Source organism: Xenopus laevis, chromosome 9_10L (genome assembly GCF_017654675.1).
Source record: "Xenopus laevis strain J_2021 chromosome 9_10L, Xenopus_laevis_v10.1, whole genome shotgun sequence".
Classification (NCBI taxonomy): Eukaryota; Metazoa; Chordata; class Amphibia; order Anura; family Pipidae; genus Xenopus; species Xenopus laevis.
The window spans coordinates 16,780,007-16,840,954 of NC_054387.1; the positions used below are offsets into that span (position 1 = coordinate 16,780,007).

General features: G+C 42.8%; 2 protein-coding genes across 3 annotated transcripts; one reads left to right on the plus strand and one right to left on the minus strand.

Moving 5' to 3' along the window:
• Window positions 1-9,371: 9,371 nt before the first annotated feature.
• On the minus strand, window positions 9,372-23,553 carry rab22a.L (RAB22A, member RAS oncogene family L homeolog). Its single transcript, NM_001097002.1, is given in 7 exon segments — window positions 9,372-11,084; window positions 12,954-13,063; window positions 13,624-13,730; window positions 14,773-14,844; window positions 17,766-17,847; window positions 20,289-20,368; window positions 23,446-23,553. Coding segments are annotated over 7 exon segments (582 nt in total). The 5' UTR covers window positions 23,482-23,553; the 3' UTR covers window positions 9,372-10,989.
• A 10,309-nt stretch (window positions 23,554-33,862) lies between these two features.
• Window positions 33,863-60,030, plus strand: ppp4r1l.L. 2 transcript variants are annotated; one of them, XM_018234996.2, is made up of 20 exons: window positions 33,863-34,057; window positions 39,560-39,604; window positions 43,171-43,303; window positions 46,764-46,870; window positions 47,610-47,752; window positions 49,769-49,915; window positions 50,069-50,176; window positions 50,921-50,986; window positions 51,067-51,225; window positions 51,325-51,479; window positions 52,363-52,745; window positions 54,049-54,254; window positions 54,409-54,501; window positions 55,285-55,470; window positions 55,685-55,846; window positions 55,964-56,064; window positions 57,012-57,132; window positions 57,234-57,368; window positions 58,302-58,443; window positions 59,130-60,030. In XM_018234996.2, exons 1-20 carry the CDS (start codon window positions 34,051-34,053, stop codon window positions 59,282-59,284), a joined length of 2,754 nt encoding a protein of 917 aa, XP_018090485.1. In that variant the 5' UTR covers window positions 33,863-34,050; the 3' UTR covers window positions 59,285-60,030. The 2 variants fall into 2 exon arrangements, with proteins under 2 accessions (XP_018090485.1, XP_018090486.1); XM_018234997.2 differs by lacking the exon at window positions 33,863-34,057 and adding an exon at window positions 34,100-34,255.
• Window positions 60,031-60,948: the final 918 nt, after the last annotated feature.

Genomic DNA, 60,948 nt, shown 5'->3' on the forward strand with positions numbered 1-60,948 from the left:
ATAATCATGTTGCATCAGCAAAACGACCTAGTTTTCTGCTTCTCATCAGCAGCTCAAGGCACACTGAGCATGTGCGAGTCGCAGACACTCTTAACAAAATCCAAGATGGGAAACTTCTGTGAGAACTTTAAAGGCCTGGATCATTACTTCTATAAAGATGCTGAACCGTTGGTTCAATATATAAAAAATGGCATTTCTAGATATATTCGTTTTAGTTTAGTTTTCCTGTAAATGGTGAACAGAGTGTCAGGTTCTTTGGTGGTCTGTAGGAGGCCCAGACCCACACTGTACTCCATATAGTATTTGGCCACAAACCTTTGTAACAAGGGAAACTCACAACTATCCATTAATAAGAAACAAACCCATGCACTAGGGAACAAGCATATCTGTAGATAAGATAATTTCCGCAGCACATGCCGGCTGAGGCATTGGGGGGACCCAGTATTAGAAGGACTTTATGAGAGCGACAGACAATGATCATGCTGATTGGGGGGCTGACAGTGTCTTGAAAGCTAAGTTTTTATAATACAAATATATACGTGTGTAGCAGCAGGTACCAGAGACACTACATGTATAGGGGAAATGCTGTATGCGGGTTGGTTATGCATATTCTGCTACGAGACCACGGCACACGTCTGGCTATGAATTTTGTAAAGAATTAAATATATTGTATATAACAGGATCCTTGGACTTATTATATTGATATTTTTGCAGTGTTCACTCCGGGGGTTTATAAGGGACACTATCACTATTGTATGGGCTAGGACAGGGATCCCCAACCTTTGGAACCCGTGAGCAACATTCAGAAGTAAAAGGAGTTGGGGAGCAACACTAGCATGAAAAATATTCTTGGGGTGCCAAATAAGAGCTGTGATTGGCCATTTAGTAGCCCCTATGTGGATTGTCAACCTACATTGAGGCTCTGTTTAGCAGTGCACCTGGTTTTTATACAACCAAAACTTATTCAAAAATAAGCACCTGCTTTGAGGCCACTGGGAGCAACATCCAAGGGGTTGGGGAGCAAATTGTTGGCTACTGGTTGAGGATCACTGGGCTAGGACATGCCCATGAATGAATCTGCTAGTGAATGAATAGTGCTGATTGGATACGTGAGGGCAAATTCACTAAAGGGTGAATTTTCGCTAGAGAACAATCCGCCACAATTCGCTACCACTATGCTAATTCACTAAAATGCGACTCTGTGTCTCTGTAGCCGAACACTGGCAAAGTCTTACTAGCATTAATTCGTCAGCGCAAGCATTTCTTATCGATCTTTCACTAACGTTCATTTCTGCTTAGCGAAACTTCATTAGTACTCTTACAGTTTGACTAGGGCGGGTACATATAGGTGATATATATACGTCTTTATTAGTGGTGTTGGTGCAAATGCTTGAAGTCGCCACTTATTATTACAAATGTCCAAAAAAAGCAAAATAAAGACAAACGAGACTGTCTAATGCCCCAGACATGAGCCCACCCAAAAACAAATGCCCCTCAAGTGGCAGGGAAAAAAATGTTATCACAAAAATCTTTAATACATAGGACTTTTGAAGGCAATCCCCCTTTAAAATATGAAAAAACACCAGCGTTTCTTAAAACTTACAGGATATGATGTCACTGAGGAGGATGTAGCTTCGTTCTATCAGTTCGCTTGGCCTAAGGTGAAGCAGGAAACTCTGGCGAAAGAGATAACGTTCTGTAAAATTCGCACTTCAGTGAATTTGCGGAGAAACGATCATTTGCCTGAGCGAAAGCTGACCTGGGGATAGGGCGTGAAACTATGCTAGCGACGGTCTCTTTCGATAGCGTATTGTCCTCTACAGTAAATTGGCGATGTCCCTGCGGATGGTATTTCTGCCGAATTTTTGCTAGCGATGGTCAATTCGCCCTTTAGTAAATCTGCCCCATGGAGCAGCAACAGCCTGTTGCAGTACAACCGTTCCTGCTGCAGTACAATCATGTCATGCCATGTCCAACTGGCAACAGCAGGAGTGAGTTGTTTGCAGCAGGAGGAAACAAATCAACGCACATGCAAAGAAGCACAGCAGGTTCCATGATCTAGCAGGTAAGTTGTCAGAAACAATAACAATGTGACTCACTATTCCACTGGGGATTCTAGAGCGCGGGAGATCCTTGCACACACACACACAGAGATCCCTGCTGGAAAGGATGGGAAAAGGGGTATTACGAAATAAACAGAAACAGATGCATGTAATGATGCAGAGATTAATGAGAGCACAGCCAGGCGCCTGCCAGCGACTCCCGTTCTATCGACTCCCTGTTACAGAGAGAAATGGAGTCAATATGAAATATTTGCCGATTATGATAAGTTGCCGGCAGCCAAATGCTCCCTTTGTTTCGTGGGAGGCAAATACTCATACAAAAAAAGTCTGATTACAAGCACGAGCCCTATTAAAAGGCTGCCGTCTAACAGCTTCCATACATAGTGCTGATTATCAGCTATTCTGCATATGCTCGGGTCACACTAGAACAACATGATGTCATACAAACAGATTAGACTATAGGGGGAGGCCTAAATTACGGAAAGGCTGTCTCCCATATGGGGCAAATTCACTAAAATGCGAAGTTGCGCCAGGCGCAACTACGCCGCACTTCGCCAGCGCTTCGCAAATTCACTAAAATCCGAAGTTGCGCACAGGGGTAGCGTAAGGTTGCGGAGTTGCGCTAGCGTTGTTTCGCTATATAAAGCGAAGTTGTGCTAGCGAAGGCTAATTTGCATACGGTGCGAAATTCAAATTTCAATGGAGGAATACGTATCTGCACTACAAATGCCTAGAAAACCTTCAAATCTGCAAATAAAATTTTTATTTTGCCCTACACATGTGCCCACTGTCTAGGTAAATTGCCATGAGTCAGGAAATGTAGGGGGGAGGAAGGGGAGCCCCAAAAAATTTTCGATCTTTTTCAGCCTATCAGCCATCATGTAGAAAACACGCCAGCGTTTTTTGGGACTTAGAAAAAATTTTGACTTTTTTTTAAACAATCCCTATCTACTCTATTGCGCTTCGCCAGGTTTGAGGTGGCGAAGGAAGTCTAGCGTAAAAGGTAGCGTTCACTACACTGCGCAAGTTAGTGAATTTGCGTAGTTTCGTCGCTAGCGAAGATTCGCCTGGCGTAAGGTTGCGAAGTAACACTAGCGAAACTACGCCAGCGTTCGTTAGTGAATTTGCGCAGTAGCGAAAATGCCAAACGCTAGCGAATTAACGCTAGCGTTCGGCGCTTCGCGCCTTAGTGAATTTGCCCCATAGACTCCATTTTATACTAGGGATGCACCGAATCCAGGATTCGGTTCGGGATTCGGTTCGGGATTCGGCCTTTTTCTGCAGGATTCGGATTCGGCCGAATCCTTCTGCCCGGCCGAATCCGAATTTGCATATGCAAATTAGGGGCAGGGAGGGAAATTGCGTGACTTTTTGTCAGAAAACAAGGAAGTAAAAAATGTTTTCCCCTTCCCACCCCTAATTTGCATATGCAAATTAGGGTTCGGATTCGGTTCGGTATTCGGCCGAATCCTTCGTTAATTCGGCCGAATCCAAAAAAGTGGATTCGGTGCATCCCTATTTTATACAAATAGTTTTAATTTTTAAAAATGACTTTTTGACCTTTATGACCTTTTTCTCGGTAATAATAAAACAGTCGCTTGTACTTGAACCCAACTAAGATATAATTAATCCTTATTGGAGGCAAAACCAGCCTATTGGGTTTATTGAATGTTGATAAGTCTAGTCTAATAGACTTAAGGTATGGTCGCTCATTCCCATGGAGCTTTTCACATACCACAAGTCTATTTCAGGCAGCAAAGAGACATGTTTATACCTATAGATTCTTAGGTGCTAGGAAAGACTCAACTTGGACACCCATAGGTGCCACCACCCAACTGAACAGAAAGTGCAGTTATATTGTGGGAGTATAAGGGCCTGGAGAGACAGTGGTACTCATTTATTAAAAGGGTTGTTCACCTACTAGTTAACCTTTTGTATGACGTAGAGTGTGATATTCCAAGCCAATTTTCAATTGGTTTTAGATTTTTATTATTTATGGTTTTTGAGTTATTATTATTATTACAACATGTATTTATATAGCGCCAACATATTGTGTAGCACTGTAAAGTAACGGTGATTATACAACTACATCACATGAATTATATACATAGAATATATGGAGTAACAAACATCACAATCAATACAGGTACAAGAAGGTGAGGAAGGCCCTATGCATAGGCATACAGTCTAAAGGGAAGGGAGTAATACACAAGGTGTGGGAATGGGCAAGATCGAATTAAGTGGGTGAGAAATGTGGTGTTGTATGTGGTGTTGCGTTTGGTAGTTAAGCAGAGTGAGGGTAGGCTTCTCGAAAGAAGTGTGTTTTCAGAGATTTTTTGAAAGCAGAAAGGTTGGGAGAAAGTCGGACAGATCGTGGGAGAGAGTTCCAGAGGAGGGGTGCAGCCCTTCCAAAGTCTTGAATGCGAGCATGTGAGGAGGTAATGAGAGAAGAGTTGAGTAGCAGGTCAGTAGAGGAGTAGAGTTATTCAGAAGCTCTCCAGTTTGCAATTTAAGCACTCTGGTAGCTAGGGTCCTAATTTGCTTAGCAACCATGCACTGATTTGAAAAAGAGACTGGGATATAAATAGGAGAGGCAGGAGGAGTAATAAAAAGTAGCAGTAATAATACATTTGTAGCCTTACAGAGCATTTGTTTTATAGATGGGATCAGTGGCCACCATTTGAAAGCTAGAAAGTCAGAAGAAAAAGGCAAATAATTAAAAAAAAAACTATTAAAAGTAAAAGATGAAGACCAGTTGAAAAGTTGCTTAGCATTGACCATTCTATAACTAAAAGTTACTTAAAGGGGACCCCCGTCACCCAAATAAAAAATATTCCAAATCCTATTTTATCACATTAGTCAAGCAAAATGAACTTTAATTACACTGTATAAATTATTTGAATCTTGTTTCCATCAGTCTGCGAACTCATAATTATAACAAACAGGCAGGAGCCATTTTGTGGACACTGTTATTAAGACAAGCTTTGCTTCATCTCAGAATCTTGTTTGTGCACCAGAATGGGGGACCTGATGTCCATCCCCATGTCCTGGCTACACAATTAAATGGTTAAGAGAATGGGGGAATGTGTGGAGAGCAGTGACATCTAGGAAGTGCTGAATGGAAAGTGAAAGTAATTGTCTGCCCCGCCTCTATGCCTAAGGCAACAGCTATGAAGGCTTTAATAATAAAAAAAAATAGCTTAAGCTCCCCATAGACGCGACGATTCTTCTTGCCGAACAACCGATTTTAGGGAAGTCCGACCAATCCTTCGAAATTATCAGCTGAGAAATTGACAAAATGTCTAGCCCCGTGTCAGATTTCAAAATTGAATATAAAAAAATAATCTGTTTTCTCTTTTGAGAAATGGATTTCAGTGCAGAATTCTGCTGGAGCAGCACTATTAACTGATTCATTTTGAAAAAAATTATTTTCCCATGACAGTATCCCTTTAAATACTAGCTCTCATAGTCCCTCCCCTCAATAAAACCAATTACAATCTAGCACATGTGTTACAACTGCCATATATCATCCACAGAGATAATGGCTTTGTTAAACTTCAAATGATCTATGTGTTAAATACGGGGCATTTAAAGAAGTATAATTTACACAATATAAAATAGTATACATATAATTAAATATAACAATTGACATCAAACATATAATTAAGTCCGAGTGGCAACCTGGTTTGTAGATGGAAAATCCAGTAAACCTCCCTTTTCTTTAATTTCATTAAAAGATCTCCCCCTCTGATACCTGTCTTGATTTGTTCTATTCCCTGTATAGAAAAGTACTGTAAATTGCTATCATTGCATTCATGAAAATGTCTAGTGACATTGGTTTTGTTGCTTAATTTAGTGTTACTAGATATAGAACAAATCAAGTCATCCCATATGTAGCTGGAGTGTCGGAGAAACTCAGGAGGATTTTTAACAAACACCACGTCCCTGTGTTTTTCAAACCTAGCAACACACTGAGACAAAAACTGGTACACCCAAAGGATCCAAACCCTAAAGAAAAAACAAAGCAACTCTCACAAGTAACACCTGTATCTAGGAGTTACATGACACATTGGATAATCCTATCACAGTAACTACACAGAATCTACACCTCTGTGAATTTCTTCACCTCTCTGAAGAGTTAGGGTAGGGGCACACGGCGCGATTTCGCCGCGATTCTGCGCTAAGCGAGTTGTCGCTGCGTTTTTTAAGCCGAAATAGCTTTGCTAACTTTGGCGCTGGCGTCAATGCAAATCGCGGCGAAATCGCTGCGCTAATTCACACGCGGCGATTCGTTTTCTATTGTCGTCCGAAGTTGCCTCGCTGGGCGTTTCCGGGCCACAGTAGAAAAAGAATCGCCGCGTGTGAATTAGCGCAGCGATTTTGCCGCGATTTGCATTGACGCCAGCGCCAAAGTTAGCAAAGCTATATCGGCTTAAAAAACGCAGCGACAACTCGCCCAGCGCAGAATCGCGGCGAAATCGCGCCGTGTGCCCCTAGCCTTACAATGTGCCATTGTGATTGGATTAGTGGAAGAGTTTATATGTGGAGAATTTCCCACACCAGTCAGTTGAACTGAAGAAGCTGCTCGGATGAGTAGTGATTACTCAGCAAGTCCAGTTGTTTTTAGATTTACCTATACTATGCTGCCATAGTTTTATGGTTTTATCTGTACAGGCTATGAGCAAAACATATTGTGGAGGCTGTTCCTTCTGAATTGTGCTTAGTACAGGGTGAATATCTGGCATAGTTTTACTGCATTGTTCAGGCAAGTAGTTGTATCTGGTGCTACTATGACTGTACTATGCCCCTATGACTTAGGACCGCACCCTCACTATTTCCATTAGACAAATACAAGAAGTAATATAGGCATTGTGGGCCTTTAAGCTCAGAAGAGCAGAGACAAGAAATGGGTATGTACAATGCATAGCAGTCAGTGATTTATTATACATGTAAAAAAATTTCACTTTTATTTCTCAGCATGTAAAGCAATACCAGTAACAGAGAGTCCATAAGTACTGCCATTACTCCCAGTGTAACAGTACTAACAGCTTGTCCCTATCCATGGAATGCTGACCAGGAAGCAGCACTATTTACAAGCGTTGCATTTGCGATTAAACATCAGTTACACTGAATAAACATTTCCCTTATTTAAAAAATAATATTTAACAGAGAGATTACAGTTGCCCAGGGCCAGCCCGGGATGGTGTGCAACAAGTATAGCTGTGATGCTGTGCAAAAGAATATCCCAGGTCTGCGTTATTAGACAAGCTAAGCATGCAGCGTATTGGCCAAAGCGGGTTATGTTATACAAGCAGAAAGCTGGTGCAGCAATTACCTTTAATTCCATAGTTTTGTAACACATATACCCAGTTGGTGGTGAACTTCATCTCCCAGTATTCCCTCTTGTCACCAACTATAAGTAGGGATGGGTGAATTTTTTCGCCTTGTTTCGCCGCGGAAATGACGCCCATAAACTTGTATTGCATAGTGCAAAAAAAAAAAAAAGACAGGGTTAAAAAAAATTTCGCCGTGCGTCAAAGTTTTTTTGAAGCCCAAAGACTTTAATGGGCGTCAGCATCGGGAGGGGGCGAAACGAAACGGGTCAAATTCGCCCATCCCTAACTATAAGATCAATTTTGGGCCAATTTGGCCCAACACAGTGAATCCAGAATGTGCAGCATCTGGATTTGACTCATTGCGCAGATACCCAACTACCAGCTGCTGCTGAACTACAGTGTCAAGGGGGATGCTGGGAAATGTCAAAGTTAATATAAACAGGGATACAGGCTGGACACTCCCACAGTATTACATTGATGGCAATAACAAGGACAGTCCTGCTGCTCTCTGTTAGATTGGTGCAACAAGCTGAGGGGGCTTGGGACAGGAATTGGATTTAAATAACCAGCCCAACTTAACTTTGTCTTAAAATGACCAAAATAAACATCCTCTGAAGGATGGAAGAAAAATAAGGTAAAGTGCTGCGCAATATGTTGGCCCTCTAAAAATACATGTTATTATTAATAATAATATTATAGATGCAAAAGGAAGGCCTGAAATAGAGTCCTGCATCGGGTCAGGTACCCGCGGGTTACCGCAAAAACCTGCGGGTTGCGGATAGAAGTTCCGGGTATAGACGCAGGTCGGTGGTTCTGCGGGTTAGCGGGTCGTGGGTTGGGCTGTGGGTCTTCTCAATAGCGATATTTACTCTTTTTTTGGGGTCACGTCTACTTCCGATGATGTCACTTCCGGTTTACAATGACAGCACTTCCTGTTTTACTCCTTTTTTTCTGATCACGATTACTTCTGATGATGTCACTTCCAGTTTCCAATGACAGCACTTCCTGATTCTTGATGGTCAGCAGGTCGCAAGTCCGGGTTGCGGATAAGGTAGTTGCGGGTCGGGTAGCGGGTCCAAGCGGGTAATAATGCAGGTTGCGGATTGCAGGTTGCGGGTACGGTACGAGTCCCAAAAAACGGACCCGCACAGGACTCTAGCCTGAAATACAGTAGAACCCCCCCCCCCATTTTATGTTTTAAAATCCAGGAAAATGTAAAATAAAGGAAATGTATTATGCATAATATATAGGTGGGACCGCAACAAAAAAAAAATTAAAAATGAGCGAAAACTTAAAATCAGGGGATGTAAAATTGAGGTTTCACTCTATGCAGATAATTGTATTTATTTGTCCTGTATCTGCTTCTGGTCTGTCTGTGTGTGCTGGGATTGTGGCTCATGAGCTGTGTGCATGTTTTCTATGTGATAAGTCTCTGCTGCACCTCACCATGGGCAGAAGATTCACAGTCGCTGCAGAATTAATGGAGCATTAATGGGCCAATATGATGGGCCACCCCAGACCGAGTTAGCAGTTTACTGGCCTGTGTGTGAAGCCAATACTAGACTTAGGGGTATATTCATCAAAGAGTGAAGTTAGAGATCGCCACAGTCCGCTAGAGTGAAATTCCGCCACTCTCCATTTATTTCTATGGGATTTTGAAAGGTGTATTTATCAAAGGGTGAACATTCACCCATTGATAAATACTCTTTTAAAAATCCCATAGAAATAAATGGAGAGTGGCGGAATTTCACTCTAGAGTGTCGATCTCTATCTTCACTCTTTGATAAATATACTCCTTAGTTGGGGATTGGGTATTATGATCAGAATGTTTGGATCAACCTAGAAAAAAACGGCAGACCAGTTGTCTACTTATATCCTGTGCCTGCCCGTGTGAGATGCACCAACAGGGTCTTATGAGAGCTGGAATGTCATAAGAAGAGTCCAATGACTGATATACTTACAGGACAGCAGCCCTTGGCGAGTTTTCATTTTTATTTATTGTACAAAATCCATTTACCTGTACAAAGCTAAATTAGTGACTGTATCTGCCCTACTGAATTTTACACTTTGTGCAACAACATAACAACACTGGGCATCTGGACTTATCTAATAACCCCACACACCCAGGGATTATAAATAAACTGCCAATGGGATCAGTGTAACGATCCTGGCCTCCATGGAATTCTAATGCTTATACAAGCTGTGCAAAACCATAGGGCAGTTTATAAGTTATAAATAGCAGAAAAAAAAGGATGACCTGCTCACCAGAAGGCACAGGGTTAATACATAAAGAGAAGTTAAAAGTGAATGCTAAGAAAATAATTTAGACCCCCAAATAACAGGGTTTAATACATTTAAGACTAATTGATGAATAATCAGTATTGTTCTGTGTTTCACTTCTGGACTAGGAATTGTTGCCCTAAAATATGCCGCGAAAATTAAAATTTCATATAAGCTTCATCATACTGAAACAAGAAACTTTCTAAATACAATCAATTAAATATTCTGAAATAATCAAGTTTAGCTTCACTATTCCTCTCTCAGCATCTGTTTCTCTTCATTCTGTCTTCTTGCAACATTTGGGTGTCAGATTTGGGTGTCATTAACCGTTAGATCCAATATATCTTATAGGGGGCTTACTTTCCTAGCAGATATTTTAGAGCTCACTGAAATATCTGATTCCAGTACAAACAAAAATCTAACAAAATAACGGCCTTTTGCACAAATCCTGCATGTAGAGAGACATGAAGTCTGGTGATTTTAATAGAGTGAGCGCCGATACATTTTCTAGGCAAAAGGAGCCCTCCTATAAGATATATTATATCTAACTGTCACTGATTATTGACACCCGACTCCTGCATGAAGAGAGAATGAAGAAAAACAGATACAGAGAGAGGGATAGTGAAGATAAACTTGATTATTTCAGAAATGGTCTCGAATTTTTAATTGATTATATTTAAAAAACTTCTTATTTCAGTGTGCTGAAGCTTATTTTAAATTTAAATTTTCGCGATAGTTACCCTTTAAACTATTTCAGTCCATTTGGTCCTCCATCTGATGTGGAACTGCAATTCCCAGTTATCCAGTGGCATCAATAAGCAGAAGTATTTCCCCCAATCCAACTGAAGAGAAGCATGCTTATGAGTAGGCAGGTTTTGTACTGAGAACGGGCAACTGGATATTGGTACCAAACCTTACGAAAGAGCCGACAGGGGGTCCTGCATTTTCCCGGTGAAGGTAAAATGACTGAGAAATGGATACAAAATGTAGAATGATAAAGTCAATCACAAAATCCATAAAAAATGTTGGATTCCCCAACACTCCGCTGTTAGTCAATGGGGACGTTTAGATGTATTATCATACAGAAGAGCTATTAAAAAGATGAATCCTTAAATGGACGGCACACTCCGTGGCACAAACAGAAAGGTGTTTTCCCTTTAGATAATAAAGGTAGAGGCATATACACACCGTGGTTTCCCTTATTGTGCTGCAAGCTGGGTATACATATTGGGAGATAGGGACGGCTGGCACTGCTTGGCATAAAAACCAACAGTCCTGTCTCTCATGTGAATAAGCACCAGTCCTTAATGTCAGCAGCATCGGCGCTCGACTTCTGACGACTGTCTCCTTAGCTTGAAACCTTTTCCAGAAGTGGCACCAGCGTTGGCTGAGGGGATCCTTTTACCTGCAGAGGCACAGATTGTAGCATAACAAACAGAGAAAATGGTCACGTACTAGATACATGCACAGAACATTTAATTTAATAATAAATTTACATTCTAAGGATTACTTGCCATTGCTTGTTGTGACTCTTGAAACTATAAAGCAGAAGTCAGCTGATAAACAGACATGTAAAGATGCAAGCAAGGCACATCGGAGGAGAACTTGACATTTGGCACACTGTGTAAGAAACTGCCATCTTGATTTTGTTATTTAATATGAAAGTTGTTGTTCAGGGAACTTACATGAAGCCCTGATTATCATAGCAAAGGTTTTCCTGTGACTACTAAGGCCTATGTCTGCTGTGGGGACCATAAAACTGATTTTGTATGCGAGAAAACTTGCTTAACAGGATGTAGGCAAGTTGGGGGTATATAACAGAATCTTGGCAGTTGGGAGGGTTTCTGTGGGGGCAGGTGAGAACCCCAGAATAAAAGAACGCTGGACAGAAGACAAGGGGGGGCAGCTGAGAGGAGGCAGCTAGAGAGCTGGAGAAGCCCGAGGAGCCTGGGACAAGACAACATGTGAGGCATGAAGACCAGAGGGGAAGGCAGAGATGAAGCTGAACTCTATTCCCCTGCCTTTTTGGTAACAACAATGTAGACTTGTGTAATGTGCAACTGTAAATATTGTAATTATTGTTTAGTCTAAGTGTAATAATTTATGTAGAACAATCAATTGATTTATTTTACAATATATCACTTTACTATACGTCGCTCATTGGTGTGGATTTATTGTCTGCTTGCTCAAAAGAACCAGAAACCCTAGTAAGTGGGTTGAGGTATGTTGATATTATTATTATTATTAATAATGATATAATAAACTATATAAACTTACAACTGTTTCAAGAGTTATTCCCTTTCATTAGGGGTTGACAGATGAGAAAGTGCAGGCGACTAATCTCCTCCGAATGCTTTCCCACCAGAAGCAAAGTGAATCACAGGTGGGAAAACATACAAGTTACTTTGACTTTCCAACGTTGCCTTGCGAAGAAACTTAGGGCGACTACGGAAAGCTGCAGCGACTCATATGTTTCCCCAGTGGCGATTCACGTTATTGCCGGTGGGAAAGCATTTGGAGCCCTGCCAGATGAGATTAATTGCCGGCAGCCGCATCCCTTTTTGCGTCACGTCCGCCGCTTTAGTTCCCACCCCCGCCACTGGCCGGTAATTTTTTTTTTTTAAAAGGTGGCAACCCTAAGGACAACTAATCTTCTCATCTGTCTGCAGCCTTAAAGAGATTCTGTCACGATTTTTATGGTGTAGTTTTTATTTCTAAATTACGCTGTTTACAATGCAAATAATTCACTCTACAATAAAAAAATATCATTCCTGGACCAGCAAGTTGTAATATTGATGTGTAGGCACCATCTCTGGTCATTTTGCCTGGTCATGTGCTTTCAGAAAGAGCCAGCAGTTTAGGGTGCAACAGGCTATTATTTCTCCTACTCAATGTAACTGAAGGTGTCGCAGTTGGACCTGGATTTTTACTATTGAGTGCTGTTCTTAGATCTACCAGGCAGCTATGGGTGGAGCCAAGCCGTCGAGGGGCTGGATTCTGACAGGAAGTGTAAAATCGGCTGGGGTTTAGTAATTATAGGGGATATGAGTGCCAGAAAGGGGCAGATCGGAGGTAGGCTGAGGCGGATTGATTGGTTATTACATTGCCAGTAAATTAGTTATAACAGCCACGACCTTGGCTTGTATTTTACTGGCAAGACCGGCGAGATACCAGCCGGGGGGAAACCCTACCATCACTAGAAAGAGACGTCCCACTAGCAAACAGGTGACCTAAAAACAACCCAGGGGCTAAAGTCATAGGGATTAGCACTTACTTATTTCTATAAACAGCTCATTAATGTTAATGGCGTTCTTCGCACTGGTTTCCACGAATACTGCGTTGATGGAGTCAGCATAGTCTTTTGCCTCTTTTTCCAAAACCTCCCTAAAAGTGGGGCAATAAGTAAATTTAAGTCATATGGTTGTATCAGTTACTTACGGACCTGCTGGCCTGAGAGGCCTTTGTGTAGCTTTGAGCCATAGTATTCATGTTTTCTCATTACAGGTATGGGATCAGTTATCAGGAAACCCATTATCCAGAAAGCTCCGAATTACATAAAAATCATCTCCCATAGACTCAATTTAAGCAAAATAATCCAAAATGTTAAAAATGATTTCCTTTTTCTCTGTAATAATAAAACAGTAGCTTGTACGTGATCCAAAGCTATAAGTAATCCTTATTGGAAGCAAAACCAACCTATTGGGTTTTATGTAATGTTTACATTATTTTCTTGTAGACTTAAGTAAATTACAGGAAAATTTCCGCAGGTTCCGAGCATTCTAGATAAAAAGTTCAATACCTGTATTGTCATTTTTCGGATAAAGGTGTAAGATTAAATTTAATAAACTGCACCAAGCCAAAAGTTCTGTTTCTAGGTCAGTTGCTAACCAACTGAGCAAACACATCCTCCAATCTCCTGTGGGTCAGTAACTCCGGGCCAGTACCTGACATCGTTGAGGTCACACTTGTTTCCTGCTATTGCAACCACAATGTTGGGCGGTCCGTGCTGCCGCAGCTCCTTCACCCAGTTCTTTAATGTTGAGAAGGTTTCCTGTGAAAAATTGATGACAGAAGTTACATTCTCATCCCCAAAATATCTATTTCAAGGGTCAGGGCACAGAGGCAGATTCGGGAGGTTAGTTGCCCTGTGACAAATCTCCTCTTCTTCAGGGGCGACTAATCTCCCCGAACTGCCTTCCTCTGCCGGCTAAAATCTAAATTGTCAGCAGGATGCCACTCAGATCGATTTGTTTTCCGAAGTCGCCTGCATTTTCCTTATCAGGAAACTTTGGGCGAATTCGGAAAACTAATCGTGCCAAGTGCCATCCTGCCGGCGATTTGCATTTTAGCCGTCGGGAAGGCAGGGGAGACAGTTTGGGGAGATTAGTCGCCCCGAATAAGAGGAAATTTGCTGCCGAGCGACTAATCTCCCTGTGTGCCCTGACCCTTAAAGGGGTTCAAACAACTAGTTGTTTACCGATAGATCACCAGAAATAACGACTTTTTCAAATTACTTTCTATTTTATATGTGTCACAGTTTTTCTACTATTAAAGTATGTAAAGTGTCTTTTTTCACCTTTAAAGCAGCTCTGGGAGGGGGGGTCGCCGACCCTGTAAACTGTTCTAAATTGATACATTTAGTTGATACATTTCTTATCTTTGCCCCTGCTGAGCAGAGTCTCTGGGTTTCATTACAGGCAGCTGCTAGAATTGATACAATAGTTGCTAATATTCCAGAGATGCTGCTGAGAAATGTATCAACTAAATGTTTAGAAATTGTAACAGTTCCGAATCTGAATTACTGACCTGCCAGACTCAAACACCACAGACAGGAACATTCACCTTTAAACTTAAGATTTTGGAAAAACAGTAAAAAATAAATAATGGAAACTAATTGAAAATTTCCAAATGTATACATTCTTTATCTGTCGTTTAACCTTCAGTATAGAAAATGTTATCAGATAGGCTAGTATTAATAATATTAGGGTTATGTCTTTTTAGTAAAATAAAGTTCTGTTTATATACACTTAAACCATTTCATGTATGTATAAAGGAAAACAAACCCAGTTATCTGCTATGCTGGGAGCTCTTACCTCTTTCGTTATATCATACACAATGATGGCTGCTGTAGAACCTCTGTAGTACATTGGGGCCAATGCACGGAACTAGGATCAAACAAAACCAAACATGATTGACTAACTCACCCTTCAACCCTTTAAGATACAGACTGTTAGCTTTACTGGCCACAAATGCCTTGAAGGATTTTATACACTTGCTCTAATTCTCCTGCTTCTCTTCTTTATTTCAGTGAGTCATGTGACACCTTTCGGGACCAACTGGGCCCTTTATCAAGCTTAATAAAGGGCCCGGAGGGGCCCAAAACGTTGCCTTTTTAGCTTACAGGCTAAATAAATCGCCATTTCACTGAGCAATATTTTATGCGTGCTTCTGGATTTTGTCTATACAAAAATAAAAAGGTGACCGCTACAAAGGGGAGAGCGAGTTAACTTGGGAGAGGGCACCATGGGAGAAAAGAGATAGATTTTAAAAACACAATCCAGGGATCAGGTAAACACAAGGGGCCTCTTTAATATAATGTGACTTAAGGTGGCCATACACGGGCCGATAAAAGTTGCCGACAGACCGTGTCGGCAGCTTATTGGCCCATGCATGGGCCCCCCTGACGGGCTTTACTGATCGAGATCTGGCCAAAAGTCGGATCCAACCGCTCATTACTATTCGTTAGGATCCGATCGTTGGGCCCTAGGGCCCATGATCGGATCAGCCCGATATTGCCCACCTCAAGGTGGGCATATCGGGGAGAGATACTCTCGTTTGGCGACATCGCCAAACGAGCGGATCTCTCCGTGTATGGCCACCTTTAGAAAAGAAGCCTTTCTTTGTCCTTTAAAGGGATGGCTCATCTTAACTTTTAGTATGTTATAGAATATCTAATTCTAATTTCCATTGGTCTTCATTATTTATTTATTTTTATAGTTTTTGGATTATTTGCCTTCTTTCTTCTTCTGACTCTTCCCAGCTTTCAAATGAGGGTCACTGACCCCAGCTAAAAATAAATGCTGTATAAGGCTACACGTGTACTGTTATTGCTACTTTTTATTACTCATCGTCCTTTTTAGCCCACCTCCTATTCATATCCCTTATTCAAATGAATGTATGGTTGCTAGAGTAATTTGGATCCTAGCAACCAGATTGCTGATACTGCAAACTGGAGAGCTGCTGAATAAAAAGCTAAATAACGCAAAAAATAATAAATAAAATGATAACCAACTGTAAATTGTCTCAGAATATAACTCCCTACATCATACTTAAAGTTAACGCAAAGGTGAACAACCCCTTTTAATACAAACATGTTATTGCAGGCAGCTTTGTGAGTGTATCTGTCTGCAGGCATATGAGAAGCGTATTACCCCTGGCAGTACAAGCAACACTGAACAATCAATATCAACGTTCCACCATGGCAAATTTAAAGATGCAATGCTGTGTAATAGTAAAACCAATAGTCCTAGAGTGGAAAGGGGCCCATAGGAGACAAGAGAGTGACTCTAAATAACTCTAAATGACATTACAAATCCTGTACAGCACACAGAGGAACCGGTTCCATGGTATCTGAAAGGCAGTCATGGAAACTTCTACGTAGAGACAGCACAACTTTATTGGCTCCTCCCTTCTACGCCTTTCTTGTGCCATTTAGAACAGGATGAAATAACAATACTCAGGGCAACAATGAGCATCTGGTTGAGGATATACCGAGCATTTAGGGCTAGTCCACACGGGGAGATAGGCACGCGTTTGCGGCGACAAAGCGCCGCGCCAGTCGCCGCGACCGGCGCAGGCGACAGGTTTGTATGGGCGCCTATGTAAAAACGCCTGTGCTAACCACACGAGGCGATGCGCTTTTCAACAGTCGCCTGAAAAAGCTTGGCGAGGCATTTTCAGGCGACTGTTGAAAAGCGCATCGCCTCGTGTGGTTAGCACAGGCGTTTTTACATAGGCGCCCATACAAAACTGTCGCCTGCGCCGGTCGCGGCGACTGGTGCGGCGCTTTGTCGCCGCGACCGCAAACGCGTGGCTATCTCCCCGTGTGGAATAGCCCTTACACTCGAAGACTGGAATGTCTATCAATAGAAATCAGTAAGTAGAGAGGTTGCTTTGTGCACTACAGCTTAAAAAGCTATTGTAATGAGATGCTTCATGTAACATCTTCCTCTACAAAGCAAAGTGGTGATTACAGAACATTTCTTCTTCGTACATTTGTTTTTACACATATCAGTGGGAGTTGTTGTATGGTTTCCCTTGTATCAGCAATATGAGCAATGGGGGCCTAGTCTTATTCTATATATCTGTAACCTTGCCATGAGCTAAGGGGGCCCAGCCTAAAGGCCAGTTAGGGGGAGATTTAGGGTGAGTGATTATGGGTACCCCTGGAACTATAGCAGAGCGACTGTTACCCCAATGTTTCTATATATCTGTAACCTTGTTATGAGCTAAGGGGGCAAAGACTGAAGGCCAGTTAGGGGGTTAGATTTGGGGTTAGTGCTATTTGTGCCCTGGGTACCCCTGGAACTATAGCAGGGTGACTGATACCCCACTGTTTCTATATATCTGTAACCTTGTTATGAGCTAAGGGGGCCAAGACTGAAGGCCAGTTAGGGGGTTAGATTTGGGGTGAGTGTTATTTGTGCCCTGGTTACCCCTGGAACTATAGCAGGGTGACGGTTACCCCAATGTTTCTATATATCTGTAACCTTGTTATGAGCTAAGGGGGCCCAGTCTGAAGGCCAGCTATGGTGAGATTTGGGGTGAGTGCTTATTTATGCCCTGAATATCCCTGGAACTATAGCAGGATGACTGTTACCCCAATGTTTCTATATACTGCATCTGTAACCTTGTTATGAGTTAATTAGGCCCAACATGAAGTTTGGGTGACATTTGGTGTAAGCTGCCCAACCAATGACCTATATCAGGAAGGTGTGCAATTCCAAATTGTGAGCTTTCTGCTTTCCCAGCCCTGTAGTAGATCTTTGCCAATAACCCTGAAATTCACCAAGACAGACAAACTTACACGCTCCTGACCAGCAGTGTCCCAAATGAGGAATTTATGGAGTTCGTTCTGATGTGGCACGGTCTTGGTCATGAACGATGCGCTGTAAATAAAAGAGATCATCACTAGAAACCAATAATCTGCCTTTTAGATATTCATGACAGATGCAAGACAATATTGCCGGAACAAAAGACATTTAAATAAAGACTTAAAGAGATTGATTATGGCTACAACAATGGCTGCTATTGGGGCCTAAAGCCTAAAAATGATCTTGATATAAATCAATAACTCACAGCACATGTAAAGCTAAGGAAATAATAATAATACAGATTGTTAGACAGATTTATTAAATATTTACGAGAAGCAGCTTAGCTTCTCAACAGCTGCTCAGAGCCCACTGAGCATGTGAGTGTCACAGACACTTTCCAAGATGATGACCCCCTGTGACAAGTTTGAAGTCCTGGATCATTGCTGCTATTGACAAGCTGAAGCTTTATGCTGGTGCAATAAGGTCATTATATAAAACTAGACATTAAGCCCGTTAAATTAACGGGCGCTAGAACAAATTCGCAGTAGCGCAGTAGCGCAATCCCATGGACACAGGGACTGGACGCAGAGACAATTCAACTTTATTATATAGGATATGGCATTTTTAACCACATTCATTTTTAGGGTTTAGTTCTCCTTTAACACTAGATGCTAATGATCCTGCAGGCTGTGTATTGATCCTCTGCATCTATAGCTACCAGGACGGGATCCATGTGCATAACAATATTTAGGTGTTCTAATACAACAGTTATGACCCATGTGCCCCTCCCTCGGTAACTGATTGGTTACTGCCTGGTAACCAATCAGTGGAAACCAAAAGAGCTGCAAAGTAGTATTCTGGCTATTATGTTAGACATCCAGTCACTCCAGCCTTTATACATTATATTTTTGCCTAACTAACTGTATTAGAAACATTTTTTATTTTGCACAGCCTATCTATTTACCCAGTTTTTATTTTTGAACTGAACAATTCCTTTAGGGTAAGGCCACACGAGGAGATTCGGAGAGATTTTGTCGCCTGGTCGATTAATCGCCTCGTCTTTTGAACTGAACTGCCTCAGCGTTTTCCCCCATAGGCTACAATGAAAAGTCGCCTGCGCTAATGCACACGCAGCGATGCATTTTCAATAGTTGCCCAAAGTTGCTTCAGTGAGACAATTTCAGGCGACTATAGAAAACGCATCGCCGTGTGTGCATTAGCGCAGGCGACTTTTCATTGTAGCCTATGGGGAAAAACGCTGAGGCAGTTTGGGGAGATAGTCGCTCAAAAGACGAGGCGATTAGTCGCCAGGCGACAAAATCTCCCTGAATCTCCTCGTGTGGACTAGCCCTAAAAATAAAGATATACCCTATATAAGAAAACAGTCAGGGAAGGAAACATTTTTTGAAGACATATTTTATTTAATTCCAGGTTTTTCACCATGGACAGCAGCAGTGGCATCAAGGGCTGCTGATTTAGACAGATAAAACTATAATTAATGGATATGTGCAAGGCAAGCCTGTTTGCTAAACTGCCTCCTACCTAATGACTAACACACCACAGACAATTCTATTATTAGCTGGCTTGCACACTTGCTCACTTCTATCCCATGAAATGATGAATCACATAAAAGTGTAATAACCCAGTGCTAGTGTAGGGCAGAGAAAAGAATTTTCCATACCTGCTAGAATAACCAGGAGGGAAGTGATTCTAACATGAAATGAATGCACAGTGGATTCCACTACTCTCATCAGAGAAATATTAGGGGGCGGGGTGGCTGCAGAGGAAACTTTTTAATTTTGACCTTCCATGCAGGGGCGTAACTACAGAGGAAGCAGAACCTGCAGCTGCAGAGGGGAACCAGGAGGTATAGCCCTACATAATAAGCAATTTCAACATATTCTGGTATAAAAGGGACAACCTCTGGTTATGTTGTGGGCCCTAAAATTAATTTACTGTGGGTCCCAGTATTAGAGTTCTGTGCGGAACCAATATGTTAAACCCGAACCCGTCCCGCAAGTACCTTATCCGTAACCCGATCCGCTGACCATCAAGAAACAGGAAGTGCTGTCATTGTAAACCGGAAGTGACATCATTAGAATTAGGCGGGATCAGAAAAAAGAGAGTAAAACTCGATATTGAGAAGACCCGCGACCCTGTCAGCCTGTGTCTATACCCGCTCCCAAAACTTCTAGTTTTTGTGGGTAACCTGCAGGTACCCGACCCGCTGCAGGACCCTACCCAGTATATCTAGTTATGCCACTGTTCCCATGCCAGGATGCAGGCCCAGATTTGTGGTGAGGCACAAAGGCCCGGGCCTAGGGTGGCAAAATTTAATGGGCAGCATGCGGCCCAGCCGCATCCTGAAATGTATGGGGAACGCAGCATTCCCCAGTGCTATGACAGATACCCACAATCGCGCGGGGAAATTGAGTGCGCCGATAGCAGGTGCTAGGACCCCGAGGCCGCAGGGCGCCCGGGATAGAAATCCGGAGCTGCCAGGATGCTTTCCTTACCCAATGGTCGGATTAATATTCGGGTCAAAACTGTCTTCTACAAATCTCCATACAATGCTGGACTTGCCTACGCCGGTATCCTGCAGAGGAGACAAAGTAAACATTAAAGGGGTGGTTCATCTTTAAGTATGTTACGGAATGGTCAATTCTAAGCAACTTTTCAATTGGTTCAGCTTTTAAATGGGGGGTCACTGACCCCATCTAAAAATAAATGCTGTGTAAGGCTACAAATGTATTGCTATTGCTACTTTTTGTTGTTTGTCTTTCTATTCAGGCCCTCTCCTATTCATAATCCAGTCTCTTCTTCAAATCAATGCATGTTTGCTACGGTAGTTTGGACCCTAGCAACCACATGGGGAGCTGCTGAATAGAAAGCTAAATAACTCAACATCCACAAATAATAACAAATGAAACCCAAATGCAAACTGCCTCAAAATATCACTCATTACTTCATACTAAGGGGCAGATTTATTTTGAATTTGTGAATTTTTTTTCACTCCAATAAATTCGAATATACTCACAACTCGAATGGGAGGTGATCTAAAACTTGAACGTCTAAAACTCGAACGAATATTACCGACCTGAAAATTTGAATCAAATTAGACTAAAGTCAAATTGAGTTTTTTCTATGAAAAAAACTCGAATGTCAGGAAGGCTATTAACATCTTCAAATGGGTCACTGGACTTCTGCCATAGACTAATACTTTAACTCGGCAGGTTTTAGATTACGAATAGTTGAATTTGAGTTGTTTCCAGGGTCAAGGTATGATAAATCTTGAATTTGGATTATTCTGAACTCGAATTTGGGCGTTTTGACCAAAAATCCAACTCGAATTGAAAATTCAAACCTTAATAAATCTGCCCCTAAAAGTGAATTTAAAAGTGAACAACCCCTTTAAGGTGCAGAAGAAGTAATGGCCAAGGGCTGCTAAACATGCACAAATTTTATTAAACTATTAAGCTTTATAGATCCAGGGAAAACTTGAGAAGCATTGTGTTAACCCCTATCTGTCTGGACTAACTGTCCAGAACCATTAGTTCACTTCCACTGTGCTGGAGGTGCTGGCCCTCTGTTGACCCGGCCGGGTCCCTTAGCAACAGCAAACTTATAGAAACAGCCGACTGCAAATACTGGTTGGTGGATCCGTTTCTATACGTTTGCTCTAGCTGTCCAGAACCTTCCCTGCAGTGAATCAGGGACCAATACTGGTTCTGTGCAAATAGGCCAAACAAACATAGAGGTTTTAACCTGACTCTAACCACAGACAAAGAACTCAGCAGCCCAATGTATGATCTGTATAGGAAAGTGAGAAATCAAATAAACAGCAAGGGGTGTATACGCCGATAATGAAAACAACATAGCAAAGAGAAAACACTCTCGATGAGGAATCAGTAATTATATTTATGCAAACCAGCCAACTGACACTCGTTATAAACCTGAATCAACAAAATGATGAACTCCTGACAAGGAAATGATGGAAGCAAAACCACAGAATGAGCAGAAAGGCACAAAGACACGTTACAATTGCCAATGGGTAATAGACAGCCTCCCAAAGTTAATATTTTGTCCCATTCCTTATGAGTGCCATGTCACTGACCTTACCCAGGCTGTTAGATAAATACGAGTGGGGTCAAAGCTGATTGATATCACAGTGACTGCTGTGACTGTACCCAGAGATATGAGACTCATTACTGAGCAGGAAAGCTTACACTCAACTCAAACTTTCTGAATAAATCAATAATATGATCAGTGGCCTAATACAACACATCAGTATATATGCCATAGCCTATTAACAAACAGCACAGAAAGGGGAGTACAGAGAAAGGGGAGTCCCAAACATGTTTGTATAGTCCTGCAGCGTTGGTACAAATGCCCCCCAGCCGTTGGGAATAAGGATATGAGCTATTGTGTAACCATCAACCTCAGTGCTGGTGAGAAGTGGGAGGCTGGGGAAGAATTGTAGCTGTTCCTGGTTAGGCATTACCTAGGTATCACTGCTACTTCCCATGAGTGCTACCTTCCCTCCCAATACAATTAAGGGCAAACTCAGTTCCCACCTGGCCCACACACAAGTAAAGTCCAATGTGCAAGTGCTTAGGGAGTGACACCCTTTAAACTAACAATCGCCTGTGTCCTGATAGCCATAACCCCGGCAAATAAACCTTTGGCCAGAGTAAGCCAACCAGATGTCCCTATAAGTGTGCACTCTAGAACTGTCTATGGTCAAAGCTCTGGGCACCCTCAGATAAACCACTGCTCACCCTAATCAGGAGTAAACATTAGTTGGCACACATGCCTAAAGGACAATTCATTTTTGGAGGGTATATGTGTCTGATAAAAGAAACACTATAAAGTCTTCTGTCACACTCAGAGGGCATCTTCATCCTCACACATGGAAGCACTGTCATAAAGTGCACTCACACACTGAGGGCAGCAAGCTGGCAGTCACATACATGAATAATGCCTGGGGGTAGCAGCTAGGCACAGCCAGGGAGAACGTTTGGCACACTCAGGGGGGCAGTTAGGCAAACACAGGAGGCAGCTACACTACTCACCAATACACTCAGGAGACACACACACTTTAGAAACAATGCAATTAACCAAAACTTACAGCCAAGTACCCACCCACCAGCACTCTACCCATGTGCCAACTCAGCCCCAGCCATCACTCCAAAACTCCAAGCTAGAAGCCCACTCAGCCTCAGCAATCACTCCAAAACTCCAAGCTAGAAGCCCACTCATCCTTAGCAATCACTCCAAAACTCAAAGCTAGAAGCCCACTCAGCAATCACTCCAAAACTCCAAGCTAGAAGCCCACTCAGCCTCAGCAATCACTTCAAAACTCCAAGCTAGAAGCCCACTCAGCCTTAGCAATCACTCCAAAACTGCAAGCTAGAAGCCCACTCAGCAAACACTCCAAAACTCCAAGCTAGAAGCCCACTCAGCACCAGCAATCACTCCAAAACTCCAAGCTAGAAGCCCACTCAGCACCAGGCTCCCAGCAGTCATCTCATTATGATCACTCATTCAGGGGCCCAACCCAATAATCCCTACCCGTTACTGCTACACCATCAAGCACATACCCAAGGCCCCTACTCAGTGACCACCACTATCTGTCACGCACACTGATGTGCCCCTACCCACAATGCCACTCACCCCCAGCAGACAGACTTTCAGCTCCCTCAGAGCCATGGCGGCCCCGGGTACAAGAGAACGGATCCCCGGCCTGCGGGAGCTCGGGCTCTGTCGGGAGAAACGAACAGCTCCGCCCGCTGCTGTGCCTCCGCCTTCCCTCTCCTCCTCCCCTCCCAGCACCGCCGGCCCCGCACCTCTCTCCTCCCCGGCTCCCCGACCCCTGAGTTCCCCAGCGCCGCGTCCGACTCCTGTCACTGCCGACGATACAGCCCGTAGGGCACCCAGTGTGTTCTTGCACCGACCCCTCTCTGCTGCTCATTTCTAACTGATTTCTCTTTACTCGGAGTTTCCACAAAATACACATTATTCCCATAAACGTCAATGTGCAGTACAATCTAACAGTATCATTATTCCTGACATTTATTTGTTACTCACCCCACTTATTACTATTATTATAGCGTCAGGGCATCTGCCCCTGAATTGGGCTGGACAATAGGGATGTGTCTTTTACCTTTAACATGTTTGGTTGACATTTAAAGGGGGTGTTCACCTTTAAATTAACTTTTAGTATGATGTACAGAGTGATATTCTGAGACCATTTGAAGTTGGTTTTCATTTTTTTTTTATTATTTGTGGTTTTTGAGTTATTTAGCTTTTTATTCAGCAGCTTTCCAGTTTGCAATTTCAGCAATGTGGCTGCTAGGATCTAAATTGCCCTAGCAACCATGCACTGATTTGAATAAGAGACTGGAAAATAAATAGCAAATTATTTTTCAGGCCCCCAAAACGTTTAGAGATTATGTTTTAACTAGGGATGCACCGAATCCACTATTTTGGACTCGACCAAACCCCCGAATCCATCGCGAAAGATTAGGCTGAATACCGAATCTGAATTTGCATATGCAAATTAGTGGTGGGAAGGGGAAAACATTTTTTACTTCCTTGCTTGTGACAAAAAGTTTCCCTCCCCACCCCTAATTTGCATATGCAATTCGGATTCAGTTCGGTCAGGCAGAAGGATTCGGCCGAATCCGAATCCTGCTGAAAAAGACAGAATCCTGGATTCGGTGCATACCTAGTTTTAACAATATTTATTGAAACTGTATATGAACTAGGGCCTCATGGGGCCCCTATATCTCCTGGGCCTCCCTGCAGCCGCAGGGTCTGCTTCCTCTATAGTTACACCCCTGAATAGGAGAGGATCTGAATAGAAAGATGAGTAATAAAAAGTAGCAGTAACAATAAATGTGTAGCTTTACAGAGCATTTGTTTTTTTAGATGGGGTCAGTGACCCCTATTTGAAAGCTGGAACAAGTAAGAAGAAAAAGACAAATAATTAAAAAACTATAAAAAATAAATAAATAATGAAGACCAATGAAATTTTTTTTTAGAAACTGGCCATTTAACATACTTAAAGGCAACGCAAAGGTGAACCACAGCTTTAAGACACTAACGCTGTTCGAAAATATTTTGCCAGTGCGAGCAGGCCCATCGTCAAAAACTTTGGGCCATTTTAAAGAACTGTAAAACTTTGGGGAGATTTAAAAAACTGTAAAATTTCCTGCTTGCCCATTCCCCAGTGCTCCCTGAAAAAAACCCCAAAATGCTGCTGGCGGAGTGGCATTCTGTCCTTAAAATTGTGGCACCCTAGGGCAAAGCCTTTATGGCTTTTCCAAAGATCTGGGAATGACGTTACTTTATTTATTGATAGAGGAACCAGACCCTGCAACTGGGACCAGTGTCGGACTGGGATGTCAAGGGCCCACCAGAAAACCTTAGGCTGAGGGCCGACTTTCCAAACTATTATACCTCCTCTCCTCACTCAACCTCTTTATTCTCCTAGTCTCTTTTCTCTACATACTATACTCTATTCTTCCATTTTTAAGCCTCTTTGTTCCCATTAAGAAGTAGGGAATGACCATGAAATAGTCCAACACTGACTGGGACCGATAAGCTGCTGCAATATATGTTTGTGGAAAATGTCTTGTTTCCAGAGTTTAGGTGCCAAATGATGTTGCTACGGGGCCCAATAACTAGTAGTCCCATTGCTGGAAATTCATGTAGGACAGTGCTGTCCAACTTCTGTGGTACAGAGGGCCAGAATTTTTCTGGCCTACCTGGTGGAGAGCCGATAATGGAAGCCAGTGTTGACCACTCCCTGTTTTTAAACCACACCCACTTTAAATCAAACCCATGTTACCACAAGGCCATGTCCACATTAATGGTGGTAGCACACCAAAAAACCAAATGGTTAGTGCTCACGGAAGGGATATCACTTATCACTCATATGTGAAAAATGTAAGTCATATTAAAACACACACTTAAATCTATATGCCTCCTCCTCCCCTGTGGAAAACAAAGCAACCTCCAGCACATGATTAAACATCTTAGGGGCCCCTAACAACAATTTCCAAATGCTAATAACAGCCAGAACAAACCCTACCAGGCTCACATCCCACAGGGAGCATAGGACAGGCAGAGTATGGCACACACAGGGAGCATAGGGCAGGCAGAGTATGGCACACACAGGGAGCATATGGCAGGCAGAGTAGGGCACACACAGGGAGCATATGGCAGGCAGAGTAGGGCACACACAGGGAGCCTAGAGCAGAGTATGATACACACAATGAGCATGGGACAGGCATAGTTTGGAACACACAGGGTACATAGGGCAGGAGAGTATGGAGCACACACACACAGGGAACATAGGGCAGGAGAGTATGGCACACACACACAGGGAGCATAGGGCAGGCAGAGTATGGCACACACAGGGAGCATGGGGATGGTAAAGTATGACACACACAGGAAGCATAGGGCAGGTAGAGTATGGCACACACAGGGCAGGCAGAGTATGACACACATAGGGAGCATAGGGAATACAGCAGGAGACAGGGAAACCTAAAATGAACAGTTCATACTGTGCTATATACAGTGACACAATACTGGTGCCCCTCCAGCAGTTACGTTATAATAAGTACAAGTTCCATGAATCAGTCAGTTCATTGGGGATCAGTGAGATCAGTGAAACCCTGTCAAGTGTCTCTGCATTGCCATTGATTGATCCAGAAATTACAAAGTTTCCCTGCAAGTCTTGCCGTTTTTGCACAACTTTCGCTATGCAGCCAGGCCCACCTTTGGATCAAGAATTCATTGGGTGCTCATCTGTCCCTCCCTCCCTTGTTTTCCATCACAGTAAAGGTTCTTATTTCAAATATATTTTTAAGGCTAATGCCACATAGGGCTGATTCTCAGGTTTGTGATAAACTGGAGCAAATTTCAGCACTAAAAGTCACAGGCTAATTCTCAGGCACGTGGAGCAGATATTGGTGCCAATCTGCATACTCACTCATTTCGGCTCCGGGTGCAAACACAGAAAAAGGCTGATACCAGCTGATTTTAAGCCCCATATGGCATTAGCCTAAAGTCTGTTAGCGTTTATCTCTTGCACACACTTAGCTAAAGTAGGCACAGACTCGCCAGCCAGCAGTGTAGTCAATCTTATCATTCTCTGTGCAGGGTCTTATTTAATTATAGTCATCAGAAGGCCTAGGGCGGCAGCTTTCAGAGGGCAGCCCCCGGGTGCCTATATAATTGAATACAGTTTTGAAATAAAATATAAATCCCCCCAGACACTGCAGAAGTGATGTCACACATAGAAGTGCCACCACGCGCATACGTTGGGGGTAGGGTTGCCACCTGGCCGGTATTTTATGGTGATGGTTGATCCTAATGTTATTAATAGGGGAAAAAAAGGGATTTATACTTACGATAAATATTTTTCTAGTAGGCCCGAACTGTCAGTGCAGACGTATGGGTTATGTCCAGGTTCACCTCTGGAGGCAGGACAGAAGAATTGGTCTCTTGGCCCCTCCCTCAGGATATATAGGCTGGCTCCACCTCTGTTCCTCAGTTCTGTTATAAAGCTCAGTGAGGTGGTTGAAGAGACAGCAGATATGAAGGAAGGTCAAGAGACAAAAGTAGGATCATAGAGAGATAGAGAGACAAGAGAATAGAGTCCACAGACCCATACTAAAATCAGCCTGGGTGGGACTTACTGCACTGACAGTTCGGGCCTACTAGAAAAATATTTATCGTAAGTATAAATCCCTTTTTCTCTAGTCGGCCCTCCTGTCAGTGCAGACGTATGGGACGTTCCAAAGCTGTCCCTCAATAATTTGGGTGGGTATAGCTGATTTAAGCCAAATGAATTTCAGACCTGTCTACCAGTAACTGCAGTGTGCAAAACTTTACGGCCAAACACGGCCGACGTAGAAGCAAAAACGTGTAACTGGTAAAACTTGATAAAAGTGTTGGGCGAAGCCCATGTAGCAGCCTTGCAGATTTGTTCTGGAGTAGCTGAATTCTGGAGAGCCCATGAGGTGCTCTGTGCTCTAGTAGAGTGAGCCACCACTCTGAACGGTTTCTGTTTGTGGCTGAGCAGGTAGGCTTGGTTGACAGTCTCCACGAGCCACCTAGCAATAGTGCGTTTGGACACCGCTAGGCCTTTGTGTGTAGGCGAGTAGGAAACCAAAAGAGAATCCGATCGGCGAAAACCAGCCGTTCGCTGTTTGTAAATCCGAATTGCCCTCACAACGTCCAACTTGTGAAGTTGACTCTCCTTGTCATTATGCGGATTCGGGCAGAATGAAGGAAGAACAATGTCCTGATTAATATGAAAAGCCGAGACGACTTTAGGGAGGAAACCAGGAACAGTGCGAAGTACAACCTTGTCGTTGTGAATAACCAGCCAAGGCTCTTTATGCGACAATGCCGCTATCTCAGACACCCTCTTGGCGGAAGTGATCGCAATGAGAAAGGCAACCTTAAGAGTCAACCATCTGAGGTCACAGCTGTGAAGAGGTTCAAACGGCTCCTTTTGTAAAACAGATAAAACTAATGTCAGATCCCAAGGAGGCGCGGGGTTCCTAAATGGAGGCCGGGCCCTCAATGCCCCTTGGAAAAACTGCTGAATATCCGGATGATCCGCCCACTTCACTTGGAATAGAACAGAAAGGGCAGAGATGTGAGCCTTAAGAGTGCTAGGTGCCAAACCCTTTGCAAAACCTGCAGCCAGGAAGTCAGTAATAATCTGTGACGTGCTACTTTCCCATGATTGTTGATGGCTGGAGCACCAGGCAATGAACGTCCTCCACACTTTGTAGTAAGCTTTGGCTGTATTCTTTTTACGAGCTTGCAGCAGAATATCTATAGCCGCCGGGGAAAACCCCCGTTTGGACCACAACTTGGTTTCAAGTGCCAGGCCGTCAAACGCAACAGAGGTAGATTGGGGTGACGTGTTGGTCCCTGCAGGAGAAGGTCGGACCGCATGGGCAGTCTCCAGGGTCTGGAAATGGACATGCTGATCAGATCTGAGTACCACAGTCTGTTGGCCCAGTCCGGAGCAATGAGGATAGTGGTCGACCCTTCCTGCTTGATTTTGGCAATGATTCTGGGTAGAATCGGAAGCGGTGGGAAAGCATATACCTTGTGAAAGTTCCAGGGAATCACTAACGCGTCTGTGAACGCTGCTCCGGGATCTTTGGTTCTGGAGCAATAACATGGAACTTTGAAATTGTGTCGGGATGCCAGAATGTCGATGTCTGGTACCCCCCACTTGTTGGTGATTTGGGAGAACACCTCGGGATGTAAACTCCATTCCCCCTGGTCTAGTGTTTGTCTGCTGAGGAAGTCGGCTTCCCAATTGAGGACTCCTGGGATAAACACCGCTGAGATGGCCGGAACATGGAGTTCGGCCCAGGTCAGGATCTTGGCAGCCTCCAGCATCGCCTGTTTGCTGCGAGTTCCCCCTTGCTTGTTGATGTAGGCTACTGCCGTGGCATTGTCTGACTGAATCCTGACCGGGTGCGCCCGGAGGAGGCTGGTCCAGCCCTGAAGAGCCAACACAATTGCTCGAAGTTCCAGTACATTGATTTGTAGATGGGATTCTTGGGGGTCCCAGCGACCTTGCAGAGTGTGTTCGCGGTAAACAGCTCCCCAGCCGAACAGGCTGGCATCGGTTGTCACCACTTCCCACTTGACTGGAGCCCAACTTTTTCCCGATTGTAGGTGCAAGCGGTTGGTCCACCAAGAAAGGCTGCTCCTGGTGTGAGGAGAGATGGGAATGGGTTGCTGAAGATCCTGATGATCTTTGTTCCAGCATTGTAAAAAATTGCGTTGTAGAGGACGCAGATGAAATCTTGCAAACGGAACTGCTTCGAGAGCGGATACCATGAACCCTAAGAGCTGAAGGCAATCGCCGGCCGTCACAGTGGTTTGCTGTAGAAGTTTGGTGGTATTGTTGACAAGATTGTTGATCTTGTCCTCGGGAAGCTGTACTATCTGGTGTTGGGAGTTGAATTGTAGGCCCAAAAAAATTATGCTCTGGGAAGGAAGGAGGGAGCTTTTGCGGTGATTTATTAGCCAACCGTGTTGTGACAGGGTTTGCAGAGTGATCTCTGTGTCCCTGACAGATTGCTCCTGAGACGTAGCTTTGAGCAGGAGATCGTCCAGATATGGTAACACATGAATCCCCATTGTTCTCAAGTGAGCGATCAACGGTGCAAGCACCTTGGTAAACACTCTTGGAGCTGTACAAAGTCCGAATGGGAGAGCCACAAACTGGAAGTGTTGGTCGTTGACTGCAAAACGGAGAAAGGGTTGAGAACTGGGGTGGATGGGAACATGGAGGTACGCATCCTGGAGGTCGATCGACGTCAGGAAACAGCCGGGTTCCATGAAGGCTATGGCCGACCTGATCGACTCCATTTTGAATTTGTGGTTGTGAATGAATTGATTTAACCTCTTGAGGTTCAGTACTGGTCGGAAGGATCCCTCTTTTTTTGAAACCAGGAAGAGATTGGAATAGAATCCCTTGAATTTTTGAAGGTGTGGCACAGGGACAATAACTTGAGATTGTTGTAGGTCCAGGACGGCTTGTTGTAAGGCTTGTCGTTTGTGTGGAGGTACTACGGATGGAACAAATTTTCTTGGGGGCAATTTGGTAAAATTAATTCTGTAGCCATTCTGGATAATTTGCAGAACCCAATTGTCTAGGACGTGAGTTTCCCAGCATGACAGGAAGTTTGACAATCGACCTCCTACTTTGGATGCTGGGTCGAGGTGGGGGCAGTCAAGTAGAGGTGGGTTTAGTGGTGGTAGGCTTCCGGTGCCTACCCGGTTGTTGCCACTGCGTCTTGTTACGTCTTGCACCTTGGTCTGAGCCGGTGTTACGAAAGTTAGGCGAGCGAAAGGAACGAAAATTGCGGTTAGGAGTGGACCATGTCCGCCTATTGGTGGATCTGTTGGGTTGATCCATGCTCCCTCTTTTTCCTGGTGGAAGGAAAGTACTCTTCCCACCGGTGACTTCCGTAATGATTTGCTTGAGGTCAGGGCCGAACAAGGACTCACCAGTATAGCACAGTTTCAATAGCTTATTCTTAGAGGCGGTATCCCCTGACCAGTGACGAAGCCAGAGAGCTCGTCTGGCCATCACCGAATTTGCGGAAGACCGTGCTGCTAGTCGAATAATTTCTAACGCTGCATCGGCTAAAAAGGAAAGGGCCGTGTTCAGTCTACTCATGTCCCCTGTTAACTCCTGGGCTGAAGTAGGAGGGTTCTGGGCAATTTCTTGCGCCCAGTGTCTAGCTGTGCGAGCAAGGCCTGCAGCCGCTGTGGCTGGTCTGAGGATTGCTGCCGATTGAGAATATGCTCGTTTGAGGGAAGACTCTAATTTTCTATCCATGGGGTCTTTAAATGCGGACTCTTCAGTTGGTAATGTAGTTTGTTTGGAGAGTCTAGAAATGGCCGAATCTACCCTAGGAGGCTTATCCCATACTTTGCGCTGTTCCTCAGGAACAGGGTAGGTGTCATAAAAACGTTTTGACAAGGTAAAACGGCGGTCAGGTTGTGACCATTCTGTATCAATAGTTTTAGTGATGGACGTAAAAATAGGAAACGCACGGGCTTTCTTTTGATGGACCCCCAGCACCTTATCTGCTTTTGAGACTGTCACAGTTTCATCTTTTATTTCTAAAGTAGCCATCATCTCCCTCAGGAGTTTCTTTGAAATATCAGGTTTAGCAAAAGTAGGCTGTTCAGTGTCTGAATCACTCTGTGAGACTGAGCTCAACTCCCCTGACTCTGGTGCAACTGAGTCCAAACAGGACATGGCATCTATGCGGGAGGAAGGACCTGCCTCAGAATCTGAAGCATCAGGTGTGGAGTCCAGCGCCTTGCGCTTAGTGTGTTGGAAAGAGGGTGGCTGAAGAGCAGTCTTTACCCATTCTAAGAAGTCCCCTAGTTGTGGAGGAACTTGTGGTGCTGCGCTGCCTGTGGTTGGTGTATGAGGCAAAGAATTATCATTACTGTGCTCCAACAAGGGTGAATTGTTATTTGTGAGCTGCTGAGGAGACAGGATGGGCGGCTCCATGGGGCTGCAGTCAGTACAATATATGGATTCAGACTTACGAAGTGTATGCTTACATTTCTTGCACTTGGCCCCTTTAACAGGCTTTTTAGCTGGTCTCTTAACAGATTTAGCAGTCTGTATATCCTCCCTGAGTTCTTTCAAAGAATCTGACCTCTCCATATTATAGAAATATGATGCCTTTACCAGACTCCGTGTGCTGTTGAAGCTGGTGGCTGCTGCTGAGACACTGCCAGATGCTGCTCCTAGCGTGCGCAGCTTAACTGTGTAGCTGGAAACACGCCAAAATAGGTAGAGGATACTGCGCGCCCTGCAGCTATGCGCTCGTGGTAAAACAAAATGGCGGCGATGACATCATTGCGCCGCGCCATATATGGATAGGCGCATGTGCGCGACCTAGGCGCGCCAACCAAAGGCGCACTATGATCGCGTCATCAGCGAATGGCGCGCTCACCACGCCAGGGAATCCCAGAATGGCCTGGGTCGCTGTGGAGGGCGCGCCCTTAGGGAAAAAAGACACCATGCGATCTGCCAAGTGAGACATGAGCAGGGCTGATAGCCACAACTCATACCTGGCCAGGGCGCTGAGTGAAGCAGCACCACTCCACTTGCTGGAATGACAGCAAGGAGGGATAGGCAAACGAAGGAGGCGACAATCAGAGAATGTGGTCTCCTGATTTTACTTGCTGCAAACTGCCAGCAAAGATAGATAGGCATACCAGTGAGGAATAGCCAAACAAACCCGATGGCTTGTGGCCCTCTGATTCCACTTGCTGCAATATGCTAACAAGGAGGGAACAGGTATAGAGTTGATATATTGCCTGAATATATCCTTAGGATGTGTGGTCAATATTCCACTTGCTGCAATATGCCAGCAAGGAGGGAATAGACAAATGTTGGGAGACAGCACTGCATGCCTCCATCTGTAAAAGAAATAAAAATAAAAAAAGTAGTAGTGAGATTTCTATCCTTCACCTCCAAGGCAGGACAAAAGAACTGAGGAACAGAGGTGGAGCCAGCCTATATATCCTGAGGGAGGGGCCAAGAGACCAATTCTTCTGTCCTGCCTCCAGAGGTGAACCTGGACATAACCCATACGTCTGCACTGACAGGAGGGCCGACTAGAGAAAAGATAAATATATAGGAAGGCCAGTATTTTTTTCCAGAAAAGGTGGCAACCCTAGTTTTGGGTGATGTAAGTTCCAGAAACTAGGGTGGCATCGGACCTAAATACAGCCATGACTGTGTCCTGTGAGGCTAAGTCTAAAGGCCCCCATACACGGGCCAATAAAAGCTGGCGCCAGAGCAAGTCGGCAGCTTATTGGCCCGTGTTGGGCCATCCAACCGGCTTCCCCAAACGATATCTGGCCGGCTCAATCAGGCAGGTTAAAAAATCCCGTCAGATCGCAGCCGCATCTGTGCTTGTATGCGTTCCTGAGATCAGACCGCCCATATTGGATGCATTATGATTCGATCGTTGGGCCCATGAACGGATCAGCCCAATATCGCCCACTTCACTGTGGGTATATCAGGGAGAGATCCGGTCGACATTGCCAAATGAGCGTATCTCTACGTCTATGGCCACCTTAAGACATAAGTCTATACCTATAATTACTGCCATAAAGCAATACAGTACTGCTGTTTGTGTGAGAAAGGAAACACAGAAAAAGCCACAGGTGTTAACTGGAACAGAATTTTGTAATTGAAAGCATTTCTGGCAAGTACTGCCTCTTCTACTGTCTGACTGGTATGTGCCAACTACCTGAACAGAATGCCACCCCCTTTACATTGGAATGTGCCAGTACACAGAATACCACCACTAGAAACTGGTGTTTAGGTTTTCCCATTACCCACACTATTCCACCAACCACAGCACAGCAACTATCTGACAGAAGGCAAAAGAACTTCCAGGCTTTTATATGTCCTGGCACGGGCCAATCAGCTGTCAGGCACAACTTCCGCAAGCACGCATTCTCCGTAAGCGCCGCGGAACATTCCTGTGCGTGCGCGCTCCTTGCTTACAATTTTCTTAGCCGCGCCCCATCTCCGAGACGAAAGTCCCCAGTCAACCTCACTACCTCTGAACTGTATGCCAATCTCCGCCCTTAACCGCACCCCTCGTTCTCCGCCGCTGTCCCGAGCTCTGTGGGCGCATCCGTCACGCGGGAGCGCGCCTCCCACCACCCGGCTCAGCCCTCAAGATGGCCGGTAAGTGGGACTAATGCAGCCTGACAGTAGGGTGGGGAAGCGACTTAAGTTGCCTATCTTACCCCTAGGCCTGAACTCTTTCTAGTGGGGGTGGTGTCGGGCCTCGGCTGTCATATGTCACACTTGCTGTATCCCTAGTCTGGTTATTCTATTTACCCTGTTTCAGAGGGGCGGGGGTATTGATATGATGCATTATGGGTATGTTTTCCCTGTATATCCCCAGTGCCTGGCTGTGTGTGTGTTTATAGAATGGATTTGCCCTTGGCTCCAGTGTGTGTTTGGGTGGGAGATATTTATATCATATATTATGGGTACCTGCTGCCTGTCTGCCTCAGGGTATTTTGATCAGGGCTGGGCTGTCCCCATGTGGCATTGTATACGCCTCTGTGGGTGCAATTATGAGCTGTATATTTATTTATTGCCCTAAGGCTTCCCATGCAGTGAGTATGCCAGTAAGAAAGCTTCTGAAATGGGTGAGAGGGTCACTCTAGTGCCCATATATGTCTCCTCTAAATAGGATTGCCGGCTGGTAAAAATGATGGCTTATCCCAATGTTATTGATAGGGGAAAAAGATAAATATATAGGAAGGCCAGTGTTTTTTTCCAGAAAAGGTGGCAACCCTATATATATATATATATATATATATATATATATATATATATATATATATATATATATATATATATATATATATAATACACAAAAGCCATGAATATCTTGTAAATTATATCCTTATAAACGGTGAGTTCTGATGTCATCGGTTATAAACGGTGAGTTCTGATGTCATTTCTGTCACATGACTCACTGAAACTTGTGTATTATAATAAATAAAGTACCCCCAGTTGCAAAATATGAGGATATTAGAAGTTACCTCAGAGTTTCATGACCTGTATAAAAACACTCGGCCTTCGGCCTCGTACTTTTATATGGTCATGAAACTCCTCGGTAACTTATAATATCCTTATATTTTACAAGATGGGGTACTTTATTCACTATATATAGAATAAAGTACCCCCTCTTGTAAATATAAAAATATTACAAGTTACCAAGGAGTTTCATGACCATATAAAAACACAAGGCAGTGGTGTTTCTATACAGGTCATGGGACTCCGAGGTGACTTCTAATATCCTCATATTTTGCAACAGAGGTACTTTATTTATTATAATACACAAGTTTTAGTAAGTCATGTGACAGATATGACTTTAGAACTCACTGTTTATAACTGATGACATCAGAACTCCCCATTTATAAGGATATAATTTACAAAAAATTCATGGCGTGTGTGTGTGTGTGTGTGTGTGTGCGTGCGTGCGTGCGTGCGTGCGTGCGTGCGTGCGTGCACATACATATAAATGTCCACAAAGTACCTGCACTCTTACTTCAAAATTCCTATATGGGTGCTTGGTCAATAGTAATTGTATATTGCATATAGAAGGACCCGCACTCCAAATTCTTGTGTCCCAAAGTTTTATTGATCCATCAATTTGTTCATCCAACTTTTTGGCCCAAAGAGGGCACAAAGTGATGGATCAATAAAACTTTGAGACACAAGAATTTGGAGTGCGGGTCCTTCTATATGCAATATATATACACACACACACAGTATTATACCGGTATTGTTATGAGAGGAGTAGAAGAATCTGTGTGTTACTGGCAATTACCAGGCACCAGGTTTATTTACAAATATTTAAGCCAAGTGTTACATAAACTGTGTGTCCCCAGGCCGGAGGTAGAAAATCCCAGGCAAGTCCCAGCGACACTCACAGGATCGTATGGCAGCGTTACATGGCAGTGTTCCTTCAGCGGGTCACCTAGGGATAGGTCCTTGGGCTGCTACTGCTGTCTCTGACTGACTGCCTGTTACTGCTGTCTCTGACTAACAAACTGACTGACTGCCTGTTACTGCTGTCTCTGACTGACTGTTATTGCTGGGTCTGCACTGGGGATTGGGACTCCAGAAATATCCTAGATAAATCACTTTCAGGAAGGTGGAATGTTCAGTGTGACTGGGTTTAAACTTGTTGCTCCTCTGATTAAATGGGACACAGACCTGTCATTTAAATACTTCATTTTAATCCATTTATTTTTGTTGCAATTGCCTGTTGTTGTTTTATGGGATTGTGTTGTGCTATTTTAAAGGAACAATAACGCCAAAAATGAAAGTTTTTTTTTTTTTTTTAAAGGAGACCTTTTTTGTAAAAAAATAAGAATGCACCAGTGCGTATCATTTAGATATAGTAGAATTGTGCTTAAAAAAGTAGTGTTTCCAGCTGATTTATTGAATAATTCTGCAAAAACCCTAATAATCCCTCCCTTGTCTTCCACTTGCTGCTCCCTGAATTCCCAGGTTGTACAGGGGAGCCAACAGCTCACTGCACTGTAGGACAGGAACCAATCAGCAGCTAGCAGGACCTGATAGGGAACTGAAGTCTGTCTGCGCTTGTATGGCTGCAGGGCTGCGATTGGCTGTCCCCCTCCTACTGTGCTTCTGGCAAGCGCCGTTTGGACACGCCCACCTTTCATTTGAAACACAGACAGGGACATCTATAGGGAGCTCCAATAAAGGGGCTATTTTTAAAGATAATATTAATTTTTAGCACCATGTAAAAAGCAACACCAATTAGGGTTTTTTAATTTATCCTATATATTTCATTTAAAGTATTGAAAATTTCATGTACTGTTGTCCTCCACTGGTAAAACTGATGTGTTTTCTTCAGAAACACTACTATAGTTTCCTTTGAATGGCTGCCCCATTGCTACACAGGAGCTTATTTATATAAACAATAGTAGTGTTTCTGAAGCAAAATCGGTAGTTTTAACAGTGCCGGGCAACACTGCATATTATTTTTATTACTTAAAAATTTAAAATTTTTGATATTACTGTTCCTTTAAAGCAGTAGACGTGGGGCCAAATCCCTAGCACGATTGGAGGGTAAATTTGGGACAAATACTTACTTGCTATCCTATATTTTCCTTGAAGGCAGCTCTCAGGTGCACTCAGGATTAGATTTGTGGTGAGGGCTTATTTGATGTCCTAGAAATTCTTGGAAGTGAGGCTGAAACAGCAATGTGTTTTATATGCCTGGTGCTATTGGGGGGTCCAAATGTTGGACTTCATTAGGGGGATTGTACTGAAAATGTTTCTCTTGATTAGCGTGAATGCTATTCTCAAATGAGACCTTTCCAGGCTGCAGTGCTGTAAATGCAAATGTGCTTTTTAACTGATCATGTCATGTGACTTTGCTACTGTGTATTTTTCAGTAAGGAAGTAGAGCAATAAGGTACCTGGATCAATTTTGCACTTTCATTTAAGTAGCCCAGTATATTCTCTTTTCCTCCAAAAAGGCATCCAACAATTCCTTGATGCTATCTATTGTCTCTACCAGTATGGCTGGTTAAAGCTTGGTGTGACTTTTAGTATTGGTAGGCAGGTGCCTGAAGCAGAGACTGTTTGTGAGGTGATATTATCTTAAAAAAAGCCTAAAGAAAATTCTTGCAATTCATCATATTGCTAATGGCAAACCCACAGGGTCTCAGAAGCATCAATGTTAGGGTGTAAAATGACTGACGTCTTTGGAATGAAAATGCCTTTACTAAATATGAGTTGGGAAATGTCAGTGGGAAGGCTTATTATTTGCCTAATCTGACTCTGCAACTGGAGCAGAGATAGTGGGGCTCATTTATCAACACTGGGCAAATTTGCCTATGGGCAGTTACCTATAGCATCCAATCAGTGATTAGCTTTTTAAAGAACAATGAATGCAGCAATCTGATTGGCTGCCATGGGTTACTGCTCATGGGCACAATTTCCAGCCTCGAAGGACACACATCTACAAAGGTCAATTAGGACTAAATAATTTTTAAATTGTAGCCGATCCAGAGGCCGAAGATGCCGACATTTTGTCGCCGAACTAAAATATGGGAATCTTGCCAAGGAAACCAAATGTAGCTCCTAAGATTTTCATCAAATGCCCTATAGGTACTGGGTTTCAGAGCATGGCCAGGGAACCGGGCACTTTTACTGGAGCTCTTTAATATATATAGAATAGAGTATAGAGTATTAATATATTAGTATATTAGTATCCTCTGCATTCCTCTATAGTTATGGATATAGGAATGACATCACAATTGAGGATACAGGTGTCTAGCTCTTTGGATCTTTTAGAGCAAAGTGATTGGTGGGCATACAAGTGCGTGTTGGCTTCTTTATTTAAGGTAAACTTTATTCCTTTTTAGGCTTCTTTCATTTTTACTATAAAGCAAATTGACTTACACAGGGTCCCTGAGCCCACCCATGAGCTGCAATAGAGGCTGCTGTAGAGCAATTCCTTAATAGCAGACAGTTTTGCATAGTCTTGCCATGTTATTCAGCCAATGGTCCAGTCTGGGAGGCTACATCAGCCAGAGATTCAGTCAGCTGGGGCCCCTGGCTCTTGCAATATGTGGCCCAATTAAAACTGGTCCTGTGTGAGAATGGAATTGTCAGAATGGCAGGCACAGTTTGTGGAATAAGGCAGATCAGTTGTTCATTCGGCTCAATACAATGGAATTAAGAAGGATTTTCTTCTTCATCTGCTCAAACACACCAAGTTGATCAGCTTTCTGGGCAAATGGGCTTATGTGTCACAGCCAGGTCTCATTGAATGGGTTGCCATGTTCTCCTGTAACTGCCAGAAAGACGGGCAGCAGTTAGTACAATACAGTATAAGATCATATGTATCAGTAGAGCGTAGTAAATAACCAATAGAGAATCTGCTGAGGAATCCAGTCCACATATAACAGAATTTTTATCAGGCAGCAGCTGATTTGCTGGCGGATCCTATTTGCTTATTTTAGGGGCAGATTTATTAAGGGTCAAATTGGGAATTTGAATTTTCGATTTCTTTTTTTATGGTCAAAACTCTCAAATTCGAATTGTGAATTATCCAAACTCGATTCGAGTTTTAATTCAAATTTTGGTTTTGTTTTTTTCGATTTTAATAGAGTTAGGAAAAACTCGCATGAATTTGAAATTCAACCTTTAATAAATGTGTAAATTTGAATTCATGTGAGTTTTTAAAAATTGCCGAATTTGAAAAACTCCCTAGTCGAATTTGGCAGTTTTGGCCATAAAAAACTTGAAAATTCATATGAATTTTCAAATTGACCCTTGATAAATCTGCGCCCTAGTGTGCAGATAAAAACAAATATTTTGGGGGTTTAACTCGTACCAGAAAGTGCGTCTCTACCCTAGCTCTGGTGCAATAATACAGCCAATGAGCCAAACAGATTTTACAGGGCCCAGCTATGGCTACATTGGTTAGTACTGCTGTCACAATCCTGCCCCAACCTACCTGTTACCCTTTCCTATGTAGACGTGCTACTCTGTGTGCAACCACTATACACAGGGCCCTAGGCACGCCTTTTTCGGGACATACAGCAGCCAATCAGTGACTTCCCTGTTTATTATACGGTATTCATTATTCTCATTTCATCCACTTCCTCTTCTGTTTCCTCTCAGGGATCCCGCTGTACTTTGTGGATCTGCAGGACGATCTCGACGACTGTAAGTGTTTCTTTTTATCTCATTTCTTTTTCTGGTGTGAAGAATAACATTGCCAAAATAACAGCTACCCCGCCAATAAACCAACATATCACTATGGTTTTCCATTTGCACCAAAGTGGAAGTGGGCGGAGAGTTTATTTACAGGGGTTGTTCACTTTTAAATTAACTTTAAGTATGACGGAGAGCGTGATATTAAAAAAAAATGTGCAATTGGTTTTCATTTATTTATGGTTTTTGAGTTATTTAGCGTTTTATTCGGCAGCTCTCTAGTGATGCCATGGTCCTAATTACCCTGAAATATGAACATGAGACGGTCTGAACAGACAGATAAGTAATAAATAACAATACATTTGTAGCCTTACAGAGCATTTGTTTTTTAAATGGGGCAGTGACCCCCCCCCCCCCATTTGAAAGCTGGAGCATCAGGAGAAGGCAAATAATTCCAAAACTATATAAAATAAATAATTAAGAACACTGTAAATATTGCTTACAATTGTCCATTCTATAACATACTAAGGGTCAGTCCACACGAGCAGATCCAGGGAGATAAGTCGCCCCAGTGACAAATCGCCTCTACTTCGGGGCGATAATCTCCCTGAACTGCCTTCCCCCTGCCCTCCGCTGGCTAAAATGAAAATCGCCTGCGGCAGTTCACACGCAGCCCTTCGTTTTCCAAAGTTGCCTCACGAGGAAACTTCGGGCGACTTGGGAAAACAAAGCACCGCGTGTGAATTTCCGCAGGCGATTATCATTTTAGCCGGCGGAGGGCAGGGGGTTTGTCGCTGGGGCGACTTATCTCCCCGAATCTGCTCATGTGGACTGACCCTAAAAGTTAAGCGAAAGGTGAACCATCCCTTTCATGCTATTTTTTTCTTTTATGATATTGTTGCGCTGCTTTGTATGAAAGACTATTAGTACCATTCGCTAATACATGTGTAAGGCATTGGCCTCATTGTGCAACCCCTGCAGCTACTACTGGGGCGGCTGACTCTAGCCATAAAATTCTGTGGGGTAAAGGTACTAGATCCAAAACATAAGATGAATCCCTATATTTATCCTCCTAGTAATTACAATTAGCGTTTGAGCTGTTGCGCTAATTGTAATTAATCATTCACTGTACCCATCAGGTTCTGCTGGAAAAAGCAATTAGTTTATTTATAGTGAGCTTGGCCGGCAGGGTTCGTGTTATCCTTGCAAATGTGCCTGGGGCAGAAATGACTGGAAATGTGGCATGGACATACAGCTTAGTTCAGTGGGCTAGAAGTCAGTTATTGTATATGTTGGGAGGGATTGATGGATTAGTAGCACTGTCAGTATACATGTGTGATAGCATTAAAGGGGATGTGACAGTGGCGTAACTATAGAGGAAGCAGTCCCCGCAGTTGCAGGGGGTCCCGGGAAAACAGGGGGGCCGGACTGTGGGGTCTGCTTCCTCTATAGCTAATAGAAACCCCCTCTTCCCCAGCCGCTCTCTTACCTGTGGTGAAGAAGGGGGACGAGAGTGGGCAGGGTGGGAGGAGGGGGGTCAGAGTGCGCACTAGTTACGCCACTGGAATGTGAACTCAAAAAAATTACATGATTTACACTTACTCAGGCTGCTTCTTGTTTAGTGGTTTATGAGTCTTTTAGATCAGTCTTTTGAGAGTCAGAACCCCAAGGGCTAACTGCATACAGGAAGGGCATAGACAGGTAGGTTGGACAGTTTAATGGGGGTTTTAGTTATGCTATGTAGTGTCTACTCACTTAATTTCTACTGCCTCATGAGTAAGCTTTGGGCGATATTGGAAAACGAGGCGCCGCGTGCGCCTTCCCCCAGGCGATTTTCATTTTAGCCGGCGAAGGGCACAGATGGTAGTTCGGGGAGATTGTCGCCCCAAAGAAGAGGCTATTAGTCGCCAGGCGACTAAATCTCTCCGAATCTGCCCATGTGCTAAAGTCCTAATGGTCCAGCCACACAACAGATTTGGGGAGATTAGTGGCCCCAGCGGCAAATCTCTTCTTCGGGGCGACAATCTCCCCAAACTGCCATCCCCCTGCCCTCTGCCGGCTAAAATCGCCTGGGGGAAGGCACACGCGGCGCTTTGTTTTCCGAAGTCGCCCAAAGCTTCCTCATGAGGCAGCGCAAATCACGTGAGTAGACACTACATAGCATAACTAAAACCCCCATTAAACAGGTAACTAGTAACTGCTACCTGCTGATTGGTTGCTATAGGTTACTGCACCTTGGCAAATGTAGTGCTTTTATTACATAACCCCATTAGTGTAAAAGCAGCTGGCCGTTCCTGGATATCAGTGCTCAGCGCAGCGTTGCATTCACACTCCAACTCTTTCCAATTAGGCAAAAGAAATACATAGGAAGCAGATTTCAGACATTTATTTATTCATTTGGTTGATATTTTATTCAGCTGTAATTACTTATTGATGCTGTGTATAAGCCATTGAGGCTGCCGCTAGGGTTCAGCTCCTGTCAGGGGTCAGCAGAGAGCTGTAACTACACCCCCCCCAAACATGGCAGCCATAGTTATCTACAGTCCAATGTGACCCAGTGGTTCCAGTACCCCCTCACCTGGTTTTAGCAAGCACAGGGATCATTCATTATGCAGCAGGGAGAGCATTAATAAATGTATAAGTACAGCACAAAGCATCAGTTTTACTGTTCGTAAATGCACAGCACTGTCTACTCTTCCCTTCTTATCAGCCTCATTCTATCCATACTGGCAACATTGATACGAGAACACTAAAATTACTGACATTTTGCTTCTCCTGTCTAATGGGCACAGCGGGCAGGGCAAGTTTATGTTGGAAGATCCAGGTCTGTTAGATTAAATCCTGAAGTGCTAACTAAACATCATGCCCCCCTTCCAGTCGGCTGCCTGAAACCTAATTATGCTTGCCAATTAATATGCTTATCACACAGCCAGCAAGATGAGATTATGTTTCCTCGTTGGCTGCTGTGGTTGGAAAGGGTTTTTGTATCTAGCAAGGCAGCTTCAAGCCTCTTAAAGGATATCTAAATCCTAAATAAAGAAGTAGGCTAGAAATGTTGTACATTATGTTTTGAGCTTCTGTACCAGCCCAAGGCAACCACATCCCTTTAGCAGTAAAGATCTGTGTCTTTAAAGATGCCCCATTAGCTCCCCATCTTCTTTTCGGCTGATTCACTGCACATGCTCTGTGCTGCTGTCACTTACTGAGCTTAGGGACCCACTCACAATATACAGTACACATAGAATAGAAATGTCACAATATAAGGCTGATTAGTAATTAATACAGATAATTACTACATGGCAGCACAGAAACCAGTGCAATTAGCATCATGATTTAATAATCAGCCCTGTAGCATAGCTTATATTACAGGGGAAGCTCATTTTCTGCTGGATAATTAGTGACGAGCCCTAAGCTTAGCTTCTCAACAGCTGCTCAGAGCCCACTGAGCATGTGAGTGTCACAGACACTTTCCAAGATGGTGACCCCCTGTGACAAGTTTGAAGTCCTGGATCATTGCTGCTATTGACAAGCTGAAACTTTAGGCATTGTAATGATTCACTTTCATTTTTATTTTAAAGTTGGCTTTGAGGATTATGGCCCAGACTGTGAGAGCATGAGAATATCTGCATTCTTGGACATCCCAGGGCAGGACAACCTGACTCCTCTGGCCAGGCTGGAGAAATATGCATTCAGTGATAACATATTCAACAGGTAAGGAAATAAATAATAATAATAATAATAATAATAATAAAGCCTTTGCTATTATCCCTGAAACAAAATTCTTCCTTCATGGGGATCCAAGATCTGTGGGAGAGCACTAGTACTGATAGAATTTGTATGGGAAAGGTAAAAAATTAACAAGATTAATAATTACAACATAGACACATAGGGCAGAAATAGGAGAAGGAGAACAATGGTTCTGACGAGGCAGAAGGAATTGACAGTGACAATACTTGCTTGTGGGTGGATAATGAATCTGATCCTAGAAGTCACCCAGCCTGACGACCAATTAGGGTGAGATTTGGTGTGAGTGCTTATTTGTGCCCTGGGTACCCCTGGAACTATAGCAGGGTGACTGTTACACCAATGTTTCTATATATCTGTAACCTTGTTATGAGCTAAGGGGGCCCAGCCTGAAGGCCAGTTAGGATGAGATTCGGGCTGAGTTCTTATTTGTGCCCTGGGTTCCCCTAAAACTATAGCAGGGCGACTGTTACCCCAATGTTTCTATATATCTGTAACCTTGTTATGAACTAAGGGGGGCCCAGCCTGAAGGCTAGTTAGAGGGAGATTTGGGGTGAGTGCTTATTTGTGCCCTGGGTACCCCTGTAACTATAGCAGGGTGACTGTTACCCCAATGTTTCTATATATCTGTAACCTTGTTATGAGCTAAGGGGGCCCAGCCTGAAGGCTAGTTAGAGGGAGATTTGGGGTGAGTACTTATTTGTGCCCTGGGTACCCCTGGAACTATAGCAGGGTGACTGTTACCCCAATGTTTCTATATATCTGTAACCTTGTTATGAACTAAGGGGGGCCCAGCCTGAAGGCTAGTTAGAGGGAGATTTGGGGTGAGTGCTTATTTGTGCCCTGGGTACCCCTGGAAATATAGCAGGGTAACTGTTACCGCAATGTTTCTTTTTATTTGTAACCTTGTTTTGCGATTAGGGGGCCTAGCCTGAAGGCCATTTAGGGTGAGAATTGAGTGAGTTCTTATATTTACTTATTCTTTATGTCTGTAACCTTGTTTCAGGGGTCCTGAAGACCGTTGCCTTATGGTTACATTATAGGAACAGCCATGATGGTTCTGATAATGTACCTTGATTCACAAATTTTAATGAACACTTCTTTCCTTTAACTACATATTCAGGTATGGGATCCGTTATCTGGAAACCCATTATCCAGAAAGCTTCAAATCACGGAAAGGCCGTCTCCCATAGACTCCATTATAATCAAAATATTTAAAAATTTAAAAAATGATTTTCTTTCTGTAATAATAAAACATAGTTAGTTACATAGTTAAATTGGGTTGAAAAAAGACAAAGTCCATCAAGTTCAACCCCTCCAAATGAAAACCCAGCATCCATACACACACCCCTCCCTACTTTCACATAAATTCTATATACCTATATCTATACTAACTATAGAGTTTAGTATCACATTAGCCTTTGATATTATGTCTGTCCAAGAAATCATCCAAGCCATTCTTAAAGGAGAAGGAAAGGTTAAAACTAAGTAAGCCTTATCAGAAAGGTCCATCTAAATATACCAGTAAACCCCCAAAGTAGTGCTGCTCTGAGTCCCCTGTCAAAAGAAACACTGCATTTATTTCCTTCTATTGTGTACTCATGGGCTTCTGTATCAGACTTCCTGTTTTCAGCTTAAACCTCATTGCCCTGGGCAAGAGCATGCTCAGTTTGCTCCTTTTCCCCACCCCCCTCCCTTCTCTACTGTAATCTGAGCCCAGAGCAGGGAGAGACTCAGGCAGGAAGTGATGTCACACCATGTTAATACTGCAGCTCCTATCCTTAACAAACAGAGAGTTTCTAGAGCTTTTTACTCAGGTATGGTAAAACATTCTACAGAATAAATATAGCATTCTAGCTTGCACTATTGCAGCTAATCTATTGGCAATAAAATGCCTCCGTAACTTTCCTTCTCCTTTAAAGGCATTAACAGAATCAGCATCACAACATCACCCGGCAGTGCATTCCACAACCTCACTGTCCTGACTGTGAAGAACCCCCTACGTTGCTTCAAATGAAAGTTCTTTTCTTCTAGTCTAAAGGGGTGGCCTCTGGTACGGTGATCCACTTTATGGGTAAAAAGGTCCCCTGCTATTTGTCTATAATATCCTCTAATGTACTTGTAAAGTGTAATCATGTCCCCTCGCAAGCCCCTTTTTTCCAGAGAAGAAAACCCCAAACTCCCCTCATAATTTGTCTTCCATCCCTCTAACCAATTTAGTTGCACTTAGTCTCTGCACTCTCTCCAGCTCATTTATATCCCTCTTAAGGACTAGAGTCCAAAACTGCACTGCATACTCCAGATGAGGCCTTACCAGGGACCTATAAAGAGGCAGAATTATGTTTTCATCCCTTGAGTTAATGCCCTTTTTATGCAAGACAGAACTTTATTTGCTTTAGTAGCCACAGAATGACACTGCCCAGAATTAGACAACTTGTTATCTACAAAAACCCCAAGATCCTTCTCATTTAAGGAAACTCCCAACACACTGCCATTTAGTATATAACTTGCATTTATATTATTTTTGCCAAAACAGCAGCTTGTACTTGATCCCAACAAAGATACCAGCTTATTGGGTTTATTTAATGTTTACATGATTTTATAGTAGACTTAAGGTATGAAGATCTAAATTATGGAAAGATCCATTATTTGGAAAACCCCAGGTCCCGAGCATTCTGGATAACAGGTGCCATACCTGTTTTTAAATTGTAAGTTCTTTTGGGCAGGATTCTCTTGTATCTGTTATTGGCTGTATTTAGTCTACTATGTTCAGTTTATTCACCCATTTATTGTACAGCACTGTGGAAAATGTTGATGAATGTGTTTTAATATCAATAACAATGATGATAAGAATAGCATATGCAGAAAGACATAATTCATTAATAAATTAAGACATTAAATTAATAAATACAGAGTTTGTGCTAGTATGACTTTTTACACTGGGGACTGTACAACATTCTTGGATCTCTAACCTGTCCTATAGATCGCTAACTTAGATTTAGGCCAGGCAGGCTGTTGGGAGGCCACCATATTTGGGACAATAAACGTGAGGGGCACAACTGTTATTTGAAATATTTTCTTTCATGCCTTGATCACCTAAAAAAGCAAGTGTTACTGCTCGAGATAAAGATTATTTTTATAATGCTGTTTCTTTCAGTAGCTGCTATTTATCTGCTAATTTGGGCACTCATAATGAGAAACTGAGTTCTGAAAATAATGAAGCCGTTATTTTGGGTTCCTATGTTTCCCGCAGGCTGCACAATTTAGAGAAGTGGGAAGGAGAAGGATCGATCTGAGAGTATTTAGCCACTAACAGCTCTTCAGTTACTGTTGAGCTATACAATTCAGCCGGGATGATGGGAGTTGTAGTATCTTTATTCTACGTTCTATTAACACATGCCATGTCCTTTTTTTTTTGTCTCCGTAGGCAGATTATTGCCAGAGGTCTGCTGGATGTGCTGAGAGATTTTAGCAGCAATGAGGAAGATTTTCTAACAGTAATGGAAATAGTCGTCCGTCTGTCAGAAGATGCAGGTCAGATAACGTCACTGGTTTTTGATATTTTTATATTTAAAACTAATTCATATACTGCAGTTATGATAGTGAGAAGACAGAGCCTGCTATTGGTTATATATTAAAGGACATTTTTTTCTGGTTGGAATTTAAAAGGGGAAAACAGCATTTTTTCGGAGGGGAAAAAATGGGTTTTTTTTTTTTTTGTTTTTTTTTAATAAAATCTGGTCCTGGAAAAGACTTGAGAAAATATCCGAATTTTCAGATTGATGCCAGAAAACTAATTTTACTCAATTATTTGGATTATTGTACAAAGCCTAGCGCAGATCATGATATCAGCTATAAAAGGGACATCTGCCATTGACTTCTACATATTTTTTATTGGGACTTTTAGCAGCCTCAGGGTTTAATAAATCACAAAAAGTTCTATTATGTCACTATAGCAAAAGTTGTGTTGTTGTTATGGAAGAAAACAATGGCTCCCCTGAGCAGGAAGGAAGATGGAACAGAACTAGTCCAATCCCAGGAAAATGGATTAGGAAATGGGCAACCAAGGTGCGCCAGTAACCATAGAAACTTAGAACCCAGCATGGCAAGAAGGTCTGGGATGGTCACTGGGCTGCCCTGAGAAGAAAGTAAGATAGATCATAAAGAGTCTGATCTCATTCAGTTAGGGAGCAGGCAACCCAGAAGTGCATTGAACCCAGCATGGGAGGAAAGCCTGAGAAATATTAAAATATTAATTGTTCCCCTCCTTCAGAACCCACTGTACGGACTGAGTTAATGGAGCAGATACCTCAGATCACCATCTTCCTACAGGAGAGCCGCTCTCACTTCCCTAGAGCCTTCTCTGGATACCTCATGCCCATTCTTGTGCGCTACCTTACAGACCCCAATAATCAGGTGAGTGTTACAGGAAGGTTGAAAGGTAAATAGTGTTCAAGTCACACAGCAAAGGCTGGAGAGAAATGTATTTCGGGATTCAGTGGCGTAACAAGCAATTGCCGGCCCCCCCGCCGAAAATCTTTGAAGGGGCCCGGCGCTCATAGAAACAGTTCCCCACTCCTCCCTCCTCCATTGATTGAGCGTGCACACCTCATCTTTAAGAGAGTTCAGGAGGGAGGTTTTTGGTGCTGCAGACCCTGTAGTCCGGGACCCTGTAGTTACGTCAGGATTGTTTGTCTGGAACCTGGTGAACCAATGAAGAAATAGTCCCTTTACCATTTATTCATAGTGGCTAGAAGGTTTTTTAGAGCAATGATAATTGCCTCTGACAAGAATAGCTATGAACTTTAGTTTTATTTCCCTTATAGTTTTGCAACAAAAATGTATTTTTTATTGTAAAACTATAACTATTTTATTATCCCAGGAAATTTGTAATCACTGATTTGGTTCAGTAAAATCACACAATCCCTCATCAAAACTATATTCTCCTTTTACAAGCAACTGCTCCTGCTGTTAACCTGGGGCTCATGGAATGAGTGTATTGTTTGTAACAAAATATTTTATTGACTGTGAGTTGTACTTTATTTAAGACTCTTGCAAGGCCAGAGAGTCCCTTGTGCTTCCTCCCTTCATCTGTGGTTTACAATAAGGTAGCCCCTTGACTGGCCTGGTGTTTCTCACATTGAGAATCCGAAGATCTGATGGGCCAGTTGCCCGCTGGCCACTACCCATTCTGCTAAAATAATAATCTTTCCTCACCATAAGAATCTTTGGGTGTGTTTCAAGCAGAGTTTTCTTGGGCAGCTGATGTCTTTCTCTCTTTGTCAGTTCTTCATGTGCCAGAGAAACTAGAATGGAGATAAAAACCTGTTGCCCAACTCAGTCTGCTGAGTCTCTATAATGATATTTTACTTATTCTTAAAAAAGGAAGTTTGCTGTTTAAACCCACTATTATTCACATGGATGTATCTAAGCAACTATGCGTAGTATACTACAGGTATGGGACCAGTTATCCAGAATGCTCAGGACCTGGGGTTTTCCAGATAATGGATCTTTCCATAATTTGGATCTCCATATCTTAAGTCTAGTAAAAAATCACATAAACAGTAAATAAACCCAATAGACTGGTTTTGCTTCCGATAAGGGTTAATTATATCATAGTTTGGATCAAGTACAAGGTACTATTTTATCATTACAGAGAAAAAGGAAATCATTTTTAAAAATTTGAATAATTTTGCATAAAATGGAGTGTATGGTAGAATCCTGCAGCGGGTCGGGTACCCACGGGTTACCCACAAAAACATGTGGTACCCTGCGGGTTGTGGGTAGAAGTTCCGGGTGCGGGTATAGATGCGGGTTGGGTTTGTGGTTCGCGGGTCGGGTCTTCTCAATAGCGATTTTTACTCCATTTTTCTGATCACGTCTCCTTCCGATGATGTCACATCCGGTTTACAATGACAGCACTTCCTGATTGTTGATGGTCATCAGGTCGCGGGTCTCGGTTGCGGATAAGGTACTTGCGGGTCGGGTAGCGGTCCAAGCGGGTAAGTATGCGGATTACAGGTTGCGGGTACGGGTTCCAAAAAATGGACCCTTGCAGGACTCTAGTGTATGGGAGATGGCCTTTTCGTAATTCAGAGTAAACAGATCCCATACCTGTATACCTTTCTAAAAAGTATGTTGTGGGCATGTATTCTCTGGCACTCTTGGTCATATCTAGTTCCCCCAGTTAAAAAAAATATTCATGCTTAATACTGGTGAGTAGAACAACCAAACAAGCAGCCAGTACATTTAGAATAGCTGCAGTCCTTTCATTTTTCAGCCCCTTGCATATAGATAATCCACTCTTAATATGTTCTGAGTCAGTGTCCAAAAGACCTACAAGCAGAGAAACTAACTGAATTCTGACTGTCCCTCTGTGGGAAGTTCCAGTAAAATTGCTTATATTAACTAACGATGTGCCCCCAATTACAGGTGAGAAAGGCCACACAGGAATCCTTACTGATATTACTGGAGCAGGACCTGATTGATCAAAATGACTTGGAGAACAAGGTGTGCCCTATACTCCTCGAACTCTCCGCCCCCGAGAATGATGATGAATACAAAGTGGAAGCTGTAAACGTAGGTTGTCTTTCTGTATATATTTAATAAATATAAGAATTAATCGGTCTTTGTTACAGAGATAGTTTCCTTTTGTGCCAATTGTTGTATGTCTCTGAGAACGAAGGATTCCCATGTTCATTTAAAGACTTTTGTGTTTGTCTCACAACCTAGATTATCTGTAAGATGATCTCCATGCTGGGCAGAAAGACTGTGGAACAGATGCTCCTTCCTCGATTCTGTGATCTTTGCAGCGATGCTAAATTGTTCCAGGTTCGAAAGGTAGGAACATAATATCTGTTTATTGTGTCAACTGCAATAATTATGTGATTCTACTGATGTTTGTCTGGGTTGATTTTTATTGTAGGCATTTGCTTCTTCCTTTTGCTCTGCATATATCCCTATAAAGTGATCAGGACTAGAACCAACTTAATATCAATATAAGTTCTACTAGTTTATGGATCTGTAGCCAGTAAGAGTGCTAGAATTGGTTGCCAGGCCAGTCTGTAGCCAATGAGTATTCAAAGACCTAGCTCAATCCAGTTAAAGCATTAGAACCATTACATGACTAGATCAACTTCTAGCCACCCTGAACATTAGACAGTTGCCAGAAGTAGGCCAGCTTTTAGCCATTCAGAGAACTAAAGCAGGTCTAGAAAAACATGTATCCAACCAGAGTATTAGAACATTACCTAAGCCAACTCAATTTGGTAAGCCTTAGTTATGTTAGCCTTAGTTAGCCTTAACATGTTATGGGGCCCAATGATTGTAACGTCCTGGTGCCGCCTTCTGACAAATTATTGCAGGTTTTGGGAGTTGTAGTACAGCCGGGAGGAAAGGGACGTGGGATTACTGGAAGTGGTTTCTGTAATGTCATTCGGAAAGTCTCTTAATTTTATGGTGATGGGGGAATAGAGTGATGGCAGGTAACTGAGATCATATTATATGCAGTATAAAAAGGCCAACTTTGTTTATCTTTCCTAGCCTTCCTTTTATATTAATGCAGTCTGTATTTGGATCCTGCAGGTCTGTGCTGCCAACTTTGGAGATGTGTGTAATGCAGTTGGCCAGGAAGCCACAGAAAAGTTCTTGGTATGTATGTGAAACATGGGTACTTAATGGTATCCGAGGCTTTATTTTTGAGCCCTCCTTATATATCTTTCTCTTTGCAGATCCCCAAATTCCTAGAACTTTGCTCGGACAGTGCGTGGGGGATGCGTAAAGTCTGTGCCGAATGCTTTATGGCTGTTTCCTACATGACATCCAGTGAGGTCCGGCGGACAAAGCTCTCTCCCCTCTTTATAAATCTAATCAGTGATCCTTGTCGATGGGTGAGTTCTTGTCCTTGGCTGCCGTTATGTATTGTTTTGCACATCTGCCCTCCTCTAGTTACCCAAACAAGTCTGATATTATTTGCATTTTTCCCTTAGGTTCGACAAACTGCTTTTCAATCTCTGGGTCCATTTATTTCCACCTTTGCTAACCCATCTAGTGCAGGACTGTATGTAAAGGAGGATGGAACTCTGAGTATCAGACCCCCACAAGAGGATGTGGTATCTGGGGATGTCTTGGGCACTTCTTCCAGGTAAACATTAATTTTTTACTTTTTAGTAACATTTACTCCTCCTCCTGTACTGACAGGTTCACTGTACCAGCATTACTAGGGATTGCCTCTTTATTTGAGGTTAAAAGGATACTGTCATGGGAAAAAATGTCTTCTTTAAAAAATTAATTGTGCTGCTCCAGCAGAATTCTGCACTGAAATCCGTTTCTCAAAAGAGCAAACAGATTTTATTACATTTAATTTTGAAATCTGACATGGGGATAGACATATTGTCCGTTCCCCAGGTGCCCCCAGTCATGTGACTTGTGCTCTGAAAAACTTTAGTCACTCTTTACTGCTGTACTGCAAGTTGGAGTGATATCACCCCCTCCCTCCCCCCCAGCAGCCTGACAACAGAACAAGGGGAAGGTAAACAGATAACAGCTCCATGACACAAGATAACAGCTCCCTGGTAGATCTAAGAACAGCAGTCAATAGTAAAATCCAGGTCCCACTGAGACACATTCAGTTACATTGAGTAGGAGAAACAACAGCCTGCCAGAAAGCAGTTCCATCCTAAAGTGCTGGATCTTTCTGAGAGCACATGACCAAGCAAAATGTTCGGAGATGGCTGCCTACAAACCAATATTACAACTAAAAAAATACACTTGCTGGTTCAGGAATGATATTTTATATTGTAGAGTGAATTATTTGCAGTTTATTACACAGTGTAATTTAGAAATAAAAACTACACCAATCTCTTTGAACAAAATATACAGTATGAAGGTATAGCTTATTGTGTGGCCAGAACATTACTTCTACGTACATAGGAGCTGCCATATTGTTTCAGAACAGTATGGGTGATATTTGCATATATATTTGCATTTACAGACACAGAATAATTGTTTGCCTTTTGCTCCTTTAGTCCTGATAGCCACGAAACTACAAGGCCAAGCCAGACAGATCCCTGCTGTTACTCCAGATCTGACAAACCCAATGGCATGAGTCCAGAGCGGCTTCCTGCTAATATTGGTTCAGGAGAAGCTGATACTAGGCATGGAAGGAAACTACAAGGCAACTCTGCACCTGTGGAAAATCGCACAGCAGATGTGTATAATTCCTTCTTGTACTGGCGCAGCCCATTACCTGATATCAGTGAGGAGCTGGAACTGCTTCCTCTACAGTCTCATAAGCAGTCTGAGCTGAACCCCAGGCCCAGTCCTGTATGCAACTCCTATATGGCCAGCAGGGAGATTGAAAAGGCCATCCAGAGTTTGCAGGGACACATGGATGATCCCAACGTACAAGGTACCTTCGTTGTTTTTATTGCAGTTATTGTGCATCCATTTCCACTGCAGGTAAATGTTAATGACAAAACTATCAATATTAATTTACAGCTTCTATTAATTAAGCATCTTTTGTTATCTCAGGTCCCCGAATTCAGCTGAAAGAGCTCTACATCATACGGGGTGTGTCCTTACTTCCCCTTAAAGTGGATCTGACACCCAGACACAGAAATCTGTATAATAAAAGTCATTTTCAAATTAAACATAAAATGCAATTTCTATTTTTTATTAAAGCATTCATAGCAGTTGTAAGCTCATTTAAAAATCTCAGCAAGCAGTTACTTTCACTTTCCATTCAGCACTTCCTAGATGTCACTGCTCTCCCCACATTCCCCCAGTTCTCTTTACCGTTTAATTGTGTAGCCAGGGCATGGGGATGGACATCAGGTCCCCCATTCTGGTGCACAAACAAGATTCTGAGATGATACAAGGCTTGTCTTAATAACAATGTCCACAAAATGGCTCCTGCCTGCTTGCTATAATTATAAATTCCCAGACTGAATGAAACGCGATTCAAATAATTTATATTGTGTAATTTAAGTTAATTTTGCTTGACTAATGTGATAAAATAGGATTTTGAATTATTGTTTTGGGTGATGGATCCCCTTTAAAGGAATTGTTCAGTGTAAAAATAAAAACTGGCTAAATAGGCTGTGCAAAATAAAAAATGTTTTTAATATAGTTAGTCAGTCAGCAAAGCAATCTATAAAGGCTGGAGTGACTGGATATCTAACATAATAGCCAGAACACTACTTCCTGCTTTGCAGCTCTCTTGGTTTCCACTGATTGGTTACCAGGCAGTAACCAATCAGTGACTTGAGGGGGGGGGCACATGGGTCATAACTGTTGCTTTTGACTCTGAGCTGAATGCTGAGGATCAATTGCAAACTCGCTGAAAACGTATGTCCCGTGTGGCCCCCCTACAAGTCGCTGACTAACTCAGAGTTTGAGAGCTGAAAACCGGAAGTTGTGTTGTGTTCTGTTATGTTAGACATCCACTCGCTCCAGTCTTTAGACATTACATTTTTGGCTAACTATATTAAAAACATGTTTTATTTTGCACAGCCTATCTATTTACCCAGTTTTTATTTTTACACTTAACTGTTCCTTTAATGCAGTTTATATAATAAACAGCTGAACTCACTGCAGTGTATTGTTGCCTAGGTTGGGCCTGGTTTAGTGGGTGCTGTATGATGGGTTTATAGCAGTCTTTTCTTATGTTCATATCTAGCCTTGGACTGACCTCTGTGCCCTCCTCCTTCCAGCTCAGGTCCAGGTTCTGTCGGCCGCACTCCGGGCTGCTGAACTTGACTCCGTTAACCAACAAGATGGATTGGGTGTACAGGATAGGAGCCCTACAGATGATAAGTCTCCATCTGAGACAGAAATTGATGTTCCACCTTCTATGACACAGGCAACCTCTCCAGAATCAGAACCAGCAGAACCTGTAACTCCTCCTGCTCAGATTGAGGTCAGTATTAAATCTCTATCTGAGACTCTAACTAGTGCATTGTATGTAAATTAATCTGTATGGGCAAGTATAATGTACCAGGAGCCTTTTGTTTTGCTATAATTAGTAGCACTGTATAACTGGGAGACTTTCTGTTTTGGGCTCTCATTACCAGGATATAGTTGAAGACCCCAGTTCTCCCATTAAACCTGAGGATGAAGAGGGAGATGAGGACAGTCCTTGGGATGAGGAAAAGCCTAAGGTTCAGGTTAGTGCTTGTCTATTTTTATTTGGCTTTTAAATGGCTTGTTGGGTTACCTCTAAAGGGTTACAAAAGTATAAGCACCTTGGGAAAGGCAGTTCCTCCTGCAATTCTTTCTGTTTTTGGGCAGCAATATCTCCCAGCATGCTCTGCAGGTAGTACCACATACCTTGCTAAAGGGGTTGTTCATCTTCCAAACACTTTTTCAGTTCATTCGTTTTCAGATTCTTCCCCAGAAATAAAGACTTTTTTTCAATTACTTTCCATTTTTTATTTATTTTACTGTTTTTTAAAGAAAAAAAAAAAGTTAATTTCCCTGACTCCAAACTCTTACAATTTTGCAACATTTAGTTGATACATTTCTCAGCAGCATCTCTGGAGTATTAGCGACTATTGTATCAATTCTAACAGCTTCCTTTAATGAAACTCAGGGATTCTGCTCAGCAGGGACAAAGATAAGAAATATATCCACTTAATGTATCAAGTTAGAACAGTTTACAGGGTCGGCGACCCCCCTTCCAGAGCTGCTTTATAAGGTGAAAATGACTTTTTACACTTCAATATTAGAAAAATGGTCACACATAGAAAATAGAAAGTAATTGGGAAAAAGTATTTATTTCTGGTGGACTGTCTGAAACCAATTGAACTGGAAAAAGTGTTTGAAGGTGAACAACCCCTTTAAATTCAAAAGCTTCAGTAGACTGTAATGCAAGAGAAGCATTTGGGAGAATAACATGATCACAATGTGTACGTTATTGTAGCATTCTCAGTATAGTGTTTCTCCCTCAGGATGTGGTACCACAACCATTATTGGACCAGTACCTGTCCATGACTGACCCAGCTCGTGCCCAGACGGTGGATACAGAGATTACTAAGCACTGCGCATACAGCCTGCCTGGGGTGGCATTAACCCTTGGAAGGCAGAACTGGCATTGTTTAAAAGACACATACGAAACACTGGCAGCTGATGTTCAGGTTTGTGTGGATAACTGAGACTCACGGTGTGCAGTAGGATTTGGGTTGATACGTGTGTATGTGTTTTGGTACTGTGTTGTGTTACTTGTGTAAGTGCACACCAGCAGCAACTGAGACACTGTAATGCACCCTGTAAAACCTCACGTGTATTTATATGATTAAGGAATGGTTGTCACCTCTGTCTCGGAACTCTTTATTTTTTTTATTGTTGTAGTGGAAGGTTCGGAGGACGTTGGCCTTCTCCATACATGAACTGGCCGTAATCCTTGGGAATAAGCTCACAGCAGCCGACCTGGTGCCCATATTCAATGGCTTTCTGAAAGATCTAGATGAGGTGCGCATCGGCGTGCTCAAACACCTGTACGACTTCCTTAAGGTAAGGCTGCCTTCAGACCAGCCAACCTAGGGAGGCGGGTGTGACTGGTGGGGACAAAATGCTTAATGCCACAGCAGTGCTTGAGTCTCATTGGCACTTACAATTTTATCTTTCCAGTTGCTCCACGCGGACATGAGGCGTGAATACTTGTATCAGCTGCAGGAGTTTCTCACAACCGATAACAACAGGAACTGGAGGTTCCGCTATGAACTGGCAGAGTGAGTAATGTTTGGCTTGGGGAAGTGTGTTTAGCCTGCATACGTCAGCAGTAAGAGCCTCATCATTTTGCGCATATCCTTTACAGAGAGATGCCATAAAGCTGTGGCAGCATAAGTATTCCCCTGTACTAAGCACAATTCAGCAGGAACAGCCTCTAAGTTTGCTCAAAGCCTGTACAGAGAAATTCCATAAAACTATGCCAGCATAGGTAATCCTCTGTACTAAGCACAATTCAGCAGTAACAGCCCCCTAAGTTTGCTCATAGTCTATACAGAGATACCATAAAACTATGGCAGCATAAGTATTCCCCTGTACTAAGCACAATTCAGCAGGAACAGCCCCCTAGGTTTGCTCATAGTCTATACAGAGAGATACCATAAAACTATGGCATCATAGGTATTCCCTTGTACTAAGCACAATTCAGCAGGAACAGCCCCCTAAGTTTGCTCATAGTCTATACAGAGAGATTCTATAAAACTATGGCTGCATAGGTATTCCCCTGTATATATGTTTTCCCCTGTACTAAGCACAATTCTGCAGGAACCGTCCCCTAAGTTTGCTCATAACCTGTACAGAGAGATACCATAAAATTATGACCGCGTAGGTATTCCCCTGTACTAAGCACAATTCAGCAGGAACAGCTCACTAAGTTGGCTCATAGTCTATACAGAAAGATACCATAAAACTATGCCAACATAGTTATTACCCCGTACAAAGCACAATTGTACAGGAACAACTCCCTGTACAGAGAGATACCATAAAACTTCTGTGGCAAGGGTATTCCATTGATAATTGATTAATAATGTTTAACTTTTATACATTTTCTTAAACTGTTAACTTTGCATTTTAAGCTGTATTGTGTGAGGCCACTCTAAGAACAGCTGTGAATTCTATTCTAAAATATATAAAACCGATGTTGGAGAACCATTTGTGTGATTTGTTGCAGACAGCTGATTCTGATCCTGGAACTGTACAATCCCAGAGATATCTATGACTATCTGCGAAGCATTGCCATGGCTTTGTGCTCTGATAAAGTGTCCGAGGTCAGGTGGATCTCTTACAAGCTGGTATGTTGTGTTGCTTGGAACCTAAAGTTTCTAGAGGTTGAGTTTTACTGCCCTTGTGGGTTTGTAGAATACATTGTGTTTGTCTTTTTCCCCTCCCACAGATTGTGGACATACTGAAGAAGTTCTATGCAAATGGTGAAACCGAACTGGGTATTAATTTCATCCACGAGCTGGTTGTGCATTTCCGACACTCGTCCAAGTGGGTGGGACGCCAAGCGTTTGCCTTCATCTGTCAGGTAAAGATTTCAAATGATGACATAGTGCTGGCGTGGGGGGTGGGTTTCCAACTGTATATCATATAGGCCCGGAATCTATGCTCTACCTCCCAGCTTTGTGTTGCCAGGGTATATTATAGTTTAACCACAAATCAAGGAATACATTATCTAAGGGGAACTCCAGCTTCCAAACCAAAATTTGAGGCTCACATAACACAGAAACCCCTAATATATCCATCACGGTTACCTGTTTCTTCAAAAAGTATGAATAAATGCCATTTTCTATGCTGAAATCCAGCTGTTTAAAGGGGAACTCCACACACACATAGCTACTTTGCAATATAGATCAATTAAAAATATGCAGAATTGTCATGATTTTTAATGGTTTGGAACAGTTTCCTAAGCCTAGCCCCCTGCTCTCCTGCTGATCTGTCTGACTACTTTGCTGAGCTGACTGACTATTGTTACTTTGTATCAACAGCCATCTGTCCTCAGCCTGCATCCTCCAAACCCCACAATTCCCTGCAAACATGATTTCAATAAGGAACAGTTGTACTGGAATCAGTTATTTGAATGAGCTCTAATACATCTGCTAGGAAAGGGAGCCCCCCTGTTAGATATATTGGATCATTCATCCCAAACCCAACTGCTGCATGAAGACAGAATTAGGAGAAACAGATGCTGAGAGAAGAATAGTGAATATAAACTTGATTATTTCAGAAACAATGCAGAATTTTTAATTGATTGTATTTAGAAAGTTTCTTACTTCAGCACGAGGAAGCTTATATTAAATTTTCATTTTAGCTAAAGACTCCCTTTAAGTTATGTTGGTGTGGAATTCCTCTTTAAACTGAATGGACAGTGCAAGTGACGTACATGAGAAAATAAGGATTTCTGCACTGCCTTCCCAGCACACTACCAGATAATCTCCTACTTTTGGTTTCGCTTTCACAGGCTGTGGTGGAGGAGGAGTGTATTCCTGCCGAGCAGTTTGTTGTCCACTTGCTGCCCAGTCTTCTCAGCCTCGCCTCCGACCCTGTGCCCAATGTTCGGGTTTTGCTGGCAAAAGCCCTGAAGCAGACACTGCTCGAAAGAGGTAACACATGTGTAGTGGATTTGATTTTGCCTTTGAGTTAAAGGAAAACTATACCCCCAAAGTGAACACTTAAGCATCAGATAGTTTATATCAAATTAAGTGGCATATTACAGAATCTTACCAAACTGGTATATATATTTAAGTAAATATTGCCCTTTTACATCTCTTGCCTTCAACCAATATTTTGTGATGGTCTTTGTGCCGCCTCAGAGATCACCTGACCAGAAATACTACAACTGTAACAGGAACAAGTGTGGAAGCAAAAGACACAACTCTGTCTAATTGGCTTATTTGACCTAACATGTATGGCAAATCGTAGGATGCCAAGGGGCGGCCCTTAATTTTTAAAATGGCAATTTTCCATTTATGATTACCCAATGGCACATGCTACTAAAAAAGTATATTATTATGAAAATGGTTTATTTACATGAATCAGGGTTTTTCATATGAGCAGTTTTATTCAGTATATCTTTGTTGGTGGGGTATAGTTTTCCTTTAATCTGGTTTTACCTAACCCGACTCCTCACCTGTGACTACTACTTGTTGCCTGTTTTCTCTTTTTGCTCTTGGTACTGCCGGGATCACATGCCAGCAGGCAGACAAGCAATTAACTCTTTCCGCCTGCTTGCTTTATAAATAGCAAACACATCCTAGCTGAAACCCCAAACTGTTCCTCCTATTTGCAGCTTATTTCACCAGCCTGGGAAATCCGCACCTGGATGCTGTGGAGAAGACTGTGCAAGCCATGCAGCTAGACAAAGATCAGGACGTGCGCTTCTTTTCAGCAGCTGAGCCAAAGCGACCCTTAAGTAGCACTCCCCTGGAACAGTCGGTAGATTGATCCTGCTTCAGTTCACATTGCTAAACCCACAAACTCAATGGATAGGTTTTTCCTTTTCAGTGCCAGACAGAGGCAAGTCTTTCTTTCCCTTGTGATGCTGCTCTGTCTGGCAGGGAAAGGGTTACAGCCGCATGCAGTGTATTACATCACAAATGTTAAACACTGAGCACACCCTGCAAGAGCACCCTTCAGTGACGGTCAACTCCCCTCGTATTGAGCGTCTTAACTTCAAGGAGGCGCTAAGCTTTTTTTTTTTTGCTTTTTTTTTTTTCCCACGAACAAAGGGCTTCACCATTCTACCAACGATTGAATCCAATGTTCAGTGTCTGTATATACATGTACAAGAGCAAACCGAGAAGAAACTGTAAACTATCTACTTCTGTAATATGTTTTTAAATATATTTTATATATTTTTTTAACAAAACCTGTGGTGGACAAGCAGGGGGTCGGGGGGTGGTTAATAAAAAAATACTTCGGATAACCGCATTGATAGCAAACATCCAGGGACTTGTTTTTTGTTTGTTTTTTTAAGTTTTCTGTATTTGCTTAGGAAATGAATAATTCTAACCAAATAGACTCCTGCCATGAAGCAGGGACCTCGGTACAACTACAGCAGGGGGCATTGCGCTATACATTCCCATTAATCTGCATACCAGATTTCTGTGCTGTATATGTAAGCAGAACAATACAGAAATGAAGAGTTCATGCTTCCATAGGCATCAGATATTGGTTTGGGCAACATCACTCCCGGGCAATGGTGGCAAGCAGAATGGCCACGACATGGTGTTGGTCACAGTTGAGTGCAGAACGATTCTGTTAAAGGAGCTTTGCATGGAATCAGGGCTGGTGATCTTGCATTATGGGGCTTCTTGGTGCTTCCCCTCCAAAGAAGTAGGTTGTTAGGAGGTGGGAAAGGACTGGCAGTTGTTTTGAAAGAGAAAGTAAGTTGTAGGTGTAACCCAATAGTATTCTTGGGATTTGAGCCTGACTTGAGCATTTTGCTCCTTTTTTATGACAGTTTTCAGCATCTTCTGTGTTTTATTGCAACTTTTGCTCTCTATCAGACCTTAGTAAAGCTTTAAAGGAGAAGGAAAGCTACCGAAGCCGTTTATTGCCAGTAGATTAGCCACAATAGTGCAAGCTATAACACTATATTTATTCTGCAGAATGCTTTACCATACTAGAGTAAACAGCTCTAGACGCTCTCTCTGTTTGTTTAGGATAGGAGCTGCCATATTAGCTTGGTGTGACATCACTTCCTGCTTGAGTCTCTCCCTGCTCACTCATAGCTCTGGGCTCAGATTACAGCAGGGAGGGAAAAGGGAGGGGGAGCAAACTGAGCATGCTCAAGCCCTAGTCCTTTAAGTTTATGCTGAAAACAGGAAGTCTGATACAGAAGCCCATGTGTACACAATAAAAGGAAAGAATTGTACTGTTTCTTTTGACAGAGGACGCAGAGCAGCATTACTTTGAGTGTTTACTGGTGTATTTATATAAACCTTTTTGTTAGCTTAATTCATTTTAACCTTTCCTTGTCCTTTAAGCTAGGGGCATGCTGAGTAGGGACTGAAAGTGAAAAAATACCAGCAACTACTGTATCAAATAATGGCAGTTGTGTCGCTGCCAGGGAACATGTTCAGTAGGAACTGCAGGTGCTTCAGTGA

Excerpts from the sequence above, each read along its gene's own strand:
- ppp4r1l.L (XM_018234996.2), top strand. Across the intron at positions 39,605-43,170 it reads GCAGGACGATCTCGACGACT|TTGGCTTTGAGGATTATGGC; the intron begins GTAAGTGTTTCT and ends TTTATTTTAAAG. Across the intron at positions 57,369-58,301 it reads CGTTTGCCTTCATCTGTCAG|GCTGTGGTGGAGGAGGAGTG; the intron begins GTAAAGATTTCA and ends TCGCTTTCACAG.